The 72,089-nt window shown below is 39.0% G+C and overlaps 3 protein-coding genes and 3 pseudogenes across 3 annotated transcripts; 1 reads left to right on the top strand and 5 right to left on the bottom strand.

Annotated features, from left to right (window-relative positions):
• Positions 1–9,696: 9,696 nt before the first annotated feature.
• LOC136174967 (olfactory receptor 4C16-like) lies at positions 9,697–10,629 on the bottom strand. The gene has a single exon (XM_065945260.1). The coding sequence runs from the start codon at positions 10,627–10,629 to the stop codon at positions 9,697–9,699; it is 933 nt and encodes a 310-aa protein (XP_065801332.1).
• Positions 10,630–37,555: 26,926 nt separating this feature from the next.
• On the top strand, positions 37,556–38,485 carry LOC136174469 (olfactory receptor 4C46-like). Its single transcript, XM_065944659.1, has one exon. It carries the CDS (start codon positions 37,556–37,558, stop codon positions 38,483–38,485), a length of 930 nt encoding a protein of 309 aa, XP_065800731.1.
• Positions 38,486–44,183: 5,698 nt separating this feature from the next.
• On the bottom strand, positions 44,184–45,149 carry LOC136174468 (olfactory receptor 4P4-like). The gene has a single exon (XM_065944658.1). It carries the CDS (start codon positions 45,147–45,149, stop codon positions 44,184–44,186), a length of 966 nt encoding a protein of 321 aa, XP_065800730.1.
• Positions 45,150–50,420: 5,271 nt separating this feature from the next.
• Positions 50,421–54,299, bottom strand: LOC136174467 (olfactory receptor 4P4-like; annotated as a pseudogene).
• Positions 54,300–54,445: 146 nt separating this feature from the next.
• Positions 54,446–55,379, bottom strand: LOC136175277 (olfactory receptor 4C16-like; annotated as a pseudogene).
• Positions 55,380–66,195: 10,816 nt separating this feature from the next.
• Positions 66,196–71,195, bottom strand: LOC136174466 (TP53-binding protein 1 pseudogene; annotated as a pseudogene).
• Positions 71,196–72,089: the final 894 nt, after the last annotated feature.

The following is a 72,089-nucleotide window of genomic DNA, read 5'->3' as shown; positions in this document are numbered from 1 at the left end:
ATATATGTGTGTGCATGTGTTTCAGCACAGTGCCTGTCTCAAAAATGGAAGCAATAAAGTAGTCATGTGTCCTTCCTGTTATCATTGCCTGGCAGCACAGCTCAGCAGCTGAGAACATGGTCTGAGAGTTCAGCTAAATACAGCTAAATAATCTTCAGTATTTCTGTTAGGGAATTTTCCTCTTTCTGCTTGCTTTCCCACCTGTAAAGTGAGGGTAGTAGCAATGTCGACATCATTGGATTATTACAGAGATCACTGCTAAATATGAAGGTTTTTTTTTTTTTTTTTTACTTAATTTTGTTTTATTAGAATGAGTTTATTGATCCACACACATGATGAAACTATAAAATCTAAGTCCCAACCTGGTAAAATGGCACAAACATGCAAAAGTAGTCTCCTGCTAAGTTTTTCCTGACTTTCCTTGTATCCATTTTTTGTCCCCCCTGCAGGATCTATGATGTATACTGGCTCTTTATTTTCCTTTTATCTCATAGATATTCTCTGCTGAAAGCATCAGCAATGTCCATTTGACCTTTGCATTAGTAGAATCAATGTTGGGCTTCCTGTACATTTTATCTATCCATCATCTGAAATCACTTTTCTATTACACAAAGTCCTAATGGCATTTTTCATCTGGGCATTTCTTAAGGTATAGATTAAAGGATTTAACATGGGAGTTATCAGGGTGTAAAACACAGTAACTGCTTTATCAATCGGAAAGGTAGTTGCTGGTCTCAGGTACACAAAAATGCAGGGCACAAGGGTTATGATGACGGCTGTGATGTGGGAGACACACGTGGAGAGGGCCTTGCGCTTCGCCTCCAAACTGTGCGACCTTAGGGTGTATGCGATGACCACATAGGAGACCAACAAGAGGAGGAAGTTTAACAGACAGAGGAAACCACTGTTGGCAGCAACAAAGAGCCCTAGAGTGTGGGTATCCGTGCAGGCAAGGTTCAGCACAGGGGTCAGATCACACATAAAGTGATCTATGACGTTAGGGCCGCAGAAGGGTAACCTGAAGATGAAGAGGATCTGAATGGTTGCATGAAGAAAGCTTCCCACCCACACCACTCCAATCAGCAGCCAACACAACTGCCAGTTCATGATGGTTGTGTAGTGCAACGGCTTGCAGATGGCCACGTAGCGGTCATAGGCCATCACGGTGAGCAGGATGACATCAGCGCCTCCAAATAAATGTTCCGCAAAGATCTGAGTCATGCATTCATTGAAAGGGCTAGTTTTTGTTTCATGGAGGGAATCTACAATCAACTTTGGGTTATTGACAGAGGAGTAACAAGCATCAATAAAAGAGAGATGAGCCAGGAAGAAGTACATTGGGGACCGCAATAATGGGCTGCCTGTGATGGTGACCAAGGTGAGCACGTTTCCTACCATAGAGATGATGTAGATGACGAGAAAGACAGCAAATGTGACTTTCTGCAGCTTTGGGTTCTGTGTCAGTCCCAGTAGGACAAACTCTGTCACATTGTTCCTATTCTCCATGTATATTATATTACGGTTAATTACATAACCTGAAAAAAATACATCGTATTAGCTCAACCTTGAATTCATTATTCTTTCCATGTAATAACTGCCAAATTCTATTGAGTTCTGAATTCTGAAGAGTATTTTTTTTCTCTTGATAAAGGAAGAAAATATTACTGATCTCTTGAAGTTAATTCAAATCCTCTCCTAGGAGCTTATAGTTGGAAACATGAGGAGCCCTATGCCGACACAGCAGTAGACCATCTGCACACATTTGATCATTTGAGCTGACCCAGAGCCTAATGTGAGTCATCAGGTCTTACACATAGCAGTAGCAAAGCTGCCCAGGTGGTTCAGTGAGAAAAAATTTGCCAGACGATGCAAGAAAAATAGGAGAGGCATCTTCGATCCCTGGGTTAGGAAGATGCCCTGGAAAAGTGAATGACAACCCACTCCATCCTTGCTTGGAAAATCCCATGGACAGAGCAGTCCGATGGTCTACAGTCCATGGGGTCATAAAGAGTTGGACATGACTGAGTAAGCATATAGTTGTATCTAAGCCCAAGAGGTTGAAAATGGATGTAAAAGTTATGAATGGCTGATGGATTTTCTCGCTACTCTTAGGAAATGGGAAACCATGTAAGGGAGTTGAGAATGTGAGTATAAGGATGAACAGAGATTTGAGAAACAAGGAATGTTGCATAAAATTCCAGTGAAGATATTTGTGTGATATTTATGATAGGAGGATTCAAGACTGAAAGGAATACAAGAATAAAAGAATGAAACTCGAACACTTTCTAACAATATACACAAAAATAAACTCAAAATGGATTAAAGATCTAAATGTAAGACCAGAAACTATCAAACTCCTAGAGGAGAACATAGGCAAACACTCTCCGACATAAATCTCAGCAAGATCCTCTATGACCCACCTCCCAGAATATTGGAAATAAAAGCAAAACTAAACAAATGGGACCTAATGAAACTTAAAAGCTTCTGCACTACAAAGGAAACTAAAAGTAAAGTGAAAAGACAGCCCTCAGATTGGGAGAAAATAATAGCAAATGAAGAAACAGACAAAGGATTAATCTCAAAAATATACAAGCAACTCCTGAAGCTCAATTCCAGAAAAATAAATAACCCAATCAAAAAATGGGCCAAAGAACTAAACAGACATTTCTCCAAAGAAGACATACAGATGGCTAACAAACACATGAAAAGATGCTCAACATCACTCATTATCAGAGAAATGCAAATCAAAACCACAATGAGGTACCATTATATGCCAGTCAGGATGGCTGCTATCCACAAGTCTACAAACAATAAATGCTGGAGAGGGTGTGGAGAAAAGGGAACCCTCTTACACTGTTGGTGGGAATGCAAACTAGTACAGCCACTATGGAAAACAGTGTGGAGATTTCTTAAAAAACTGGAAATAGAACTGCCATATGACCCAGCAATACCACTTCTGGGCATACACACCGAGGAAACCAGATCTGAAAGAGACACGTGCACCCCAATGTTCATCGCAGCACTGTTTATAATAGCCAGGACATGGAAGCAACCTAGATGCCCATCAGCAGACGAATGGATAAGGAAGCTGTGGTACATGTACACCATGGAATATTACTCAGCTGTTAAAAAGAATTCATTTTAATCAGTTCTAATGAGATGGATGAAACTGGAGCCCATTATACAGAGTGAAGTAAGCCAGAAAGATAAAGACCATTACAGCATACTAGCACATATATATGGAATTTAGAAAGATGGTAATGATAACCCTATATGCAAAACAGAAAAAGACACCCAGAAGTACAGAACAGACTTTTGAACTCTGTGGGAGAAGGTGAGGGTGGGATGTTTCAAAAGAACAGCATGTATATTATCTATGGTGAAACAGATCACCAGCCCAGGTGGGATACATGAGACAAGTGCTCGGGCCTGGTGCACTGGGAGGACCCAGAGGAGTCGGGTGGAGAGGGAACTGGGAAGGGGGAACAGGATGGGGAATACGTGTAACTCTATGGCTGATTCATGTCAATGTATGACAAAACCCATTGCAATGTTGTGAAGTAATTAGCCTACAACTAATAAAAAAGTAGATAAGTAAATAAATAAAAAATTAAAAGATAAAAAATTAAAAAAAAAAAAAAAAGAATCAGACTATATATGAGTTGACACAGTTTGTAGCAGAACATTGGTATGGGAAAGTAATGAAAAGATACAGGAGTGACAGTAACAAAATTAACATCTTTCCTATAAATTTCCCTAACCCAATTTTCTATAGATATACCTTTAACAATAGATTACTCTATGCATGGCATGGTTGAGTGCACGCTAAGTCGCCTCAGTCATGTCTGACTCTTTGCGACCCCATAGACTGTAACCCAACAGGCTCCCCTCTTCATGGGACTTTCCAGGCAGGAATACTTGAGAGGCTTGCCATTTCCTTCTCCAGGCAATCGCCCTGACCCAGCGATCAAACTCACGTCTCATGTCTCCTATTTGGCAGGTGGGTTCTTTACCATTAGCGCTACTTCATACTGTGCAGTGATAGAAAAAAGTGGACATGCCAAGTAAACAGAGACCAATGCAAATTTAAGCTTAGAGCCTCAGCCTAAGATGTGTGGCTGTCAATACTGGTGGGTGGGCCCATCTGGGCAGTGACCCCTGGGACAGCTGGGAGGAAATGGTTTCTCAACCTTGCCAGTGAGACTTTCAGGCTGGCAAAGCTTCCTGGGCCCTCCACGGAACGGCCTACCTTTGCTCTAACAACCCCACTTCTAGGAGTTTATCCTGAGGAAGCAGATAAAGGGACAAACAGCTGTGTGCAAAGATGCTTGCTGTAGAGCTATTTACAAATCAGCAACTATCCCATCATGAGGACTGGATTTAATGGCTCACAGAATAGGAGGCAGCTATCAAAGTGATGAACACAGACAGACAGACCAGACAACAGGAAAAGGACGGGGCAGAAATACACACACACACTGTTCAGTAACACTTAACAAATTAGCCGTACCTTATGACCCACTGTCATTCCAAAAAACACACTTATGCATACACACCATCTACAAAAATGCACACCCAGCCATTAACTGCAGTTCATTATTTCTGGAGAGAATGGTGGGGGAGTTGGGGAGGGGTCAGAAAATAAAGGACAGTTCCTTTCCAACAAGTACACTTCTGGACTGTTAGTATATGAAGTCTCAAATAATCAGAGGCTAAATGTGTGATATTAGTAAACTGCTAAAAAAAATGAGTTTGCAAATGGTGCACAAATAAATATGTACATTATGAACGGACCATTCAGCTTTCAAACACAGAGCTGCCTGCGAGGAGTCATCCATGTAGAGAAGTGATCTGGGATAAATCTATGTGAATGGCATCATTCCATCCATATAGTGAAAATAATCATAGCACACAACAGCAATAATCATGTCATTAACTTAATTTGACAGATGAAAAAATTGAATCTCATCAACATTAAGAAGTTTGTAAGACCAAATTCTCTAACCTACATTTATTTTACTATCATATACCTTTTTTAATAATTAGGACTAATCAAGACATTGGAAACAAAATTTAAATACACCTCACACACAATAATACATCAACATGATTATTAACTGATACAAACCATGACTTGCTTAGTGCAAACATGTATATGTAGAACTCTTCTTTGGAGCAACTGCTATGCATAATATGGGTCTCTTTGACGTCTTTAAAATTGGAGATGACTGTTCCTCAGTTTAATGTAGGGTTAATTTTTTTCTGTATTATTGCCATAAAAGTCAATTCTTCCTAATCTTCTGTGAAAAATAGTCATAAAAATAAGTAAAGTTCCTCTGTGTGTCTTCATCAGTGTGCTGGATACATTTATATTCACATAGCAGTCTGTGAAGGGGCTTAATCTTCTCTCTTGATATTAGAAGAAATAAGAATACAAGGTTGCAAGAAATGCACCCCAGATCAAGAAGCTGCAGGTGGGGAAAGGCAAGATTCTAGTCTGGGTTTCTAATTCCCAAACTAAGATGCTCAGTCCCTGGGATTGTCATTTTCAACATTTTGCAGAACAATGAGGTGAATTCTTTCTTTTACAATTAAAAATACATTTTAAAATTTAATTCTTTAAAATTGCTGTTGTTTTTGAAAAGTGTTAAAACATAATTACTATATACAGAAACTCATGTCAATGACATGAGTCTGAGCAAGCTCCAGGAGACTGTGAAGGACAGGGAAGCCTGGCATGCTGCAGTCCATGGGGTCGCAAGGAGTCGGACACAAGTGAGAAGCTGAACAACAACAATATGCATTAAGCAACAATCTTTACTAAGCATCACCACTATTGAAGAACTTACCTTCTGGTCTTAGATGATATTAATGATATTTGAGGGTATTCAGAACTAATCCCATCTTCAAACTGACCTCCTCTTAGGATAAGGAACTTTCAATAAGAAAGAGGTGACACATTCAGAAAGAAGCTATTGAGAGAACTCAATATCAAATCAATAGGAGATAAATCGTTCTGTATGTTTACATATTTCCTTCTAGCCTAAAGAGTCAGTGAAATTTCACAGAAAACCTGGAACTTGAACTTAGAATGAATTAATATAGAAAACCATGGAGAAATGATCATCCTTGGATGGTCTAGTCCAAAAGTCAGCAGGCAGAAAATGTAGTGGAAACACTTTCAAATGGATCTTTCAACTCTTGACAAGTCTTTTTCTGGAAATGTAAATAACAAGTAAAGTCATTTTCAATTGCATGTGTGGATATTTAACAAGGTTCCAATACAGGTTCAAGGAGTTTGTCTTATAGCTGCTCTTTTCTCTCCCAGGAACTAATTATCTGCTTTGATGGAAAGGCTTTTTCTTAGAAGCAGGTATTCTGAAGAGACATGCTTGAGAAACACTCATTCTTGAGTAGGGAGTTGTATTCCCTGCACTTGCAGCTAAAATAGGTGAATCCTCTCTGTAGGAACCTGGTTTTCTAAGCAGGACAAATGCCATGTGAATGACAAGGAGAGCAGTGTTCCAGCCTTGGAACCTGCGATGTGGTTAATTTGCGCACTCATGTCAGAGAGAGAACTTCTTTCTTATTATCAGTATCAATGATCCTGAAAACCTAGTACTGATTTCTTGAGAGCTGGAGCAATGAGGCCGTAAAACTAATGGCAGCCATTTAAAAGTATTTGCATGCAAAACTTGTTTTCCACAATCATCAGAAGGCTATGACTATAGAGAGAAACTCTGAAAAGTTTTTCAATAAGTTATGCCTGGGACAGTTGTGACAGACATCATGGAATACTAAGTGACATTACACATCTGGATAGATACGTAAAACACAGGAAATTAGTTCTGATTTCAAAGTTAATTATTGGACATCTCTGTCACTTGGTATCATTTTGGTCCTTGTAGGAAGTATGTAGTGAGAAACTATTGAGGCATTACTTTGATTTCTTGATAACTACTGAAGATGATAATTTTTAATGTTATATTATAGGCTATTTCTATACCTTTCTCGGAAGTCATTTTTTTTTTTAAGACCTCTGTGCAATTTAAAATAGGAGTTCTGGGTTTCTCATCACTAAATTGTAGGTGATTTATATATATATATATATATATATATTCTAGATATAATTCTTCTTTCATATATATGCATCATGTATAAAATGAATTTACATATACAATTTTACACATAAATTTATATATAATGTAAATATTTGTACATGTGAATGTAGATACAACTTTTTCCTATTCTGTGAATTGCCTTTTTATTTTTAAAGTGTATGATCTCTAATGATCAGAAGATTTCAAATATTAACAATGTTCAACTTTTTAGTTTCTTTATAGTTTTTTATTGTAGTTTTTTACAGAATTTTTATAGGTTTAGCTTTGACTTCTTGATCTATGACTCATTTTGAGCTAATTTTCATCTATAGCATGAGATAATGGTTGAGGTTCCTTTTTTTCATATAATGATATCCAATTGATGTGGTATAATTTGTTGAACAATATATTATTTCTGCTTTAATTAGTTTGATATCTTTGTAAAACTTTTCATCTATTTAAGTCTATTTATGGACTTTCTATTATGCTTCAATGATTTTTATGTTTATTCTTATATCAATACTTCACAATCTTGCTTTTGTTCATTTAGTTGTTTTTATATTTTTATTTTATGTTAAGATACAGTTGATTAGCAATAATGTGTTAATTACATTAACAGCAGCAAAGTGATTCAGTTACCCATACAAGCGTCCTTTGCTTTTTAAATTATTTTCCCACTTAGATTATTACACAATATTAACCAGAGACGCCTGTGCCATACAGTAGGTCTTGATTATCTATTTTAAATATAGCAGCATGCACGTGTCAATCCCAAGCTCACAGTCTGTCCCTCCCCTCCCCCCTTTTCCCCGGGTTATCATCATTGTGTTCTCTAAGTCTCTGAGTGTTCCTGTTTTATAAATAAGTCTATTTGTATCTTTTAAGATTCTGGCATATAAGCCATATCATATGATATTTGTTTTTCTCTGTCTGACTTACTTTACTTAGTATGATAATCTCAGGTCCAACCTTGTTGCTGTAACTGGCATATTTCATTCTTTTTAACTGCTGGGTAATATCCCACTGTATATATATATACTGTGTCCTGTTTCTCCATTCTCTGTTATGACATTTACGTTGCTTCCAAGTCTTGGCTGTTGTAAACAGCACTGTGATGAACCTCAGGCTGCATGTAACCTTTTGAACCATGGTTTTCTCCTAATGTATATGCAGGATCCGTATGGTGGGTCACACAATATTGAGTTTTCTAAGGAACCTCTATATTGTTCTCCTTAGCTATTGTATCATTTTACATTCACAGCAGCAATGTAGGAGAATTCCCATTTGCCCATACCCTCTCCAGTATTTATCATTTGTCGACGTTTTTAATGATAGCACTTCTGAAAGCTGTGAGGTGATATCTTAATGCAGCTTCAAATTGCATTTCTTTAATACTTAGTAACATTGAGCACTTTAACATGCCTGCTGTCCATTTACATGCCGTCCTTGAAGTGTCTGAAACAGGATTCTTTTCCTTCGCTAAAACTGGTGTGTGTGCTACCTATTCATCCCACTAATTCTCCTTTGGAATTTCCAGAAACCGCTATACTTTTTCCTGATTCTAGATTTTAGTTTTCAAGAAAGGAAATTCAAAATTCACATATGTGTACATAAACAATTCATTCTCAAGCATAAATGACTTCTGACTTATCTCATTCAGCATATTCAATATATTAATATTTTTAAATTCACTAACAACAACTGTCTACACTCTATCTCCAACCCCACATAAATCTATTTATTTTATAATATATATGCTATATTTATAATAGTCCACCATTATTTTTTCAATACCATGATTGTTATGATTCAAGAGAAACCTTAATATTGTCCCCAAATTAGAAGAAATCATATTAGGAGCACCATGTGCATGTAAATTAAGTCACTGCAGTCATGTGAGGAGCACAGTGCAGATTTTAAACTGTTAAACTGAGAAGAAACTTAACAATTAAAACCTTCTTAAGACTGAAAAAAATTGACCTCAGAATGTTAACTTTCCATCTTAGAAGGAAGGGTCTGGTTAAATATATGGTGAGAATTTGGAGTGAATGATAAATAATTGAAAGAAAAAAATTGCTAGATTATATACTGTCTCTTACTACATGAAGCTTCTGCAGTTATTTGAATCTAGTATTAATCAGGGGGGAAAAGGATAATTGAAGGACATTGAATAGATATGATGAAAGAGAAGCCTTTAATAAATGTTGAGAAAACAAAAGACATACTAAGTTGCGTATGTAAGAATATAGGGCAAGGTTACATAGGGGCAGAACAGTAGACAGCAAGGGGAAGGAGGGCGGGGAACACATTAGATGAAAACCACATAGATATTGATACCAGGCAAGCGAGAGATATAGAGACGCAGCATCTAAGCTACTGGGCTTTAGAGCCTGCTTATACCTGCTGTCCTCTCATCCTCTACGTAAGACTGACCCAACGCTAACGAGTATGTGTGTGCACACTGCTTCTCAGCCTTAAGGGCAGGGGTTGTCACGCCCGAAGATGGAATTATACTGACTTCACAATGAGACGAGAATGGTCTCTATGGACTTTTTCTAGGTCAGTTCAAACACTGAATAAATCTTGAAATTTCTATTCATCTTTTGCCATCTGACATCAACTTCTTACTCCATAACATCCTCAGGGCATTTTTCACTTCTGCATTCCTGAGAGTATAAATCAGAGGGTTGAACAAAGGTGTCCCAATTGTATAAAACACAGCTATCATCTTATCCATGGAGAAGGTGGTAGCCGGGCGAGTGTATATAAATATGCAAGGACCGAAGAACAAGATGACTACGATGATGTGGGAGATGCAGGTGGAGAGGGCTTTTTTCCTCCCCTCAGTGCTGTGGTTTCTCAGACAGTGCAAGATGAGGGCATAGGATAACACCAGCATGAGAAAACTCACTGTACAGATGGCCCCGCTGTTGGACACCAAGAGGAAATTGGTCACATAGGTGTCTGCACAGGCAAGTTTCAACAAAGGCTGCAAGTCACAGAAGTAGTGATCAATTACATTGGGACCGCAGAAAGGCAGACTCAAGACTAGAAAAATCTGAGCTGATGAATGCACGCAGGACCCCAACCAGGTCAGGGACATTAGCACACCACAAATTTGATGACTCATGATGGTCGTGTAGTGTAGAGGCTTACAGATGGCCACATAGCGGTCAACAGCCATGAGGACAAGGATGAAGATCTCCAGGCAGCCAAAGAAATGGAATGTAAAGACTTGGATCATGCACTCATTGAAAGAGATAGTGGCATTCTTCAGAAGGGCATCAGCAATCATCCTAGGAGCTATGGAAGTAGAGAAGCAGGCATCATATACGGATAAGTGGAAAAGGAAGAAATACATTGGACTCCCAAGTGCCCTGCTGGTCTTGATGGTAACAATAATCAGCGAGTTACCCAACAAGGTCCCCAAGTAGAAAATCAAGAAAATGACAAACACTATTTTCTTCCTAACAGGATCTTGTGTCAACCCAAGCAGAACAAACTCAGTCACATTATTTTTCAGCTGCATGATTTCATGAAAGAGGAGGAGATGAGTGCAAAATGATTAATCTGCAAAGGATAAGGAAATAATTCATAGGATGTTACATGATATTATGAAATATTGCTTTTGGAGGCCATTGTACCTGTGATTTCTTTATGACTCATGTTAACACTTTGTGTGATAATTTTTAATGGTCACTGGAAAGGTTTACTGTGAGTTTCAAATAAGCTTCTGAAAGTAATAATTTCCTATAAGATTTTCTTTTTAGAAAGCTTGCTACATTTGATATCACTATTGATTAAATTTTCCAATTTGTTGAATGTATAATTAAGAAATATATCTTTGTAAGTTTTTTCATTTGTTTGTCATTTTCAAAAATTTTATGGCACATGTCTTTCATGATATATCACTTGGGATTTAGGATATACATGACTGCCTATGGAGGTTCATGATATAAAGTCACACTACACCTTTAACTCTGTTAAAAACATCATACATAAACACTCATGTATCACATGATTGCTATACATAGAGATATACAATCATATATGTGTATACATATATTTAATATGTTCTACCTCTTCCTTGAACTCTTATTCCAATTATTGCAGCTTGAGCAATGGAACAGGAAATATACCCTTTAAGTAATCTGCTGTTATCATCTTGAATGTGAAATTTTGTATTAGACAAATACTAACAATCAGAAATAAGCATTATTTCATATGCTATTATCTCATATATCCCAGCTTATCTTTTTTTCCAACATCTAAAAACACTATTTAGAATACTCAGAATTCCTGAAGTTACGGTATTAATTGAAGGATGGTGGGTTATTACTCAAAAGTTAGTATTTTTCTCTTAAGTATCTTAGATCTGGAGTAATTTTGGGAGATGGCTGTGTGTCATCAGATGGTTGGTAAAGGATCCAATCATGGTTTTATTCCCAGGAGAGTTTGTATTGTTCAAGTATCTGAAAATTTGCGAGTCTCAGAAAAAAGCAAAGGAGAAGCCAGAAGATGTACTTTTAAAAAGAAGCAATGCTTGTTTTCAATAGATAAGCTCTTCACTTCTACTCTTCAAATGGATGTTACAAATTTAAAATGACTATATTTGTTAAAAATAAAGAGAGAATCTTTTGACGTGGGAGCTAGGAGAGAAGAGCTAAAAGAAAAGCAGGCAGGCAAAGCTGAAAAATGGATAAGGGTGAAACATTATCTAGTTAGCATTAGGCAGATTCTTCCATGCTTAAAGAGCTGTCTTACGGCAGAGGCCACAGGGAGAAGCATTGCTTAATTTAAGGAGGCTGTTTGTCCACTTCCCTCTGACTCAGTTGCCCTAGACGTCCATCTTTAGAGGAAATTCTACACTCACTTTATTTCTTTGCAGAACTTGCCATTCTTTGTGAAAAGTTTAACAGATTGTCCGAAGATTATTTATCACTCAATAGTCCAAGTAAAAGAGTATATAATCTACCCTCGTTGAGCTCCTCACTCTGTCCCCATGATTCCTGAATATCTGACCCACAGATACCTTAGAAAACAGCTGGTCTGGAGTCAAAAATTGCCCCCAAGGTGCTCATTATTCACGCCATATATATATATATATATTTGTATACATATCGATAAATTAATATTTCTTTTCTTTTCAAATCTTATTAGACATAGAACTGGTGCCTGGTGGAGGGGTCAGGGTAAATAAGACCAGATGTGGAAGAATACTGACAGGTACAAGTATTGATGAAAAGGAAATATTTCTACCCAATATTTCTCAGCAGTGCTCATCCCACATAAATGGCACATTATCTTTCACCTTAATTATACTTTTCAGGCTCTTCATGGCCATGTTTCTTCCCAAAGTTTTCTGAGAATTAGGTATTCACCTTTTCAAATTAAACCTTTGAAATGTGGAAAGTGCCAATTAAAAACTTATGATGCTATTTGGGAGAATATAAGGAGTAATGATTCTACACTGTGATATACAATACTCTGTGCAACGTTGTCAAATGGAGATGGAAAATTTCCTATTCTCCCAAAGCTATGTGACGGTCACTGTCTCCATGAACCTTATGTCTTATTTCTAGGACTCCTAGCTCCTAGTGAGGGTTTATCTTGTCACACTACCTTATATCAACATTATGTATGAACTGTCTCACACTCTGCTGTCTCTAGAATTTGTAATGAAAACAATAACGCATGAAATACATTCCTCTATTATTTAATTACAATAATGAGCTTTAACATGTCAAGATTCATTGAGTTCATAACATCATTTTTCCTCGTTTATGTTCATTTATTTCTTATATTAACAGTAAATCTTAAAAAAAAACAACTATTTCTTTTGCAGAGTTCTGTGGCAAAAAGTGCATTCAAAATAGATATGGAAATATATTAGAAAATTGTGAGGGCTAATTTTTAATTACAGCACTAGAGTAAAACATGGAAAATGTTTTTCACCTACCTGCTAGAGGACAGTGAGTAAGTGTCGATCCTGACCATCCCTTTTGGTAGCAATCTTTTCACAGAGCAGTGAAAAAAACGCTTTTCTCTGAATTCCAGGGGGAATATTTTAAGAAATAATGACATAAGGTTTTGGCTTCATGGTGTTCTCTCTGAAGTTCTCCCCACTATGCTAGTGAGAAATATCTCATATGTAATAAACAGCTTTCATTTGACTATTTAGCTTATTAGGAAAACAGGTTAATTTTTCTCATGCCCTTTAATCACATAGAAACAAGTATTTGGAATTCTTAGCTTCTTCACACTGAACAACCTTACCAGGGAAAAAGAGGAATAAAACAAATGAATGATAGAGAGAATAGGTAATAAAAAAAAAAAAGATGAAGAAGAAAGAAAGAATAAAAATAGCTATTTTTGTAAATCCATGGCTGATTCATGTCAATGTATGACAAATACCACTACAATATTGTAAATAATTAGCCTCCAACTAATACAAAGAAATGGGAAAAAAAGAAAAACAAAAGAGGATGAGTTAAATAAATTATGGAATGTATAAAAAAATAGCTATCCATTAAAAAGAAAGTGGGTCATCCAGAAACAACTCTGCTCCCTGTTGGTACCTAAATTATCCTTCCTGGTGTTCTAGCTTAGCAGATCAGAAAACTGTGCTACAATATAGTCAAAGAAATGAGATATTTAAAGAGGATCACGGACTCAATGGACATGATAATAATGACACAGGGCATGAATTAAGTATTTGAAGTAAAAATAAGCATAATCTAAACTAACCTTAGCTCTGACCTTTCTAGCTGTCTGATTTGAGGTAGGCACTCTACATTTCTACTTCTTAAGGTGTAAAATAATTATAAAAATGATAGTAGTAACTACAGAGACAGCAATTCCAAGGCAGGTTGTTAAGAAGTCCGGGGTCCCCAAGGAGGAGAAAGGGGTCTGGTGCTCTCAAGGAGAAAAGGACAAATGATTTTTTTCTATAGTCATAGTCAATATTACAATGTATCTTGCTTGTTTCTCCTTAAGAAGAAAGTTCTGATGAATCTTGATATCTTAAAATGTATATTATGAGAGTAATGTATATTATGGGAGTGGATCTGGTAATATCTTTCAACTGTTAGTTCTAATCCTGTCACCTTAAAATGTAAATTGTGGGAGTGGGTCTAGTAAGATCTTTACAACCTTGAGACATCCTTTTGATTTATTGTAACAATCAACAGTAAAAGTACCTGATTCCCTTTTCTAAGACTAGCGAGGGGGGCACTCTCTGTCCCCCTCCTGATGTCTATGTCAGAAGCTTTCTCTGTCTCTTTTCATACTTTAATAAAACTCTGCTACACGAAAGCTCTTTAGGGATCAAGCCTGGTCCCCAGTCCTGAAGCTCAATCTTCTTCAGAGATCACGAATCCGACACCATTCAGCATAAGCTATCACCAGCTTATGTGGTTTTTATTTTTTACTATTTTATTTTTTTTTTCCAGTGGGTTTTGTCATACATTGATATGAATCAGCCATAGAGTTACACGTATTCCCCATCCCGATCCCCCCTCCCACCTCCCTCTCCACCCGACTCCTCTGGGTCTTCCCAGTGCACCAGGCCCGAGCACTTGACTCATGCATCACACCTGGGCTGGTGATCTGTTCACCATAGATAATATACATGCTGTTCTTTTGAAACATCCCACCCTCACATTCTCCCACAGAGTTCAGAAGTCTGTTCTGTACTTCTGTGTCTCTTTTTCTATTTTGCATATAGGATTATCGTTACCATCTTTCTAAATTCCATATATATGTGTTAGTATGCTGTAATGTTCTTTATCTTTCTGGCTTACTTCACCCTGTATAATGGGCTCCAGTTTCATCCATCTCATTAGAACTGATCAAAATTTATTTCTTTTTAATGGCTGAGTAATATTCCATGGTGTATATGTACCACAGCTTCCTTATCCATTCATCTGCTGATGGGCATCTAGGTTGCTTCCATGCCCTGGCTATTATAAACAGTGCTGCGATGAACACTGGGGTGCACGTGTCTCTTTCAGATCTGGTTTCCTCAGTGTGTATGCCCAGGAGTGGGATTACTGGGTCATATGGTAGTTCTATTTCCAGTTTTTTAAGAAATCTCCACACTGTTTTCCATAGTGGCTGTATTAGCTTGCATTCCCACCAACAGTGTAAGAGGGTTCCCTTTTCTCCACACCCTCTCCAGCATTTATTGTTTGTAGACTTGTGGACAGCAGCCATCCTGACTGGTATGTAATGGTACCTCATTGTGGTTTTGATTTGCATTTCTCTGATAATGAGTGATGTTGAGCATCTTTTCATGTGTTTGTTAGCCATCTGTACGTCTTCTTTGGAGAAATGTCTGTTTAGTTCTTTGGCCCATTTTTTGATTGGGTCATTTATTTTTCTGGAATTGAGCTTCAGGAGTTGCTTGTATATTTTTGAGATTAATCGTTTGTCTGTTTCCTCATTTGCTATTATTTTCTCCCAATCTGAGGGCTACCTTTTCACCTTACTTATAGTTTCCTTTGTTGTGCAAAAGCTTTGAAGTTTCATTAGATTCCATTTGTTTATTTTGCTTTTATTTTCAATATTCTGGGAGGTGGGTCATAGAGGATCTTGCTGTGATTTATGTCGGAGAGTGTTTTGCCTATGTTCTCCTCTAGGAGATTTATAGTTTCTGGTCTTACATTTAGATCTTTAATCCATTTTGAGTTTATCTTTGTGTATGGTGTTAGAAAGTGTTCTAGTTTCATTCTTTTACAAGTGGTTGACCAGTTTCCCCAGCACCACTTGTTAAAGAGGTTGTCTTTTTTCCATTGTATATCCTTGCCTCCTTTGTCAAAGATAAGGTGTCCATAGGTTCGTGGATTTATCTCTGGGCTTTCTATTCTGTTCCATTAATCTATATTTCTGTCTTTGTGCCAGTACCATGCTGTCTTGATGACTGTGGCTTTGTAGTAGAGTCTGAAGTCAGGCAGGTTGATTCCTCCAGTTCCATTCTTCTTTCTCAAGATTACTTTGACTATTTGAGGATTTTTGTATTTCCATACAAATTGTGAAATTATTTGTTCTACTTCTGTGACAAATACCGTTGGTAGCTTAATAGGGATTGCATTGAATCTATAGATTGCTTTGGGTAGAATAGCCATTTTGACAATATTGATTCTTCCTATCCATGAACAGGGTATGTTTCTCCATCTGTTTGTGTCCTCTTTGATTTCTTTCATCAGTGTTTTATAGTTTTCTATGTATAGGTCTTTCATTTCTTTAGGTAGATATACTCCTAAGTATTTTATTCTTTTTGTTGCATTGGTGAATGGTATTGTTTCCTTAATTTCTCTTTCTGTTTTTTCATTGTTAGTATATAGGAATGCAAGGGATTTCTGTGTGTTAATTTTATATCCTGCAAATTTACTATATTCATTGATTAGCTCTAGTAATTTTCTGGAAGAGTCTTTAGGGTTTTCTATGTAGAGGATCATGTCATCTGCAAACAGCGAGAGTGTCACTTCTTCTTTTCCTATCTGGATTCCTTTTATGTCTTTTTCGGCTCTGATTGCTGTGGCCAAAACTTCCAACACTATGTTGAATAGTAGTGGTGAGAGTGGGCATCCTTGTCTTGTTCCTGATTTCAGAGGAAATTCTTTCAGTTGTTCATCATTGAGGGTGATGCTTGCTGTGGGTTTGTCATATATAGCTTTTATTATGTTGAGGTATGTTCCTTCTATTCCTGTTTTCTGGAGAGTTTTAATCATAAATGAGTGTTGAATTTTGTCAAAGGCTTTATCTGCATCTATTGAGATAATCATATGATTTTTATCTTCCAATTTGTTAATGTGATGTATTATGTTGATTGATTTGCAGATATTAAAGAATCCTTGCATTCCTGGGATAAAGCCCACTTGGTCATAGTGTATGATTTTTTTAATATGCTGTTGGATTCTGTTTGCTAGAATTTTGTTAAGGGTTTTTGCATCTATGTTCATCAGTGATATTAGCCTGTAGTTTTTTTTTGTGGCATCTTTGTCTGGTTTTGGAATTAGGGTGATGGTGGCCTCATAGAATGAGTTTGGAAGTTTACCTTCTTCTTCAATTTTCTGGAAGAGTTTGAGTAAGATAGGTGTTAGCTCTTCTCTAAATTTTTGGTAGAATTCAGCTGTGAAGCCATCTGGTCCTGGGCTTTTGTTTCCTGGAAGATTTTTGATTACAGTTTCGATTTCCTTGCTTGTGATGGTTCTGTTAAGATCTTCTATTTCTTCCTGGTTCAGTTTTGGAAAGTTATACTTTTCTAAGAATTTGTCCATTTTATCCAAGTTTTCCATTTTATTGGCATAGAGCTGCTGGTAGTAGTCTCTTATGATCCTTTGTATTTCAGTGTTGTCTGTTGTGATCTCACCCATTTCATTTCTTATTTTGTTAATTTGGTTCTTCTCTCTTTGTTTCTTAATGAGTCTTGCTAATGGTTTGTCAATTTTGTTTATTTTTTCAAAAAACCAGCTTTTAGCTTTGTTTATTTTTGCTATGGTCTCTTTCGTTTCTTTTGCATTTATTTCTGCCCTAATTTTTAAGATTTCTTTCCTTCTGCTAACCCTGGGGTTCTTCATTTCTTCCTTCTCTAATTGCTCTAGGTGTAGAGTTGGGTTATTTATTTGGCTTTTTTCTTGTTTCTTGATGTAAGCCTGTAATGCTGTGAACATTCCCCTTAGCACTGCTTTTACAGTGTCCCATAGGTTTTGGGTTGTTGTGTTTTCATCTTCATTTCTTTCTATACATATTTTGATTTCTTTTTTGGTTTCTTCTATGATTTGTTGGTTATTCAAAAGCGTGTTACTTAGCCTCTATATGTTTGAATTTTTAACAATTTTTTTTCCTGTAATTGAGATCTAATCTTATTGCACTGTGGTCAGAAAAGATGACTGGAATGATTTCAGTTTTTTTGAATTTTCCAAGACCAGATTTATGGCCCAGGATGTGATCTATTCTGAAGAAGGTTCCGTGTGCACATGAGAAAAAGGTGAAGTTGATTGTTTTGGAGTGAAATGTCCTATAGATATCAATTAGGTCTAGCTGATCCATTGTGTCATTTAAGGTTTGTGTTTCCTTGTTAATTTTCTGTTTAGTTGATCTATCCATAGTTGTGAGTGGGGTCTTAAAGTCTCCCACTATTATTGTGTTACTATTAATTTCCTCTTTCATACTCGTTAGTGTTTGCCATACATGTTTCGGTTCTCCTGTGTTGGGTGCATATATATTTATAATTGTTATATCTTCTTCTTGGAGTGATCCTTTGATCATTATGTAGTGTCCTTCTTTGTCTCTTTTCACATCCTTTATTTGAAAGTCAATTTTATCTGATATGAGTATTGCGACTCCTGCTTTCTTTTGTTCTCCGTTTGCGTGAAATATTTTTTTCCAGCCCTTCACTTTTAGTCTGTATGTGTCTCTTGTTTTGAGGTGGTTCTCTTGTAGACAGCATGTGTAGGGGTCTTGTTTTTGTATCCATTCAGCCAATCTTTGTCTTTTGGTTGGGGCATTCAACCCATTTACATTTAAGGTAATTATTGATAGGTGTGGTCCCGTTGCCATTTACTTTGTTGTTTTGGGTTCACGTTTATACAACCTTTCAGCATTTCCTGTCTAGAGAAGATCCTTTAGCATTTGTTGAAAAACTGGTTTGCTGGCGCTTAATTCTCGCAGCTTTTGCTTGTCTGTAAAGCTTTTGAATTCTCCTTCACATCTGAATGAGACCCTTGCTGGGTACAGTAATCTAGGTTGTAGGTTATTCTCTTTCATTACTTTATGTCCTGCCATTCCCTTCTGGCCTGGAGGGTTTCTATTGATAGATCAGCTGTTATCCTTATAGGAATCCCTTTGTGTGTTATTTGTTGTTTCTCCCTTGCTGTTTTTAATATTTGTTCTTTGTGTTTGATCTTTGTTAATTTGATTAATATGTGTCTTGGGGTGTTTCGCCTTGGGTTAGTCCTGTTTGGGACTCTCTGGGTAGCTTGGACTTTGGTGGCTATTTCCTTCCCCATTTTAGGGACGTTTTCAGCTATTATCTCTTCGAGTATTTTCTCATGGCCTTTCTCTTTGTCTTCTTCTTCTGGGACTCCCATGATTCGAATGTTGGGCGTTTCACATTGTCCCAGAGGTCCCTGAGGCTGTCCTCATTTCTTTTAATCCTTTTTTCTTTTTTCCTCTCTGCTTCATTTATTTCCACCATTTTATCTTCTACCTCACTTATCCTATCTTCTGTCTCCGTTATTCTACTCTTGGTTCCCTCGAGAGTGTTTTTGATCTCATTCATTGCATTATTCATTTTTAATTGACTCTTTTTTATTTCTTCTAGGTCTTTATTAAACATTTATTTGCATCTTTTCAATCTTTGTCTCCAGGCTATTTATCTGTAACTCCATTTTGTTTTCAAGATTTTGGATCATTTTTATCATTATTCTAAATTCTTTTTCAGGTAGATTCCCTATCTCCTCCTCTTTTGTTTGACTTGGTAGGCCTTTTTCATGTTCCTTTACCTGTTGGGTATTTCTCTGCCTTTTCATCTTGTTTAGATTGCTGTGTCTGGAATGGGCTTTATGTATTCTGGAGGTCTGTGGTTCCTTTTTATTGTGGAGGTTTTACCCAGTGGGTGGGGTTAGACCATTGGCTTGTCAAGGTTTCCTGGTTAGGGAAGCTTGCATCGGTGTTCTGGAGCATGGAACTTGATTTCTTCTCTTTGGAGAGCAATGGAGTGCCCAGTAATGAGTTTTGAGATGGGTCTATGTGTTAGGTGTGACCTTGGGCAGCCTGTATGTTGACGTTCAGGGCTATGTTCCTGCGTTGCTGGGGAATTTGCGTGGTATGTCTTGCTCTAAAACTTATTGGCTCTTGGGGGGTGGTTGGTTTCAGTGTAGGTATGGAGGCTTTTGGATGGTCACTTTTTACTTAAGGATCCATGTAGTCAGGAGTTTTCTGGTGTTCTCAGGTTTTGGACTTAAGTCTCCTGCCTCTGGATTTCAGTTTTATTCTTCCTGTAGTCTCAGGGCTTCTCCAACTGTATAGCACTGATAACAAAACTTCTAGGTTAATGGTGAAAAGATTCTCTCCCGTTAGGGACACCCAGAGAGGTTCACAGAGTTACATGAAGAAGAGGAGAGGGAGGAGGGAGATAGAGATGAGCAGGAGGAGAAAAAGGGGGACTCAAGAGGAGAGAGACAGATCTACAAAGTTGTCTGATCCCAGACACCCACAAAGATTCACAGAATTGGATTGGGAAGAGAAGGGGAAAGAGGAAATAGAGGTGCTTTGAGGAAGAAAACAGAGAGTCAAGATTGGGAGAGAATAATCAACACACTCCTGAATAAAATGGGAGCTGAATATTGGATTCTTAAATGTTCACAATTTATATCATATACTGAGAAACAAAAATTAAAAATCTAGAGTAGAGGTTAGACTCTTAAAAATACTATATTAAAAATAAAAACCAAAACACACACAAAAAAATTTTAGAAATATATATGAAGTTCAGTTTAAAATTAGGCCTTCTCTTCTTTTTGTTTTTTTTTTTTCTGTAAGGTTATAGTATATTGAAAATGAAAATTAAGGAGTAGTAGAGGAGTACTAGAGGACTTTAAAAGAAATAAGAGAAAAAGAAAAATAGAAAATAGAAGAGAAGAAGACAAAAAAGAAAGAAAAAAATTGTTTTTCCTATTTAAAAAAATCATTAAAATCTATGAAAATGAAAGTTAAGGAGTAATGGGGAAGTAATAGGGAATTTTAAAGGAAAATAAAAGAGAAAAAAGAAAAAACAATTTTTTTCTTACTTAGAAAAAAGGAAAAAAAAGTAAAAATATATCTAGGAATTTGTCTGGAGAGGTTGCGGTCAATGTGGGTTCGGCTCAGTTTCAGATAGCTCCTCGTTCCAGCTTACACTTCTCGATATCTACAGGCCCTTCCGGTGAAGTCGGTGTTTTCTATGGGGATTTTAACCTGTTGCACCGGTCCCTTCTGAAGCGGTTCCCTTTGTTTATTTGGCTTCTGTTGCCGGTCTCTTCAGGGCTTCATTTCCGCCCTGACACAGACGGGCGGAGGTGGACTCTTATTCAGGTAGCTAGTTCCCTCGCGCTGCGGGGAGGGGCCGGCTCTCAGGGGAGCACCCGGCGCCGCGGGGAGGGGCTGGCGCTGTTTTCTCCGTCTGCGCTGCTCAGGCTCCCGGCTGCTCTGTATGGAGCGCGCCCCACGCTGCGCGCGGTTCCAGCCCTCGGGTGATCCACAAAAGTGCGGAACCCAAAACTGCGCCTGCGTTTTGTCCCTACGCAGCCCCAGTGGCTCAGGCAGCCAGGCTCTTGACTGGCGCTCTTTCCCCGGGTGCGGCGCGTCCTCTGCCCTCCGCATCCCCAGCCCCAGTCCCTGCCCGCGCCGGTCGGGTGCGTGTGCCCTGTGTCTAGCCGCGACCCTCCCGGCGGATATCGGCCATCCAGAATCTCGGGAGGTCTTTGATTAGAAGGTGGAGGCCCGTTTGCAGTGCGGCAGGGGATGCGGTCCTTGGGGCCGAGCCTGCCCCCTTCCCCTCCCCGCTGCCTCCTGCCTCCGGCGGGGCTGGGCCGGTCCGCAGCCTGCGAGCTCTTCTCAGGACTTTCTCGGTCCCTTTGTTCTGCGAACGGCCGGCAGTGTGTTCCGGCCGGTTAATTTTCTCTCTCTTTGCTCTCCCACAGTTCAAGCTGGGAACTCACAGAAGCTCCCTCCGATTGTCCTCAGGGCACTCAGGCCCGGACCCTGCCCCAAGCAATGCCGCCCGCTCCTCTCCGTTTCGCCCCCACTTGCTGGTGGCGGATGCGGGCGTCTGGGGTAATTTTCTGCTGGGAGTTGCTTTTAGGCTCCTAATCTGTGGGTTTTATTTATTGTTTCCCTCCCAGTCAGGTTGCCCTCCGAGATTCAAACACTTCCCCCAGGCCCGCCAGTGCGAGGGTTTCCCGGTGTCTGGGAACGTCCTCTATTAAGACCCTTCCCGGGGCGGATCTCCGTCCTTAGCTCTTTTGTCTCACTTTTTATCTTTTATATTTTGTCCTACCTCCTTTCGAAGACAATGGGCTGCTTTTCTGGGCGCCTGGTGACCTCAGCTAGTGATCAGAAGTTGTTTTGTGAAGTTTGCTCTGCGTTCAGTTATTCTTTCGATGAATTTGTAGGAGAGAAAGTGGCCTCTCTGTCCTACTCCTCTGCCATCTTGGCTCCTCCCCCACCTTATGTGTTTTCAATGAAGGCTAAATGACAAAGTATCTTTCCTTTACAATTAGCTTTAGCTAATATTATTATTATATTATTAGTACTATCTAATAAGATTGTTTCTCATCTGTTTTATGGATGAAATGATGACACTTACATAGGTTGCAATCATACCATGCATCCAGCAAGCATTAAAAGTATATTTATTAGTTATTATAAAGTTATTATATTTAAAAATACATTAATTGTATTACAGTAGCTTCTGTATCTTTTCATTACTTTCCCATGACCAATGCTCTGTTACACATTATGTCAATTATTATAAATAGTCTGACTCCAGTGATCATTTGTGTTTTCCATCCCCCTATTTAAACTCAGTACACTTCATACAGATCACTCAAAGGTTGTTCCTAGAATAACATCCACATTCACTCTTTCTCAAATCTGTCTTCATCCTTATCCTCTCATATTCTGTTCCCTTGCACGGTTCCCAATTTCCTAAGAATAATGGGAAAATCCCTTGGCTTTACATTCATAGCCTTTACGCCCATTTTCTACCTTTCATTTCAGGTTGACTGTAACTAAATGTGAGATCTATTAATTCATGTTAGATTCTGAGCATCTCACATGATGAAATGTGCTCAGACAAACTCCTGTCTGTGTGTTCACAGTGTTCCTCATGTGTCCAACTCCTGCCCTTGAGATGATTTAAGAGATCAGAAACTTTTTTCCTATATCAAAAGAAAAACTGAAAAGAATTTGGAACTCAATAGAATCAAGGCATTTATCTTTTTATTTAATGTAGAGACTTAGTGAACTCACAGTTGAGCTAATAAAAAAGTATTTTCTCAGGTAATTTAATTAATCATAATGTAAGACACATGGAGAATAGGAACATGACTGAGTTTGTTCTCCTGGAGCCCACACAGAATCCAAAGATGCAAAAAATAAATTGTATTTGTTGTTTTCTGTCATCTAGGAAATGTAGGAAATGTGCTCATCATGGCAACCATCATAGTCAGTCCATTACCAAGTTCTTCCATGTACTTTTTCCTGGCCTATCTCTCTTTTATTGATACTTACTATTCCTCTGTGAATATTCCTAAACTGATCACAGATTCACTGCGTGAAAAGAAACCTTCCTATTCAATGGATGCCTAATCCAAATATTTGGGGGACATTTCTTTGGTGGTACTGAAGTCATCCTGCTTACGAGATGGCCTATGATCATGATGTGGCCATTTGCAAACCCTTGCACTATACAAATCTCATGAACTGGCAGGTGTGTGGGCTGCTAATTGGAGTGACATAAGTCTGAGGTTTTCTTCATGGAATCATACAGATCTTCTTCATCCTCAGATCACCCTTCTGTGGCCCTAATGTCATAGACCACTTTTTGTGTGATCTGAACCCTTTGCTCGACATTGCCTGCACTGATACTCACGCTCTAGGGTTCTTTGTTGTTGCCAACACTGGATTCCTCTGTCTGTTAAACTTCCTCCTCTTCATGGGCTCCTATGTGGTCATTCTGCTGTCCTCCAAGGAACCAGTTTGGAGGCGAGGAGCTAGGCACTCTCCATTTGTGTCTCCCAAATCACAGTTGTTATCATATCCTTTGTACCCTGCACATTTGTCTACCTGAGACCATCAGTTACTTTACCTATTGATAAATCAGTTGTTATATTCTGCATTTTAATAACTTCCATGTTAACTCCCTTCATCTATACCTTGAGAAATGCCCATATGAAAAATACCATTAGGGATGTGTAATAGAAAAGTGATAAAAAAAACATGCATGGAGCCCACCATGGATTCCATTGATGCAAATGTCAAAAGTGCATTACTGATGTTTCCATCAAAGAATATCTACAAGATAGAAGAAAAATAGATAGCCAGTATATCTCATAGATTCTGCAAGGGAAGAAGAAATGGGTGCAAGAAAAGTGAGGAAAATTTGGATATCTCCACTTCCTGATCTTAAAACTTACTGTAAAGCCACAATAATCAAAACAGTGTGGTACTGGCATAAAGACAGACATAGAGAGCAGTAGAAAAGAGAGCCAGCAATATACCATCACACGAATGGTTAAATCATTTTTTATAAGTTTGTAAACATCATCCAAATCCAAAAGAGGCTTTCAACAAATTTTCTTGGCAAAACTAGATGTCTATGTGTAAAAGAATGTAGGTAGACCCTTAGCTTACATCATATCAAAATATACTCAAATGAATCAAAAACCTTAATATAAGAGCTAAAATCTTGAAACATTTAGAAAAAATAGAGAGGAAAAGATTCAGGTCACTAAAGTAGGCAATGATTTTTTTTTAATGACACCAAAAACAAAGGCACAAGAAGAAAAAGTATGTAAATAGGACTGTATCATAATTTAAAACTTCTATGTATCAAAGGATGCAATCAACAGAGAGAAAAGGCAACCCACAAAATGGAAGGGAACAAAGACATATCTGATAAGGAGTTCATATTCAGAATATATAAGGAATTTCTACAAATCAGTGACTAATAACAACCCAATTAATAAATGGGCAAATAAGTTGAAAGGAACTTTTATTCAAAATTTGTATAACCATGTTCTTTACAGTATTATTCAAAAGATTCATATGTTTAAGTAACCAAAGTATCCATTTCTTCTTGAATAAATAAACAGTATGTGGTATGCAGTCAATAGGATATTAGTCAACATTTAAAAAGGAGCAAGTGTATGACTCATGGTACAACACAGGTAAATTGTGAGAATGTGTTAAATAAGTTATTCATTTCTCATAAACTTTATCTTCTCTAATAGGTTTATATTTACAGGTGAAGGGAAGTGGAAGTCAGTGAGTTGTGTCTGACTCTTTGCGACCCCATGGAATGTATAGTCCATGGAATTTTCCAGGCCAGAAAACTGGAGTGGGTAGCCATTCCCTTCTTTAGGGGATCTTCCCAACCCAGGGATCAAACCCAAGTCTCCCACATTGCAGGCAGATTCATTACCCTCTGAGCCACTAGAGAAACTCATCATTATAGGTAGTTTTGTAAAAACATACAGTTTTCATACACCTCACATTCAATTTCCCCTTTATCAGATTATATTATTACAGTACGTATGTCACAGCTAAGTAATGACCATATCACATATTTTCACTAAAATCCATACTTTCATTTGACTCCTTTTTTATTAATGCCATTGCTTCTCCTCCAGAATGTGATCCAAGCAACCACATTATATTCACTTTTTGTTTTTTCCAGCTCCTTCAGACAGCAATGATTTCTCTGACTTTTCTTGAATGACCTAGACCTTGATAGCTTTGAAGAGGACTAGTTAGACACTTTGCCTTAAAACTCTCCCTGGGGGCTTGTCTGATATTTTACTCACAATTAGACCAAGGTTATAGGTCATTGGAGAACCAACCACAGAGATAAAGTGCTATTTTCATCATACTATATCAGTGGGTAAGTACTCTCAGTGTGATTTATCACTGGGCTCTTAATTCTGACCACCTACCTGAGGTACTGTCTGTCATAATTGCTCCCACTGACCCGACCCTCCCCCATAAATTTACAGTTTTCCCTCATTCCGCACTGCGTTCTTTGGAAAGAAGTCACTTAAGTGTGTGCAGAGCTCACACTGACGTGGTGGAGAATTTGAGGGCAGAATGTCTATATAAATTATTTGGAATTCTTCTATTTTCCCCTAATTGTTTAGTTATTTATTCAGTTATTTGCATCAGTATGGCTCACAGATATTATTTTGTACTTTCAGGTATACCTCAGTTTTATGTTCTTTGTTTTCTTGCTGACCTTTTTCCTAGCACTGGGCATTGGGGGCATTCTTGTTTGGCCCCTGTGTCCCTTTGAATTATCTTCATCAGTGTGTGTGAAGGGAGGGGGCACTTAAGGGAATGGCCTTCTCCAGAATTCTATACTTTGCATCATCCACAGGTAAATACTCCAACAGGGAAGGCAAAAGAAATACACTTGCCCAATCAAAATCTTATATGGAGTGGATTTCAGAAAGTGTGGGGTGAATCTGGAATCATCTCTGTCTTCTGATATGCAGGTGAGGACATAAGTCTTCTCATGAGGTCAAAGAATCCTTGGCTCCAGATAAACAGAATTTTAGGATTACTTGTTTGATTCTCAGCCGAGTAAACAGTGTTCTAATTTTCCTTGGGCTAAAAGAGGGCAACTGAACATCCTAGCCTCTGCATGAACTCTCACAGAGCTAACATGACTTTTATTGAAGAGTAACAGTTTTTATGATACTTAGAGAAAGGGAATCTGATTAACAACACTGTGAGTGTCTAACACATACAGCCCAGCTATGGAGAAATAGAAAGCTTAGAACATTTCTAGGTGTGTTTGCACTCTAAAGTCAGATGATAGAAATAAAGGACTTGCATAGCAACTTCTGACGAAAATGAGCCCTGCTTGGTAGGAGTACTGGAACTGAGGATGCGGGAGATCAACAAATAGAAATAATACCTTCTTGTGAGTTTCAGGATATATTCCATAGATATGATAGTTTGCGGTGGATGTATTAGAATGCAGACTTCCCTTTTCCTCAATGGCATCTGTGCATAGTGAAGTGAGAAACACGCTAAACTGTAATTACAGAAGGTTTCCTTAATGCTCCATTCATTCAACAGACATTGGTCAAGCACCTACTGTTGGCTAGGGGCTCACATTCAGTAGTTTATGGGTAAAAACTCTGATCCTTGTTGCTTCCTTCCAACTAGTGCCATTTGTATACATGCAATTTTAATATATGTATATCTGTATGTCTACATAGTTATACAGATATAAATGTGTTATGTGAATGATTCACATGTGGCTATTATTATGTGTATATATATATATATATATATATATATATATACACAGATATATGTATGTATACATACATAAATATAGATGAGGAATATTTATATAATATTCTTCATATATATAAACAGCAAACAATTTTTTATTTGATTGTTGAAGTCTTGACAAGAGTATACTTGGAAAACACCTAATTAGACCAAGTACACCTTTAGTTAAATGTAGCTGCTGCTGTCCGATGTGATTACAAAGCGTTTAGTTCTGTAACTAACTCTGTTCTTGCCTCAGCATCTTACTCATGCTCTCAAGTCTTATATTCTCTCCAAAATATCACTGTCCCTCCACCTAAATCAGAAGACAATTGTTATTGTCTTCTCAAGGATGTGCAATTTTTAATAATAGTCCATCAACTAATACGAGGTTTCAGAAAACACTAATTTTTTTAGTAAAATAAGTTTGATTTTTGTGAGAAGAGTCAGAGTCTTGGGCATTCAATAGAGATTTATTGAATAAATTTTTTCAACATCAGAATAAGAAATGATGCCTAACCAGGATCATTGCAGCTTCACACTTTCTAGAATAAATCTGGTTAAAAGAAATATTGTTTAGTACAACACATGATAATGATGTATTTCAAATTTACCAAAGAGTACATCTTAACAATTAGGCATGGCTCATGTAGCTGATGCCAGCAAATGTTTCTTCACACGGAGAATACAAATCTATGCTCTTGCTGACATCCTTCTAAATATGCATTGTTAATATATGAGTATGTGCATGTAATATGTATTATCCTATTTTAATTGACTTATTCTAGCATACAATTCTATCCTCTTACTTTTCACTTTAAAACAGACTTTAGATAGCATTGCTAATATATATATATATATATATATATATATATATATTTTTTTTTTTTTGAATGGCTCTATCAATGGGTGGTATTACTCTAAGTATCCTTATTCTAAACTCCTTTCAGATGTGTACTAAGTCAACAGACTTGCACCAAAAAGTACACTTCATAAAAATGATAGATGAAAATATCATCTAAATGGACATTAAATTTGAATGTATTAACTAGTGAATACAAATGAGCACACTTTCATGGGGTTAATTACCTGATTTTTGTGACCCCATGGACTGTGGCCCATCAGACTCCTCTGTCCATGGGATTTCCCAGGCAAGAATACTGGAGTTGGGAGCCATTCCCTTCTCCAGAGGGTCTTCCCGACCAAGGGATTGAACGCTGGTCTCCTGCACTGAAGGCAGATTCTTTAACATCTGAGCCACCAGGGAAGCCCCTAATTATATGTAATAAGGAGAAAAGTCTCTTTTAAAATGGATTATTTTGCCTATGATTTATTTTGCCTTATTTTAAGCTTTAAAGTGAAATCCATTTATATTTGAAAATTATGATCTTTCTGCATATAAGCAGTAAGCATACTTTTCCAGTTTGACATTTGTAATTTGCTATTACCTTCTGTTTGAATAAAATAAAGGTGTGAATGCATGCTCCTTCCCTTAGTTGTGTCCTACTCTGTGACCCATGATCTGCAACTCACCAGGCTCTTCTGTCCATGGAATTTTCCAGGCAGGAATACAGAGTGGGTTGCCATTCCCTTCTCCAGGGGATCTTCCCAACACAGTGATTAAACCCGCTTCTCCTGCATCTCCTGAATTGGCAGGCAAATATGTTTTACCATTGAGCTACCCAGGAAGCACTAATATAGGGAACATAAACCAATTTGTCTAGTGTTTGGCATTTAGTTAGATATGATAAATAAGAATTGCCTTTTAATTTCCATATTCTGTTACTTAAGATGAGAGTACAGGACTTTTAAAATATATATCACAAAAATGTTAATGAAATGTTTCAGGTATGACTTGGATTTTCTTGGGTTCATTTTATAAATTCCTGATGTTTGATTTTAAACCTGAAAATTGAAACAGTGTTCTGATTTATGGGAAATGTCCTACTTATATTTTTCCTTCATTTTAGATTCACTGAGACTCTGTGTCTTAAGAAAGCATATTGAAAGACAAAAAAATAATGAAGTGGACAGCATATTATAGATTAAAGATTTTACATGTTAATAATAGGAGCTGACTTTATTTTTTTTATTTTTTTTATTAGTTGGAGGCTAATTACTTAACATTTCAGTGGGTTTTGTCATACATTGATAAGAATCAGCCATAGAGTTACACGTATTCCCCATCCCCATCCCCCTCCCACATCCCTCTCCACCCGACTCCTCTGGGTCCTCCCAGTGCACCAGGCCCGAGCACTTGTCTCATGCATCCCACCTGGGCTGGTGGTCTGTTCACCATAGATAATATACATGCTGTTCTCTCGAAACATCCCACCCTCACCTTCTCCCACAGAGTTCAAAAGTCTGTTCTATACTTCTGTGTCTCTTTTTCTTTTTTGCAGATAGGGTTATCGTTACCATCTTTCTAAATTCCATATATATGTGCTAGTATGCTGTAATGGTCTTTATCTTTCTGGCTTACTTCACTCTGTATAATGGGCTCCAGGTTCATCCACCTCATTAGAACTGATTAAAATGAATTCTTTTTAACAGCTGAGTAATATTCCATGGTGTATATGTACCACAGCTTCCTTGTCCATTCATCTGCTGATGGGCATCTAGGTTGCTTCCATGTCCTGGCTATTATAAACAGTGCTGCGATGAACATTGGGGTGAACGTGTCTCTTTTAGATCTGGTTTCCTCGGTGTGTATGCCCAGAAGTGGTATTGCTGGGTCATATGGCAGTTCTATTTCCAGTTTTTTAAGAAATCTCCACACTGTTTTCCATAGCGGCTGTACTAGTTTGCATTCCCACCAACAGTGTAAGAGGGTTCCCTTTTCTCCACACCCTCTCCAGCATTTATTGCTTGTAGACTTTTGGATAGCAGCCATCCTGGCTGGTGTGTAATGGTACCTCATTGTGGTTTTGATTTGCATTTCTCTGATAATGAGTGATGTTGAGCATCTTTTCATGTGTCTGTTAGCCATCTGTATATCTTCCTTGGAGAAATGTCTGTTTAGTTCTTTGGGCTTGGAGCTGACTTTAAAACTGTAAACAACTTGAAATATTTGAGAAGTAGAATAAAAAATAAACTTAGTCAAAAGCAACCTATTAAAATAAGTGACATGATGGCCTGGGCCAAATTACTGTGTATTCATTACTAAAATTTTATGTTTATTGTTTCTTTCTCTCTGTCTCACCCTCTATCCTGTGTGTGTACTTATTATGTCTGAAGAATAATTTATTTTTCATTGTTTACCTATTTCTTGTATTATTATTTTCATATGCAATCAAGGAAATAAAGTATTATACATTCCTTTTCATTCAGATAAAAGTAACACATAGCAGATAAATGAGTGCCCATTGAATAGTGGCAGTCCCACACTTATCTGGGCTCTGACCCTTCTGTTCATAAGTACCTTTCCTCTTCTCCTTTGCAGAATGTTTTTCTAACCAGTGTTTTCCTCTCATCAAGTGAAACAATGCTGCAAAATAACAGTGTAACTGAGTTCATACTGTTAGGATGGACAGAGGATCCTGAGACAGAAAATGGTGTTTGCAATCTTCCTCATTTTCTATTTTGGAACCGTGGTGGGGAATTTACTTATTATCGTGACCATTACATCTAGCCGGACACTTGAGGGTCCCATGTACTTCCTATTTTATTTGTCCTTGATTGATACCTGCTTTTCAAATTGCATGGCTCCCAGATTAATTGTAGATGCTCTGTCTGCAAAGAAAATCATACCATACAATGAGTGCCTGACTCACGTCTTTGCACTGCATTTTTTTTGCTCCATGGAGATCTTTGTCCTGTCCTCACGGCCATTGATTGCTACGCAGCCATTTGCAAGCCTTTGCATTATCCAACCATCATATGCTGGAAAACCTGCATCATCTTGATTGTTCTTGCATGGATAGTATCTTTTATACATTTTATGGCTCAGATTATCCTGGCCTTGAGATTGCCCTTCTGTGGATCCAATATGATTGATCACTATTGCTGTGATATGCTGCCCTTGTTGAAACTTGCCTGCATGGATCTTCATGTGATGAACCCACTGGTGGCATTTAATAGTGGGGTCATTTGCACATGCAGTTTTATAATTCTGATAATCTCACACATTGTTATCCTGCATTCACTAGGAAACCACAGGGCAGAAGGGAGGAAAAAAGCTCTCTCCACTTGCCCTTCCCACGTCATTGTAGTTGTCTTATTTTTCGGGCCTTGTATATTTATCTATTCCCATCCCCAGACCACGTTTCCCATGGACAAGATGGTGACGGTATTTTACATGATTGGAACCGCCTTCCTCAATCCGCTCATCTCCACACTGAGGAATGCAGAAGTGAAACATGCCATGAGAAAGGAATGGCGTGTCAGAATTACCTCAGAAAGCGAAAGATGAACGGAGGGCCTTGCTTGATTACTTATTGAGTCATGATTTGACTGTACAGACATATGAGAGTATATGTTTATGTGGGAATGATATATTCTCTCATAAAGGGTTATGAACTGCTCCTTTTTCTAGTTCACAAGTAAGATGAATGCCAAAGCTTCTCATTCTTACATGGACCAAACTTACCAATGCTAACCTTGTTCTCCTGTTTATTTTGAAATAAATTCAGTAAAATAGTATGTTTTCTTTTCCACATTTTTTTTTTTTTAATTTCCGAGTCAATGCAAAGTTCCCTGACTACATGTCATGCATAAGGAGGGCCATATAGTATAAAAATATATTTAAAATATAAAAATTAAAAAATATATATATAAAACAATAATGGCTCCATCATAAAATTATCTAATTTACTTCTGTATAAAACCAGCACACACATATATACATACAGATGCTATACAGGTTTTCATGGTTATTTGTATTTTAGATGAAAGAATGATGAAGTTAAAGAGATAAAGAAGAAAATAAAATCAGTTAACATGCAGGTGAAAAATAAAGCTAAGATAATAGAATAAGAAGTTATACAAGGAAAGAACATTTAGGATTTTTTATGTGTTTCAAAAGTATTTGTAGTTAAAGTTTGGAAATAATGCAATTTTTAAACAAGTTTTAGAACATAATATGCACCCAATGCATAATTTTGAATATTCACCTGCCCTCAAAAGTGAGTCAGAGAAAAGAGGAACTATGAACTCTGAGCATCCTTTCATTTCTCTTAGGAAGAAGTAGAATACCTGATATATATCCAGTGCTTTTTTGTTTTCATGCTATGCCTCAAAAAATATTACAATGTTCCATATGTCTATTGAAAATATACAAACAGAAAATCTGAAGTTCAGAGAAGTGAACATACCCTTGAGGTTGTTCTAAGAAGTACTAGAAGCAAGGATTTAAACCAGATCCATATGTATTCTCTGTAAGAAATAAAGGCCTCTAATCCACTTTATCCCTTAATTCACACATCTTCAACATGACCTACAACACAGGACAAGTCAGGAACTGATGACGTGGTCATGAACTGCTTTTATTCTACCTTAGAGATGAGTAGTAGAACGCTATGATTAAGAACATGAGCTTTGAGCTCAGACTCTGTGAATCTAAATCCTGTCTCTACCATCTTATGGTCCTTTAATTTCAAGGAAAAGAGATGGAATGCTGGGCCTCATTTTTGTGTGTAGATTGAAAATGAAAATAATTCCTATATTATAGGCTTGCTGTGAGGATTGAACAAGGAGTATACATAAAGAACTCTGAATAAACATGACAATTTAATAAGTCTATTTTCATCATAAAGTGGACTTTTTTTAAATCTACTAAAATTTATAAATTTTAATAATAGCCATCATATATATGTACCAATAATAGTTTTATTTCACTCAGGGAGTGCACTTTATAATTATAAATGTTCACCAAATATATCAGTCCAGTATTGTTAACAGCATTAAATATAAATCTAAGAGAATGTTAAACACATTGCTATTGCTTAAGTAAGACATAAAGAAGTCTTTAGGGAAGAAGCATCAAGCTTTTTACATTTTGTGTCATCAGCTTTAAATATGAGTTAATGTGGAATCTGAATAAAAACCAAAACAATAGCAAATAATAGTCAACTCACAGATGAATGGATAAAGAAGTTCTGGTACATACACGCAGTGGAACAATACTCAGTAATGAAAAGGGACGTATCTAAGTCAGTTCTAAGGAGGTGGATGAAACTAGAGCCTAAGCAGATAGAAGTGAAAAAGAGAAAAATAAACATTGTATATGAACACGTATATACATGGAATCTGGAAAGATGGTACTGATGAACCTCTGTGCAGAGCCGCAATGGAGACAGACAGGGAGAACAGACTTATGGATGAAAGCGGGGCTGGGGAGGAGGGAGAGGGTGAGAGGGGTGGAGAGAGCAGCCTGCAAACACAGACGCCACCGCATGTAGAACAGGGTCAGTGGGGTTTGCCTTTGGCTCAGGGCACTCAGACTGGGGCTCCGTGACAACCTAAAGGGCTGGGAAAGGGTGAACGTGGGAGGGAGGAACGTATGTACACCAATGGCTGATTCATGTCTGTGTATGGCGGAAATCAAACCCATATTGTAAAGCAATTATCCTTCAATTCAAAATAAATTTTAAAATAGAAATAGTCACCGCATACAAACAGAAAATAGAAAAATGTGTGCTAGGGGCTGAGGGCTTGAGGAAATAGAAATAGGCTGATGAAGCTCTGCAAACTTTCAGGAACAAGATGAAAAGTCTTGAAGATACAACACAGCTGAGGATGACTGCAGTTGCAAGCACGGTGACTGTACTGCATCACTGGAATGTAGGAGAAGAGAACTTGAACACTCTCAGCAAGAGAGAGAAGAGGAAGCTGAGGGTACGGATGCGTTACTGAACCAGACGGGAGAAGTCCTTTCACAATTTATTGCCGTTGTTGCCCTTGTTGCTAAGGGCTGAACTCTTGCTCGCCATGGACTGTCCGCCAGGCTGCTCTCTCCATGAGCTTTCCCAAGCAAGAACGCTGGAGTAGTCGCCCTTTTCTCCTCCGGGAGATCTTCCCTACCCGCCAGGGGTTGAACCTTCATCTCCTGCACTGGCAGGTGAATTCTGTGCCCCGACTCACCTGGGACGCCCAGGTTCCTCTGTCCATGGAACTCTCCAGGACAGAACACTGCAGTGGGAAGCCATTCCCTTCTCCCCGGGATCTTCCCAACCCAGGAACTGAACCTGGGTCCCCCGCATGGCAGGAAGGCTCTTTACCGTCTGAGTCACTTCCACGGTCCTCTGTGTGTGTGCTCAGTAGCTCAGTCCTGTCTGCCTCTTTGCAACTCCATGTACAAAGACCACCAGCCTCCTCCGTCCATGAATTTTTCAGGAATTCTGGAGTGGGTTGCCATTTCCTCTTCCATGGGATCTTCCAACTCAAGAATCAAACCCGTGTCTCCTATGTCTCCTACACTGACAGGTGGATTCTTTACCTCTGTGCCCCCATGGGAAGCCCATGGAACCCTCTAATGTATGAAACAGATTTTGAATTCAAGTACTTTGATGTGGCTTCCTTCAATTTTATGCTTGCACTGCAGTCTGTGACTCATTTCTCATGCATTGGCAGCCAGATTTTTTAACACTAGCTCTACCTGGGAAGCCCAATCAATACTAGGTTTCCAGAAAAGGTTTAATGTTGGAAAGAAGAGAGAAGTTCTCTCTCTGACATGAGTGTAGAAATTAACTTCATTGCAGATCCCACACCAGAATTATGCCATTGCTGCTATTCACACAGAGACTCGGTTCCGATAGAGGAAGGGAATTCACAAGCTTAGGTTGCATGTCCAGGGATGCAAGTCCCTACTCAAGAATGGGTGTTTTTCAAATATGTCTCTTCAGACCAGCCTTTCCATCAAGGAAGATAATTAACTCCTTGGAGAGAAAAGGAATCTATAAGACACAGTACTTGAATCTTAGTGGAAAACTCTTTAAATATCCATGCATTGCAGGCAACAATGTTTCCTTAGCTTGCTCACACCTACAGAGCAAGATTCACCAAGGGTGAAATGAATCCTTTGGTGTGTTTCCACCACACATTTTGCCTCCTGTCCATGAGATGAGAGCCATCTATGGAAGAACATCTCTCCATAGGGTTCCAGCTGAATCCATTACGAAGTGAAGTTCCAGGTTTTCTGTGAAAGCTTTTTGATGCTTTAGGCTAGAAGTGAAGATTTAAGCCTTATAAAATGACCTACTTATCCACTGTTGATGTGGTACTGAATTGTATGAATACTGTCTTTCTGAGTGTGTCATAGTTTTTGTACTGAAAGCTAGTTATCCCAAGAGGAGGTCTGTTTGCAAATGGGATTAGTTCTGAATACCCCCAAATATCACTAAGATCATAGAAAATCTGAAGGTAAGTTCTTCAAAAGTGCTGATTCTTATTAAAGATTGTTAGTTTCCATATATAGTAATGACTATGTTTCATCGCTTTTCAAATAGGGTAATAGAGCATTTAATCTTCACCCCATTCCTCTAAAGAGAGTTAATGAATATAATTAACCTAAATTAGGAGATGAAGAAATAATTGAGACTCATAGAGATTAAGAAATTTGTAGGACTCAATTCTCTAACACCAGATGCTCTTCTTTTGCCAAGAGACATATCTTTTAATAATTAAGACTAATCATGAGAATGAAAACAAATTTGAAACACACTTCACACTCAAGACTTTTACATTTAACAATGTAAATACTAAAGAATATAAATCATCATTTGTTTAATCCAGACATGAATAGGAAGAACTCTTCCTGTAATCAATCATTATGGATAATGTGAGTCTCTCTGGTTTTTTTAAAAATAAAATTCCAAATGATTATTCCTCAGTTTATTTCATGGTTAAATATCTATTTGTATTATTGATCAAAATACCAAATCTGTCTCTCTCCTAGGTGCATAGACAGTCATAAAAATAAGTGAAGGTCCTCTGTGTGCCCTCTGCTGTGTGGTGGAGATATTCATATATGTTTGCTCAATCAATTCTCATAACAGCCTGTGAGGTGGACATTATCGTCCTCATTTGATACTAGAGGAAACTAGGATGTAAGTTGCCAAGAAATATACCCCAGAATCAAGTAGGTGCAAGTGGAGAAACACAAGATCCTTATCTGTTTGTTTGTTTGTTTGTTTTTCTGATTCTCAAATCAGTGTTTAACTGCTGGAATCATCATTTCAACATTTTGCAGAAGAGTTTGTGGGTTAGTGCTTTGTAGGGAAATTATAGAGAAAGGAAATAGGGGTGAGGAAGAGACAAAACTAAAATGGGCCTTCAGTGAAAGTAGTACCACACGGTTATTCACAATGAAGAATTTCAGTAAGTCTTACTGCGTGTATGTGTCTGAGGCTGTGTATGTATATGCATATTTGTATTTCTTCAATGACATTGCCGCATAGACACTTGCCTCTGGAGTAGCATTAATAATAATCATTGTGATAATATATAAAAGTCTTTATTACATCAACATGGTTTATTTTAACCTAACAAGATAGAACAGTATTTAAGAATTTGGAGGAACCATAAAGAAGTAGAATCTGAAATAGTCTTAGATCTGCTCTCTATTAGTTGCTTGATTTTTGTCAAGATGCTTACTTTCTCTAAGCTTCTCCTCACTAGTGTGAAAAATAAGTATAAAAATGATAGTAGTAATCATTTCAGAGGTCTGCAGTGATAATTAAATAATCAAATGTCTGAAAAAACATTTAGAGAGCAGTAAGTGTTCATCATGATTTTAAAACTAGTTTTATTGTTGCTAGTGATTAGATTTTGCTGTAATTAGATTTTGTTGTTATCATTATTAGTCTTACTATTAACATTAGTCTCCGATATCCTTTACCTTATGAAAATGGATGAAATAATACAATGTACAGGTTACTACCATGTCATACACAAAGCAATCAATCACCATTAGCTACGGTTAAGTTATTGGATTTAGGCAACAGGGCTTTTCATTTCTATCACAGTATCCAGAGTCCCCTGTATTCATTCCTTTCCTATTATGGATGCCCCATAACACTTAATGGGAATGCTTAATTACTCTGTTGTGCATAACACTTTGATCTCCATCTCCTTACTGAACCTCATCCAAGTCCACTTGGTCCCAGTCAGAAAAAAACATCTTTACGAGAGTAATATGCAAAATTCACTCTTTCTCAAATTCGCCTTCATGCCTACACTCATGTGCTCATATTCTTACACTTATATTCTAATATTTACACTCAAATCCTCATGCACTCATAGTTGAAAATTTTTTAAGATATCAGAATATCTTCCACCTTTAAAAATCTTATTAGAATTTAGATATCTATAGAATCTAGGCAATTGCTATTTACTAGATGGAAAACAATAAATTTAAGACTCTTTAAAAAAATGTGACTTTTTAAGGTACTGTGACCAACAAGAGCACGAAAAACATGGAAAACAGGAACAATGTGACAGAGTTTATTCTACTGGGACTCACACAGAATCCAAAGATGCAGAAAATCATATTTGTTGTGTTTTTGGTTGTCTACATCATCTCTATGGCAGGAAATGTATTCACCATGGTCGCCATCACTACCAGCTCATTACTGGGGTCCCCAATGTACTTCTTTCTGGCTCATCTCTCTTTTATTGATGCCTGCTATTCCTGTGCTGATACCCCTAAACTGGTCATAGATTCACTCTATGAAAAGAAAACCAGTACTTTCAAAGGATGCACAAATCAAATCTTTTGGGAACATTTCCTCGCAGGTATTGATATTATCCTGCTCACTGTGATGGCCTATGACCGCTATGTGGCCATCTGCAAGCCCCTGCACTATTCAACCATCATGAATCGAAGGTTATGCTGGTTGCTAGTGGGAGTGGCATGGATGGGAGGCTTTCTTCACGGACTCATCCAGATCCTCTTCATCTTCAGGTTGCCCTTCTGCGGCCCTAATGTCATAGATCACTTCATGTGTGACCTGACCCCTTTGCTCAAACTTGCCTGCACTGACACCCACACTCTAGGGCTCTTTGTCGCTGCCAACAGCGGTGTTCTCTGTCTGCTGAACTTCCTTCTCTTGGCTGGCTCCTATGTGGTCATTCTGCGCTCCCTGAGGACCAAAAGCTCGGAGGCCAGACGCAGAGCCCTCTCCACTTGTGTCTCCCACATGACAGCCGTTGCCATATTCTTTGTGCCCTGCATATTTGTATACATGAGACCTGCAGTTATGTTGCCTGTCGATAAATCAGTTGCTGTATTCTACACGATGATAACCCCCATGTTAAACCCTTTAATCTATACCTTGAGGAATGCCCAGTTGAAAACTGCCGTTAGGAAATGGTTTAGTAGGAAAGTTATTTCAGGTGAAAAATAAATGTGGCCAGAACTCAAAATTGATTGAACATAGGTAACTGTCAAAAGGACATTGCTGACAATCTCTGCAAAGAATACCTAGTGAAATAAAGAACAACAACAACAAAATGACCAAACTTAGATTCTGTAAGAGGGGAGTAGAAATTGGTGCAAGAAAATGGGAAAAGCCAAACCCAGGACCATTCTTTGAATATGTGAAAATTTTACCAAATTGGGACTTGATATCACTGAATTCATCACTTTATATGGATTCAAAATGTTTATTCTAGTAAAAATAAATGCCATAAAGTATATTCTTTCTTATTAATAATCTCAGTAACAATCCATAGAGATAGGCACTGCTATTTTTCCAATTAAAAAGTGAGAGACTATATAGAAAGAAGTAAATTCCAAAAAGAAAATATCAAAAAACTAATAAACAGAATCTAGCTGATCTCTCAAATCATGCTGTTAGCTGTCAGAAAACAATGACAGAAGGGTAACCTAGTTACCATTCAAAGGGACTGGGACTGTTTCAGACTATATATATACAAATACACACACACATACACACATATATATCTATGTGTGTTATATTACATGTCATATATTATTACATAAAAATATTACATATTATTAATATAGTATATGCTATTATTATATATAACTACTATATATATATACAGTTATATAGTTATATATATATATATACAGTTATATATAGTTATATATAAAACTATATATATATACAGTTATACTACATGTATAGTAATATTTTATAATTACGTATACAATTAGTTATATAACATATTATCATGTTGGTATGTATGTGTGTTTGTTCCCAGTCATGTACAATCCCGTGATTCCACGGACTGCAACCCACTAGGCTCCCCTACCCACGGAATTTTTCCAGGCAAGAATTCTGGAGTGGGTTGCCATTCCCTCCTCAAGGGATCTTCCTGACCCAGGTACCGAAACTGCATTTTTGTGCCTTCTGTATTTGCAGGCAGATTCTTCATCACTAGCACCACCTGAGAAGCCCTAGTATGTATACTATTATATAAAAGGTAATTACATATAACTAAGTACTAATAATTTTATTAATAATTATGCCTATTTATATACATCATAGTAGATTATTAGACATTGACTTATCACTGTGATATGTAATTGCAGTAGCTAGTCCCTTCCCCAGGGTATCCTCGAAACCCAGGGATCACACCCAGGTCTCCCACATTGCAGCGGATTCTTTATCAGATGAGCCACCAGCAAAGTCCTAGAATACTGGACTGGATAGACTATTCCTTCTCCAGTGGATCTTCCCAACCCAGGAATTGAACTGGGGTCTCCTGCATTGCTGGCAAATTCTTTACCAGCTGAGCTACCAGGGAAGCCCTCATAAAAGCAACAGGGCAATCAATCTCTAAAGGGCAAGTAATGAATATCACATGATGTGTCCAAATTTCCCTTTAGCATTCAGAATCCTTTTGCATAGTCCATGTGACCTTCTTATGTTTATGATCCATCACAAAGAGCAATGATTCAAATCAAAGAATATTAGAATATTTTGAAGTCAAACAAATTTCAATTTATTAAATAGTCATACCCTTCATTTACTTACTTGATATAAATTGTTTCTACAAGTAGCATGATGTATGGTTTATAATAAATATCAAATGAATAAATATAAGTATTTACAGCAAGCAGAATAACAAACACCTAGAATGTTGTCTTCCCTGGTTAGGGAAGATCCCCTGGAGAAGGGCATGGCAACTCACTCCAGTATTCGTGCCTGGAGAATCCCCTGGAAACGGAAGCCTGGGAGGCTACAGTCCATGGGGTTGCAAAGAGTCAGACACGACTGAGCAATTTAGCATGTGTATGGCACCGTCTAGTTGATTATGGAATTTCAGCTCAGGTCCCAGGTACTGAACCCATGTGGTTATTTTCTCAGATCTATAGTTGAAGTAGACAAAGAGCAACCAACAGATTCTTACTGTTGTTCACTGTACCATAATTCACTATGTTGATCCATTACATTCATTGGTATTATGCTGACTGCATCTTCTGATCAAGAAGCAACAATTGCTTTAGATTTTTTGTAAGACATTTCTCTGTCAGATGTTAGAATAAATCCAAATAAAATTCAGAGTACCAGACTCAGTGATCATTTATAGGCACAGTGGTATGGGGCATATCAAGGTATTCCTTTTAATGTGAAAGTTAACTTGTTCCCTCTGTCCTCTCCCATAAACAAAGAAAATGCACCATGCTCAGTGGACCTCAACGATCTTTGGAGAAAGCACATTTTTTGTGTGGGTGTATTTCAGTGACCCATTTATAAAGGAACTCAAAGAGCTGCTGGTCCTGAGTGAGGCCCAGAAAAGAAACAGCTCTCCACAGGTTAGATTGTCATTCAAGCTTCTCAGCCAGTAGGGACAAACGATCCAGTAGATCCACGGTCCTTGATGTGTCAGTGGAGATAGGGCTGTGGGAGCCTTTGGCAGGCCTCCACATGTGAGCTGCCGTGCAGGCACTTAGGATCATGGAGCAAAATCTTGTGATCCTTTTCAGAGAACTACTCTCATTTTGAGAAATAGCTCTTGGCTGCTTAACAGAGACTGAATACTAAACCATGGACCACCAAGTTACTAGGCAACCTGGGCTGCTCATCATGAACTTGGTGCTTGACCCATCAAGGACATATTGCTTGGGTATACTCAGTAATAGTTCATTAGTCATTAATTTCATCAAATGGAAGCACAGTATATGTCATCGGGCTAAGCTGGTATGTGTGTGTGTTTAGTCGGTCAGTCATGTCTGACTTTGGCCCCGAGGACTGCAGCACACCAGGTTCCTCTGTCCATGGAATTTTCAAGAAAACTGGAATGGGTTGCCATTTCCTACTCCAGGAGATCTTCCTAAGCCAGGGATCAAACCATTGTCTTTTGCATCTCCTACATTAGCAGGTAGATTCTTTATTTTTTTTTTTTTTTTGTTAATCATATTTTAAGTGATTTATTTGTTAACTAACGGAAAATTGCTTTACAGAATTTTGTTGTTTCCTGTCAAACATCAACAAGAACCAGCCATAGGCAGATATATGTCTCCCCACTTCCAGAACCTCCCTCCTATCTCCCTCCCAACCCCACCCTTCTAGATGGACACAGAGCCCCTGCTTGAGTTCCATGAGTCATAGCAAATTCCCATTCTTTACCACGGCACCATAAACTCAACAGTGGAAAGTTGCAGTGCTACAGCCCCATTCTGGGAAATCCCTAAAGGTCAGAAGGAAGGTAACTCCTCTCAATCGATAAAACTTCAAGCAGTGTACATGGTATTTTACTTTGCTTGGAAGGAAAAATATCCACATGTGTACTGTATACTGATTCATGATTTTAATCAATGGTTGGGCCAGATGGTCAAGAGACTTGGAAGGAACATGGTTGGAAGATAAGCAACAAGAAAATGAAAGGAATATGTATCTTTACATACTTTTTTAGATATATTAAAAAAAATATATGTGTGCCACATGCCACAATGTAAAAATTGGAGTGACACCACTCGCTACTACCTTTAGAAAACTATTAGCAAAATCTGTGCTTTCTATTGCCATTAAGTTAGGTTTCGCCTGCTTAAAGGTCTTATTTCCAAAGGCAGAAATGAGTCACCAGGAGACATAGCAATGCTATATTGATCTGAGAGTTAAGACTCTGCCTGATCACTTTGGGCTCCTCATGCTTCTGAACCAACAAGCAAAAATGTAAGGTAGTGTGATCCTGACTGCTAAGGAGAATTGGACTTCTCCTTAAAGGAGAGAAGAAAAGTCTGTCTGGAATAGAGTAGCTCCCAAAGAGCCCCTCCTGAGTTACCATATCTGATGATTAAGATCAATAAAAAACTGCAACTACCCAATCCATTTACAATTACTAATGACCAAGAATTTTCAGCAATGAAGATCCATGCCATCCCATCAGGCAAAGATAATGAATAAATTATGTGATTATTGAAGGCACAATCATTCCTCTTTGCTAAAACAGCTCCACTTAATTTTATCTCCCTTTTTAATGTTTTCTGCTCTTTAATCTTCTTTGTACAGTGCCTCCTAATGAAAATAACTCTTGCATTTATATATTCTAAAATTCTTCTATTATTTTAACTGCATTTCTTTTCATAAAATCCCATTATCTAGTTCCTTCTCTATTATGATACTTTCAGTGATATTTCAGATCATCTTAAATGATCTTATTTTTAAAAACTAGTAAACTTGCACAAAAGATCTTTTCATAAAAGTGAAAACTGTGGGGTTTTTTCACCTTAATTTACTAGAAAATCTTTCTGAGAGTCTCTTCTTCACTTAGTTATAAGATTTCCTTTAAGTATTGTACCACAATGTATTTGCTAATCAGTAAAACTTTATTTTAGAGAGGTTTTAGGTTCATGGCTAAACTGAGATTAAAGTACAAAGATCCCATATACCTCCTGTCCCCACAATGGGACACTCTCCCCCTCAGAGGGATACACTTATTAAAATCAAAGGAACCTACAATGATGCATTGTTATCACCCCAAATTTATAGTTTACATTAGGGTTCACTCTAAGTACTGCATATTTTGAGGGTTTTGACTTATACATTGATAAGATTCAAAATTATAGAAACAAGCAGAAGAATCTCACTCCCTTAAATATCCTTGGTGCTCCACCTATACATCCTTCTTCCTTCCCTAATCCTATACATTCATTTATACTTTTTCTCTCTCCATAGTTTTGCCTTTTTCAGAATGTCATATACGTGAAATTATATAGCAGGTAGTCCTTTCAGCCTGGTTTCTTTCATTTGGTAATATGTATTCAAGTTTCCTGAATGAATTTTCACAGTTTAATAGCTCATTTACTTTTAACTCTGAATAGTATTCCATTGTTTGAATGCACTACAACGTATTTATCTATTTATGTCCTATTGAGGGACATCTTGGTTGCTTCCAAGATTTGGTAATCACGAGTAAAGCTGCTATAAACATCCATGTGCAGCAAAACTGCTTTCTGTATGTGTGTGTGTGTGTGTGTGTGTGTGTATATGAATCTGTTTATAGGCCACATTTTGTCTTTTTACTAGTTTTTGTTTTGTTTTCTCTTGGTAATTTTTCCCGTTCATTTTAATAGCTCAGTTGGTAAAGGATCTGCCTGTAATGCAGGAGACCCCGGTTTGATTCCTCAGTTGGGAAGATCCCCTGGAGGAGGGATAGGCTATGCACTCCAGTATCCTTGGGCTTCCCTTGTGGCTCAGCTGGTAAAGAATCCCACTTGCAGTGCAGGAGACCTGGGTTCGATCCCTGGGTTGGGAAGATCCCCTGGAGAAGGGAAAGGCTACCCACTCCAGTATTCTGGCCTGGAGAATTCTATGGACTGTATAGTCCATGGGGTCGCAAAGAGTCAGACACAACTGAGCGACTTGAACTTTTCATTTTTACAGGACTGGGCTTTGATTCTGGATACAATGACTAGCCACTTACTTATCAATTTAGGAAAGTAACTTTATTATACAAAAACTCCTTAATTAATATTGGAAATGGTGTTAAAATTATGTTATTAGGTGAAAAGCAAGTAACCTTGTTTACAGTGATCTGAATTATTGATTCTATCTTTGTATTATTATTATTATTTTCTGTAGGGCACCAAGAGAGTTGACTCACAGGAACCACATTAAAATAGATGCTACTCTAAATATCTCTTTGCTGCACAAATTGTTCCTTAAAGGTGTGCTTCCTTTGAAAACAAAGTTTGATACTAAATTTTTTCAAAGTATTTTTCATCTCTTCATTTCTTAGAGTATAGATTAAGGGATTGAACATGGGGGCAATGACGGTGTAAAATAGTGCAAATACCTTATCCTCAGGGAAAGTAGTGGGAGGTCTAAGATAGATGAAGATAACAGGTACAAAAAATAAGATGACCACAGTGATATGAGACCCACAGGTAGAGAGAGCTTTGTGTCTTCCTTCAGCTGAATGATTTTTTAAAGTGAATAATATAACGCCATAAGAAACAAACAAGACAGCAAATGTAACTAAGGCAACCATTCCTGAAAAGGCAATCACAAGCACACCAGTGATGTAGGTGTCAGTACATGCAATTTTTAGCAATGGAAAAATATCACAGAAATAGTGATCAATTTCATTAGGACCACAGAAAGGCAAACCGATTGCCATAAAAAATTGAGGAAAGGAATGGATGGCTCCACCAGCCCAGGCAGCTAAGAGGAGAAGATTGCATCTTGTTCTGTTCATGATAATCACATAGTGGAGAGGCTTGCAGATGGCAACATAGCGGTCAAAAGCCATGGCAGTAAGAATAAAGATCTCAGTACCTCCAAAGAAGTGCATGATAAGAACCTGTAGCATGCAGTCACCATAGGAAATAGTCTTTCTCTCTACTAGCAGATCTCCAATTAATTTGGGTGTCACGCTGGAGGTATAGCAGATGTCTATGAGGGATAAGTGGCTGAGGAAATAGTACATTGGTTGGTTCAAAAGAGGACTGCATTGAATGGAGAAGAGGATCAGAAGGTTTCCTACCAACAAGACAAGATAACAGAATAAGAAAAACACAAAGCAAAATATTTGTATGTTCTGGTCATATGAAAGTCCTAGAAGAATGAATTCTGATATGTTTCTCTGGTTTTCCATTTGAGTTTAGTGTAGGTTATACACAAATGACTTATGTTTCTGAAAAAAAGAAAACATATGCTTGGGTGAATATGAGCACAATAATATAAACTTTACCAATAATACATTTACATGAATAAAACCTTAATATTAATTATTGATTTAGTAAATGTTTTTAATCTAACTTACTTTATACATCTATTGCAAAACAATTTATAATGAAAATGATTATATGATTTACCCAATTACTTGTAAAGATTTTAAATATTTAAACATTATTTTGAAAATAAAAAAGTTAATTGTTGCTAATAAAATATTTTACAAAACAAAGAAGGCTAATTGTCCCAAGGCAAGAAAATATTCTTTTGTATATTTTTCAATTCTTGTGGCCATATACATGAAGGCAACTTTCCTTCTTTTAAAATTATCTAACTAAATTCCCTGAATTATCTGGGATGAATCCAAAAGAAACACAAATTTATTTAAAATCCCAACTTGAACTGCTGAACATTAACTTAAATAGAGCATCCTAAGGTTTCTGTGATGGCTCGAGTGGTAAAAAATCTGCCTCAAAGCAGGAGACACTGGTTTGATCACTGGGTCCGGAAGAGCCCCTGGAAGAGGGAATGGCAGCCACTCCAGTATTCTTGCCTGGAAAATCCCATGGACAGAGGAGCCTGGAAGGCAACAGCCCATAGCTTCTTGAAGAGTTGGACACAAGTCAGCGTGTACACATAGTCTGTGATCAAACATAGTTAATAGGTCATGGTAAATCAATGTGATTATTGTTACAACAAAAGGCAAAGAACTTTTGAGAAAGATACAATAAGATTTACATTATAATTTATATTTTATTTATACACTATGATTTAAATTGCAAAAATCTACAAATTAATTTATTTCTCATATTTATATTTCATGTGTTAAGAAAATTAAAAAATATATAGATATTGAAGTTTGTTTTGGATATTGGTTAAGAACAATAAATGTTGTAAAGTTGCTCAAGGGTTTCTTCCTGGAAACTTCATGCAAAAAAAAGCTACTGTTAAATAAAGATGATATAACAACTTTTGGTCTAGTTATCCCTCGGTGGCATGTGTTGCAGTAAAGAATTAATGAAATGTTTATAGATTTTCATCTTTTGTAACTGAGGGATAATCTTTAGACACTATTTAATCAGTGTAAAATAAGTGCAAGATAGAACAAGTTCACTTCTAGATGTTATTTTAACCACTGATGAGGAATTATTTGTCCACAGTGGGTTTGCAAAGTTTAGCACACTTTTAGTGCTTGACAGTCATATCCAGACCCCCAAATGTCTATTTAAAAGAAAAAAAAAAAAAAGCAAACAGAGAATGAACGCTTTTATAGCAAGTGCATGATTTTCATATTTAATAACTGTTGAGTCTAGGTCTTCACAAAATTATTATTAATGTTATTTATAGTCTCGACGATGATTTTAGATGGCAAATAGTTAACGGATAGCATTTTAAATGGCCTGTATGACACCATTTCTATTTGAAACTATTATTCAAAACTGCAATATCACAGAGGTTAAATTTTCTCATTATCCTACTTTGTTTTCACTCTCACTATAAAGCTTCCAACCTGTTTTACCAGAACAAAGTATCAGTCACACATTGTTCATCAATTAGCATTAACTCAAAAGAATTTAAAAGGTTTTTTTTGCAGGGGTTGCAGTACATTTAAAAGACTTTTGGGTGGGGGATTTCAGATATTGTAGAATAATGTCTTCTACATAATTGCAATTGATATGTAGATTTTTTTGTTTGTGAGGTGAAATAATATTGATATGTCAAAGAAAAGCATTTATATAAAATTGATTTAAATAAATGTATTATAGAAGTAGACAAAAATAAATAAATAAATTAGAGAGAAATAGCTTCATTAATCTGAATCTCTGACTTTAGAAGAGACCTAGATAGAGAGTTAAAATAATTCCTCAGAATTGGAAAGTAATTCACTAAAATGAGAACAGACAAAGCACTGATTCTTTTTTAATCTGAGGTTAAACAGGAGAGTTGAGATGAATGGGGAAGAAGATATCACAAAGAGCAGCAATGAAAATAATGAAATCTCAATTAGGAATCCTCATCTGAGCAGAAAGCAACATGCAAATATCGGGTTAATGAACGTCCAGTGTGTCTTTCTGAGTATTTGAGCTTGTAAAAAATATGATGTATTTAAAAGAAACACATTTAATCAATAATAGATTAAAACAACATCCTACATTCTGAGCTGTTATAATGTAATGAATGCTGTTAACAGAGGTAAAAGGAAATGTGAAAAGTCAGGTGAGGAGAAAACATTGTCATAAAACAACATTTTGAACATGAGATAGTAAGGAAATCTATACAAAATCTGAAGACACAATGGATGAAATAAAGAATACCAGGCTCCCAGTAAACAGATGGTTCAAGTAACGACAGCAAGTTCTGGGAAAGTTGAGGAGTGCTAAATTAACTAACCAGTGTGATTCTCAAGTTAATGGTTTAACATGTTTGAAAGTCTCATCGCATTTATCTTAGAATTAAGAAATTATTACCTAATTCAGAAATTTGATGAAGAATATAAAATACCCAGTGATATATATGGTTCATAACACACTTCTTTTTAACACTCATGTTTGTTTGAATAAGTCATTTAGCTGTCAAAGAAACTGTCACGCCTACATAAAAGTTTAACAAAAAGAAAAAAATCCCACATAATTTTAACAAGTACAATCACATAAGCATCAATTTCAACAATATGGTGATGAAAAACTTTCAATGATTTTTGAAACTTTGGTTGGTTACTTTAAGGCAGTTTTTAACACCTATCAATCGTCTGACTTTCCTTGTATCATGAAAAAATTTCTCCAAAATTACCTTGTTTCTTCATTTTGAAAACATCTTTGCTGTTCATTATGCTGTCAGCATAAGAACAGGCCCTCTCATATTTAACTTACATTCCCCAGAATATACTTAAATTTTCTCTTGTTTTATTAAAACATTGCATGCTACAAACTTTTTATTGATCTAGATGAAACTAGCCTATGTTAAAATGGCAGTTGTTTTAAATGGAGAATTACTCATATTTATGGATATTCAAGTTGAAATTTGGTCTTATCTTAAAAGTAACAAGGGAAAATGCACACAAGTAGGTGATGAGGCGCAATGAAATGCATTGCCAACTCGAGAATGTGTTAATTCCGTTATTAAAGAGAACTTTCCTTTTAAATGACACATGATTAAAATTAAACATGCTGTGACGCTAGTATAGTAATTAAATTATCACATTACAAGAGAAGTAATAGCTTTTAGAAAGAAACTATATCAAACAAACATACAGCATTGAATCAAGCTAGCACATGGTTGTGGGACAGTACCCAAACCAGAGCCACAGACATCAGACCTGAGTGGCTGTCAGGTTAGTTCTAGGATGCAACTAGAAAATTCCTCCCCCAGATACTTACTGTGTCAATTTGTTCCTTGTATAAAAAATCTGAAGTTAATACAGAGAATAAAACCAGTAATTCAAACATATCTGTAAAATATTTTGGAAAATCAATGCATCTTAAATTTTCCACAGGTTTACAAGGGAAGCAGGATTAAAATATTCACTAAAATTATCAGTAATGAAAGAAGTGTGTCTTTATCCCTCAGGAAATCACAGTTAGGTCCTGGGTATCATCTCTTTTATACCTATGCCTGAAGAAAATTTGGTTGGGAAGGACAGAATATAAACTAAGCAACTAAGCAAAAATGAATGTCTTTGAAAGCTCTAAGCAATTATATTCCCAAAGGTGTTTGTAAACATATCCAAAGCAAAGACTGTCAAGCCACTGTCCAGGGTAATGTCCCTGTTCCTCTGGTTGTTTACTTTCCAAATTTATCTTATCTTGCCTCAGAGAGTATTCACTTGGGGGCTCACATGCTGTAGACAAGGCATTTCAGAAAACTCTGCTCTGTCTTCATCCAGTTTTCTGAAGGCTGGGAGGGAAACTAAAGTAGCTTTCAGGAAAGCCTGAGATGACATAAGACAAAGAGAACCACTCATGTGCATTCCAAGAATCAAACGCATGGACAATCAAGGTCCTACTGTGTAGCTGGTGGCTCAAACGGTTAAGAATCCACCTGCAATGCGGGAGATCTGACTTCAGTCCCTGAGCTGGGAAGATCCTCTGGAGGATCACAAAGAGTCGGACAGGACCAAGCGACTTCACTAAGTCACTTAGACATTTAAGAGATGTTTGAGATCAGAATCCTGACCTCAGAATTCTCTTCAAACTTCATGAAGATTGAAGATTCTTGTCTAAATTAAGGAAACACCTGAATGTGCCAAAAACGATTTTAGTTTAAGCCCTAGTTGTCAGCTGGCTATACCTGTTTCTTAGTCTAATCACCTCTTTTCTCCGTAGAATGAAAACCTGTCTGAGGGAAAATAAGACAGATTTACCTAGTTTGACTAATGGAAGACAACATCAAAATACATTATTAGCATGATGAGGTTGAGGACTAACAAAATGCATCCCAGGAGCATCCATTTCTTTAGCTCTATGCCTTCTTAAGCTCATGACATTTCACAGAATGGGACATATTCCATGTTGCACATTGATGAAAAACATCAGTTTTATATACTCATGAAGGTTGTTTAAATACAGTGATAAATAAAGTCATAGAAAAGCATTTATAAAAATGAAAAGAATTGCTCATTTTTCAAGACTTTTAATTACCTGTAATAAGGTACTAAGTTTTACTTACAATTTCTGTAACTGTAGTGTAAGTAGGATAATTATATCAAATACATTGTTTTAGATGCAGGATTTGTATGTAAAAAAATTATACAACACTTGTAAAACCTTTGGCATTGCTTTTTGGAAATTATTGCAGTGGAAACCTCAAAATAAAATGGAAGTGTTTTAAGAAAGCTCTATGAGAGCTGTCTCACTCAAGATTATCTGTTTCCTGAAAGAGGTCAGAAAAGCCAATCATGCAGTCTTCACAACTTTCCCTGAAAAAAAAAGTGCTTAAATGCATTCGTCATGTCAGGGAATACAAAGAACAGAATGCTCCCGAATGTCAGAGCTGGAAAAGACCCGAAGCGCATCTGATCCACTCCCCTTGTGGGCAGTCTCAGTCAAGTGACAGAGGGAGGGTGGCTGAGGGGGCTTCACTCTTCAGGGTTGCAGCTCTGAATGACAGCACACGCTCCTTCCGTATCTTTGCACTTGTCAACATTAACGATTGTGTGGATAAAATAGATCCTGCAAAGGGAAGGACAGCCAGATGTTCATTTTCCCGCAGAGTGTTTATCTCGGCCCCACACTTTCCTCATGGCATTCTTCATGTCTGCGTTTCTCAGGGTGGAGATGAGAGGGTTGAACATGGGGGCAATCATGGTGTAAAACAGGGCAAAGGCCTTGGCGTTCCTGACAGAATCAGCCGTGGGGACATAGGTGAAGATGAGGGGCAAGAAGAACTTGAAGACCACAGTGATGTGTGAACCACAGGTGGGGAGGGTTTTGCGGGGGCTCGGATGAGCCAGTCCTCAGGGAGGCCAGGATGATGATGTAAGAAATCACCAAGGCAACAAAGGTCAAAATGGACAACCCCCTGTGGTGGTAATGATTGCAGTCACCCGCAGTCTAGTGTCCGTGCAGGCCAGCTTCAGCAAAGGGAACGCATCTCAGAAATAGTGGTCTATTTGATTGGGGCCACAGGAAGGAAGTCCAGTGATAACACTTGCATGAGAATGGCTAAAGGCTCCCACAGCAGAAGCCATCACAAGGACAGAGCACACCTGTCTGTTCATGATGACCATGCAGTGAAGAGGTCTGCAGATGGCGGCATAGCGGTCATAGGCCATGGCCACCAAGATGAAGAGCTCAGTGGCTCCAAAGAAGTGGGCACAGAACATCTGGCTCATGCAGCTGGTGCAGGGGATGGCCTTCTGCTGGGCCAGCAAGTCAGTGATCGATTTGGGTGCCACCGTGGAGGTGGAGCAGACCCCCATCAAGGACAAATAGCTGAGAAAAAGTACGTGGGCTGTTCACCGAGGCGCCTGCCCCTGATGGTGAGAAGAAGGAGCAGATTCCCTGAGAGGATCGCAATACAGCAAAGTAAAAACAGCACGAAGCCGGCAACTTCCGCATTCTCATCAGTAAAGAGCCCCAGGAGGGTAAATTCTGTGACATCTTCATGTCCTGTTGCTTCTGTGGGTTTGATCGTTTAGAAGGGCAACTTAGTATACCTGAAAACACGCAACTTTTTCAACTTATTTATGTATTTCTAAAGTCATTCATCTAGTCAATAAATATAATTGATGTTTCCAAATGATACAAACACTATAACTGCTGCTGAGGGTACCGCAGTATACAGAATACACACATCTCACCCGCACATAAAGTTTATTAGAGAAGACATACAGTGAGAACAATAGCAAAAGGTAATCGACTTATTGAGGTGGAGTCAAGGAGAATGCAGAGTCTGCATCTCCCCACAGTAGGGAACCTAGATGACAGTGGTGGGGATATCGACACCCAAGCAGATGGGAGGAACCTCTGAGTGACTGGAGAATATTAACTCGAGTGAGGTCTCCCGGAGGTCCACATTTCAACACCAAGACCTGGCTCTACCCAACTCTCTGCAAACCCCAGTGCTGGAAACCTTGGGCCAAATAATCAGTAAGACAGGAACACAGTCCCAATCAAAAAAAGGCGGGAAAAAAAAAGAGGCAAGGAAAAATATATATATTACAGACAAAGAAGCAAGGTAAAAACCTACAAAACCAAATATATGAAGAGAAAATATATTCTTATATTTTTTAAACTACATGAGAAAAAAAATTAATGACAGTAAAGATGGTCCAATATTATAAAAAAAAAAAAAAAACAGATTGCAAACAAAGATTGAGAAAATACAAGAAATGTTCAATAAAAACATAGAAGGACTAAGGAAAACATGTGGAGAAGAATGGCACAATAACTGAGATGAAAAGTACAATAGCAGAGTAACTGAGGCTTAAAAAAGGAATAATTGAGCTGGAAGATAGAATGGTGGAAATGACTACTGAGGAGCAGAATAAACACAAAATGAAAAAAAAAGATTGAAGACAATCTCAGAGAACTCTGGACAAGAGTAAACACACTAACATTAAAATTTTAGGGGTCTCAGGAAGAAGAAGGAAAAAAGAAAGAGCCTGAGAAGATATTTGAAAAGATGATACTTGAAAACTTCTTTAATGTGGGAAAGGAAATGGCCACTCAAGTCTAGGAAGCTCTGACAGTTCCTCCCAGACAGGATAAACTGTAGGAGAAACACACCAAAACAATATTAGCCAAAGTAATAAAAAGCAAATGCAAAGAAAAAAATATTAAAACTGAAAGAGAAAAGCAAAAAAAAAAAAAACAGTGTACAAAAACCCCCCATAAGGCTATCTATCAGCTGTTTTTTCAGCAGAAACTCTGCAGGCCAGAAGGGAGTGATAGGATCTATTTAAAGTGATGAAAGAGAAAATTCTACAAACAACATTACTTTGCCCAGCAAGGATCTTAGATTTGACAGAGAAATCAAAAACTTTACTGACAAGCAAAAGCTAAGAGAATTCTGCAACACCAAACTAGCTAACATCTGTATCATAGCACAGATGACTTATTTACTGTAGCAGCTGTGATTAATAAAAACTGAAGGATTAGCCTTGAAATTCTCAGAATCTAAAAAAAAAAAAAAAAAAAAAAAAAAGATATGTATAGAAAGGGTCTAGAGTTCATTGCAGAATTCACAAGTTTCCATTTCCACACTGATATTTTTCTCAAGATAGAGAATATAAACTTCTGGGTACAATGAAAGTAAAACAAATTTTGTGCTCATAATAAAATTATTAACATGTAAATAGAAATAGAAGCTCCAAATAAGCAAAAATACTCGTACTGAATTTTCCGTATGGATGAAAATGCAAATAAGAAATCAGACAAATTATAAAATTTCTTAATGACCATGTAATTAGAGACTTCAGTGATAATGAATGATGAAAGATGATATCCATCTCCACTGGATACATTTAATTTTCATCCAAATAGCTTAGGCTTTCTTAAGATACTCTACTTCCTATATTGTTAAAAACTCACTTAAACCATTCATATATGTGGTATCGCTATGTTTCAAAGCCTAAATACCCTCCCCTGGGTTAGAATGCTCTTTATTCAATTAACTCTTATTTATAAATTCCCTACCATTGACTACATGTACACATTTCTTTTTTTTTTTTCCATTTATTTTTATTAGTTGGGGGCTAATTACTTTACAATATTGTAGTGGTTTTTGCCATACATTGACATGAATCAGCCATGGATTTACATGTGTTCCCCGTCGTGAACCCCCTCCCACCTCCCTCCCCATCCCATCCCTCTGGGTCTTCCCAGTGCACCAGATTTCTTTAAAGCTCACATAAATATATCTTTCTTAATTTGCAACTTCTATGCTATAATCATAATAAACTAATATTTAAACATACTGTTATAATTGGTATGATTCAAGAGAAAACTTAATAGATCCCTCAAAATAGAAGGAATCATTTTAATAGCAAAAAGGTTTTATTGTTGTTGTTGTTGTTTTTACAGAAAGAATGTTAATATGAGGAACCCCAACAGTCAGAACCTCCCTTAGTAAAATATACTACAAAAGGGTGAATTTTCTCATAATGTTCTGTCACTTTTCTAGAACAATTAGGCAAATATACAAAAAAATTTTTTAACTGTAACCCAAGGAAAAGAAGAGAGGTTTCCTAGTGTAAATATTTTTCTTTAAAAAAAAATATTTTCTCTTTATAATATGTATGTACTATTATTATTTGAACCTGGTGATTTCTGCTGAGCTAGTAAGAACAACCAAGTTTGAAAGTCCATGATCAGACATTTGATCACAGTATCTAAGAAATAAACTCTTTGAGACAAAAATATGTCAGGCTGTAGATAAAAGCATAGAGTGTAATGTTAAACAGAAAAATCCGGAAGTCAATACAAGGGAGGAAAAGAGTAGATCAAAACCACAGTGATATTAGACAGACAAGAGAGGCAGAGACAGCAGTGAATAGCTAAGACCATGATCTTACATGACTGTGTGTACCTGATGCTGTGCTTCTACAAATATTTGACTCAATGCTAACTAGCATGTGTGGTCAAATTGCCTATTTTACTAAAGGAAGCAATCTTCACGCTCTGAGTTAGTGTTATATTAACTTCACAATAAGAGGATATTATTGTCTATGTGCTTCTTTAAGATCAATCCAAACTCTGAAGAAAACTTTGAAACTTCCATTCATCTTTTGTCATCTGAGACCACCTTCTTGCTCCATAACTTCCACATGGTATTTTTCACTTCTATATTCCTCAGGGTATAAATCAGAGGGTTGATCAAAGGTGTTGCAAGTGTATAAAACACAGCTATCATCTTATCCATGGAGAAGGTGGTTGCAGGGCGAATGTATATAAATATGCAAGGACCAAAGAACAAGATGACCACGACAATGTGGGAGATACAGGTGGAGAGGGATTTTTTCCTCCCTTCAGCGCTGTGGTTTCTCAGAGAGTGCAAGATGATGGCATAGGATAACACCAGCATTAGAAAACTCTCTGTACAGATGGCCCCACTGTTGGAAACCAAGAGGAAGTTGGTTACATAGGTGTCTGTACAGGCAAGTTTCAACAAAGGCTGCAAGTCACAGAAGTAGTGATCAATTACATTGGGACCGCAGAAAGGCAGACTCAAGACTAGAAAAATCTGAGCTGATGAATGCACACAGGACCCCAACCAGGCCAGGGACATTAGCACACCACAGACTCGATGAGTCATGATGGTCGTGTAGTGTAGAGGCTTACAGATGGCCACATAGCGGTCAACAGCCATGAGGACAAGGATGAAGATCTCCAGGCAGCCAAAGAAATGGGATGTAAAGATTTGGATCATGCACTCACTGAAAGAGATAGTGGCATTCTTCAGAAGGGCATCAGCAATCATCCTAGGGGCTATGCATGTAGAGAAGCAGGCATCAGATAAGGATAAATGGAAAAGAAAGAAATACATTGGACTCCCAAGTGCCCTGCTGGTCTTGATGGTAACAATAATCAGAAAGGTCCCCCAACAAGGTCCCCAAATAGAACATCAAGAAGGTGGCAAACACTATTTTCTTCCTAACAGAATCTTGTGTCAACCCAAGCAGAATAAACTCAGTCACATTATTATTCAGTTGCATGATTTCATCAGTGAGGGGAAGGTGTGAGTGTTAAATGCTTAATCTGCAAAAAATAGAAAAGAATTAATTTGTGATGTGATGTGTGATTTTTAGGACTATTTTAAGTGAGATAAATATTCTTCATCATGGACAGTTTAGTTGTGGTTTCTTAACAAGTCACTTCAACACTTGATTTGTAATGACAAATTCATGGGGTCATTATGAGTCCCACATAAGATTGTGAAAAGTAGACTTTTCTGTAGCACTCTTCAAATGCAACTGTTTGTTAATTTTACATGATTCTCATTAATTTTGCTCAATGAATATTAAGTTAAGGAATACAATTCCATTTTATTAACTTAATTACTTTCCATGTTGATTTAATCGGGGTGGGGGGAGGAAGCATGTTTGGAGAGTGTATCAGTTGGCATTTTGGATATATTTTACTGCTTATGGAAGTTCATAATATAAATGTAAAAATTACAGCCCAGTCCCATCCCCTAAATATGTCTCCATATATCATTCATATATATATATACATATATATATATATTATGCTTGTTATACTTACTTATAGAAATGTTTATTTTTATTACTCTATAATATGATCCACTTCACTGTGCATTCCCGTCCACATGTGACAGCTTGAAAAGAGGAAGATAAAGCACTTTCAAATATAACGTCCTTATTGAAATAACTTTATGATATTCACTACTTGACATACACTAATGGAGAGAAGTGAATATTCTCCAATGGCTGATAATATCACAAATATTTGCAATCCCAGTTTTCTTTTTTCTCATTTCTGGAAACACCCTTCAAAACATGCGGAGTTCCAGAACTTACTTGTAAATTACAAGGGGTGTTCACTCAATAGTTTATATGTTTAAACTTTAAGAGCTTTGCTTAAGCATTTTAGAACTGAGGTCCTTTGAAGAGATGTCAGCAGGTAGCTCTTTTCAGGTCTAATCATGGTTGTAATCCCCACTATAATTTGTTTTATCTGGGTACCCGGAATCTCCACATTATTGTAACAGAACAAATATTCAGAAGAGAGAGAGGAACCTATAACTTTAGTCAAGAGGAACAGCAGATAGTCAGTAACTGCCTATATTCAAATTGCTTTCTGTCTTTGCAAAATCAATGATTATTCAACTTTGAAAAGTCATTTCCTTCAATGAAAAATTAGTAATTTTTCATGTGTGGAAAGAAATATTATCACTGACTTCACTTCATAGAACAAAATCTTTCCTCTAAGTTTTTATTGCTAATATGATGCTGAAAAGAACACCATTTGCAGGTAAATATATAAACCGAGTGTGACAGATTTAAATATAATTTGGAAAACGTCCCCCACTCTATCCTTCCTCAGCCCCACCCGTATCTTCAGTGCATCATCATGAAAGCTGCGAGCCAGCAAAGCACAAACTGATGAACCAAACAGACAATGATCCCTGTTTATTGCTTTTCTCCCCCTCAATAGATTTTCTTTTCCTCAAAGTAGTTGAATCACATATTATCTTCCTGCAAATAAAAACCCCTGCTCTAAAATGTCAAAGTTATTTAATATTTCTGGTATTTTAGAAAATAGTCTCTTTAGACCGTGCAATCTTTGGCAAAGATCTTAAATGGTCAAGGAACTGTGTCTTGGGATTTCGGTCAGTGCAATAAACTCATCCTTTCCTTATGCATTTGGATGAGTGATCCATCATGAAGGATTTGTACTTGAAAATATGGCCTGTGATTGTGGCCACTCTTTTGAGTATACGGATTTTATTTTGTATGTTATCAATCTCTTGAAATTGTCTATTTCTAGAACAATTTTATTTATACATTAGGACATACACTTGTAAGATAAATTAAGAATCATAAATACATGTGTGTGTGTGTTAGTCACTCAGTCATGGCTGACTCTTTGCAAGTCCATGGACTGGCGCCTCTGTCCATGGAATTTTCCAGTCAAGAATACTGCAGTGGGTTGTCATACCCTTCTCTGGAGGACTGTCCCAACCTAATGATCAAACCCAGGTTTCCTGCCTTGCAGGCAGATTCTTTACCATCTGAGCCACCAGGGAAGCCCATAAATACACATGATTAATCATTAACTTGCAAATAATTGTGAGTTTTTATCAAATATTCACTCAATAGAGTATTCAGTAGTCTCCTTCCTTCCTTAATTGTAATTTTATTTCTAGTTATGCTGTCTTGAAATTCAGGACCCAACTGTCAAGAGCTCCTATGGCTGATTCATGTTGAGGTTTGACAGAAAACAACACAATTTTGTAAAGCAATTATCCTTCAATTAAAAAAAATAAACTAATTAAAAAAAGAAAAATAATCTCTTCTAAAAGCCATCAGCAATCCCTTTGAGATGAAGGAAATTCTCCAGTTCTCTAAGAGTTTCTTTTACAGCTTATCTTATACTATCACATATTATACTTAAAATCAAAATTGTCTGAGCTTCCTTTAGCTTCTTTCATAGATATAGAGTTTTTGAAGCCTTCAGGATTTTGCTGTCCCCAAATCCAAACCTGATGCCTTGCACAATGTACGTGCTTAATGAGTTTTTTTAATTTTATTTTTTGTCATTTATTTTTACTAGTTGGAGGCTAATTACTTTACAATAATGTAGTGGGTTTTGTCATACATTGACATGAATCAGCCATGGATTTACATGTATTCCCCATCCCGATCCCCCCTCCCACTTCCCTCTCTACCCAATCCCTCTGGGTCTTCCCAGTGCACCAGGCCCGAGCACTTGTCTCATGCATCCAACCTGGGCTGGTGATCTGTTTCACTATAGATAATATACATGTTTCGATGCTGTTGTACATGCTTAATAAGTGTTTTTAAGCTGAACCTTCGAAGTTACTTCTTGTAATAATCATCTGATTGTTTTAGTACTATTCTGATTAAAAACACATTCACATTATTAATTTGCTGTGGCCATCTGTATAGTATGTATGGTACGGTAAACAGATAAATGTGACCCCAACTTAAATATTTGAAAAAACAAAATTGCATAAATTTTAAATAATTTAATCAGCTCCACAACCCGGAGTAAAACATATTGTACTCAGAACAGCACCACTTGGCCCTGTAAGATTTTAGAACTTTGGCATGCCTAAGATGATCATTGTGAGTTTTCTACACTTTTTACATGAATCCTTGGCCCTTCAAGAATGCAAGGACAGCCTTGATATTCTTCCTATCCTTCTAGCATCAACGGGTATTTTTCTATACTTTTCTCCGTATGACCATATGTCGACTTTTCCCAGAAGTGTTGACATCTTAAATCAGATCCTCAAAGGTATCTGACACAAAAATGAATTGTAATAATCGAGAGACAAAACTGCACTGATAAAACAGCATTATCTTCTACTAACTACTGTACTTTAACTCTTCAAACAAGTTTGGCCAATTTTAGAACAGCTAAATTTCTCAAAACAGTAATAAAGGGATATTATTGTTATGCCCGATGTCCGAATCCGCGAGCGGGAAGAGAGAAGGCTTCCAAGACAATGCAACTCGCAGGAAGGGAAGTTTATTACTGACTCGAGTCAGGACTCCCTGCACAACCAATGCAGTGGTGTGGGTCAGATAGCCCCGAGCCCAAGCTGTTACACAAACTTATAGAATAAGAAGCGGATTGGTTACACGTTTGCAAAACAATTTCATTGGTCAATACTTTCGCGCCGGCGGGACTTTCCTGGGGGTTTCCACCCAGTTCCTAAATTCCTAATTGGCAAACATCGGTGAAAGCTAATTGGTCCTAATTGGCAAACAGTGGTCATTGTTAAGCGAAAGCTACCTGATAGTAGGAAGGCCTACTCCTAATCTAAGTTGCGTTACTTCCGCTCGCCTCACATTCCCCCCTGTCTGTTGTTCAAGGAGAGGAATCTTCCGCTTTTCCATCTTGGGCCACTGACACTATAAGTGGACCCAGGAGGGTGGAAATTAAGGTAGTTGAAAACAAGACTCAAACCATCTCTGCTGGGCTTCCCGTTCTCTTTCTAATTAAGACCACCTCAGATAAGGAAGTCAAAGACTTCTCTAAATGACTGATTGATTCTCTTACCACTCTTGTATGGTCCGCATAGAAACCTCGCAGACCCTACCCTGTTGGAGAAAAATCAAGTCATCTACAGCAGCTTGTAGGAAAACCCTTGGCCTTGCAGAGATAGTAAAGCTTGATTCACCCATATCTGAGGTACTTGGCCCTGTGGGTTGCGCCACACTCGGGTCTACCAAATCTCTGTTTCCTACGTCCCATTCCCGGGGCCCATCACAAGAGGTTACACAGCTTCAGCTCCTGCAATAATCAGCAGGAGAATTAGGAGACCTCCCGGCAGACGAGTACGGGTGAGGTCTTGCCTTCCATTATGCTCCTGTTCTTCCGGTGTGGCTTGCCGCACGTGATTGCAGTGAACCCAGGGTCCAATCCCGTCGACCTTTACAGCAGTAGGAGTGGTAAGGAAAACAACATAAGGGCCTTTCCATCTAGGTTCTAATACACACAGGAGGGGTCTTCCATACAGAATCTCAAAAGGGCAGCTTATAAGGGGTGTTACGTGGCTGAAAGAGTTTGAAGAGAAGGAGGGTCACCCAGTCCCCGCCAGTCTCTATTGCCAACTTCGTTCTGATTCATTTTCTCAACCTGTCCTGAGCTCTGGGGATTATATTCACAATATAACTTCCATTTCATCCCCAGAGCTTAGGCTAGCCCTTGTACAATCTGGCTCACAAAGGCAGGTCCGTTATCAGAGCCCATAATCACCGGCAGCCCATACCTAGGCACTATTTCCTCTAAAATCTTTTTAGCAACCACTATTGCTGTCTCTCCCATAGCGGCGAAGGCTTCCACCCACCCTGAGAAGGTATCTACCAGAACCAACAGATAGCGATACCTGTTCTTGCCTGGCCTTACCTCAGTGAAATCTATCAGCTTATAAGGGGTGTTGCCCTGGCGCTTCCCCTCGGTACCTCGTTCCTGTGTGCTGCTTTTTTCTCCTGTCCTCATCAGCTGGCACGTTTTGCAAGCCTGGATTATCTCTCGTTCAGTTGTATTTTATCAACACGCAGATTCAGTCCATACCCAAGCTTCTTCTTCAGAGACTCTGGCATCTCAGGGGGAGGAGGGCGAGGGAGCCTGAAGTAGACCTTCACAGAGTGCAGTCAGAGTGCCGATCATGATGATGCGGGCAAAGAGCCTCTTCCATACACCTCTAAATCCAAGTCTCTTGAGGACCTGAGAGGTTCTGCTACCTTTCTCTTTATTCAACACTGACACCACGGAATCAGCAACAGTACGTTCAAAGCAGGATCTGTCTCATCCAAAGAGGAGCAACCCCCTTGTATACATTTTGGGAGCTGCATCCCTCAGAGTGTAACCTGGTTGGTTTTGAATTCAAACCTTAGCAGCTTCCATAGGAGCCAGAGCAATGTTCATCACTGGCAGAGGCAGCCAAATACAGTGATGTGCGCCACAGATAGGCATTTTCTTCTCCAACCATGTTGCTGTACAAAACCTTGAAGACTTCATAAAAGCCAAACTTGCAGAGCCCCTGCAGGGAGTAGCCAATGAGGCTTGGGGCCCATCCTTTGGCCAAACCACGGAAACCATCCTCTTTGAGTGTAACTGAAAATCCATTAAGAATGCCCTTGTACTTCTGTGGGTCCGCCTGCATACGGCATTTCGCCAGATCCAGAGGAACAACAGCAGTGTGTGTCAGACCACAACTTAAGACCCCACCAAAGCCACACAGTGCATAAAACTTCACAGAGCCATATTCTACCGCGGCAGCTCCCACTTTCCTTTGCCCATCTTTTACATAGCTGCTTCCATCGGTGAACCATACTAGCTCACTGTTGTCTAGGGGTACATCAGTTAAGTCTTTTCGTGCCGCCACGGCCTCCGCCAGTATCTCGCTGCAATCATGGAGCTACATACAGCTGGAATGGCTTATTTGGGTTAGGCAGGGCAAGGGCTGGGGCTTCTAGTAGGGCCCGTCTGAGTATCTGGAAAGCCTGTTTCATTGGCTCAGTCCAAGTCCAGTTTGGGGTCTCTCTACTTCCCTCATACAAGGGCCGGGCCTTCTCAGCAAACCCCATGATCCACAGTCTGCAATATCCAACAGTCCCCAGAAACTCTTTCACTTGGCGGGGGGTCTTGGGCTCTGTTATCTGCAATATTGTTTCCTTCATGGCCTGGGTTAGCCACCTTTGCCCCTGCCTGATCTTATACCCCAAACAGGTGACCTCTTGCCGGGCTATTAATTGTGCACCAGAAGGACCTCTGGGTGGCAAGTCCAATATTCGTAGAGGTCCTCACTCAGAGCCTCTTGAACCTCTGTGGGATTACCAGTTGGCCTTCCCCCTCGGTCCACTCAAAGGCAAATACCTCCTGGCTCTGGGCCGCCAGAGGTAGGCTGAAAAAGGCATCTTTCAAGTCCAACACAATGTACCAAGTGTACTCAGGCAGCAAACTGCTCAGGAGGGTATATGGGTTAGAGACAGTGGGGTGTATGTCACTCACCCGTTTGTTGACTTTTCGCAGGTAATCTGTCCCCCCTAGCTTCTTCACCGGCAGTAAGGGGGTGTTCCAAGGGGATTGACACCGCTTGAGAATCCCAGCATCCATGAGACGTCGAATGTGGAGAGTGATCCCCCGCCGAGCTTCCTGGCTCATGGGGTACTATCTCACCCTCACAGGAGTTGCCTAGGCCTTTAGCTCGATGATGACTGGATGTCTGTTTGGCCAGTCCCATCCCTGCCGTTTCAGCCCAGGCCAACGGGTATTTATTCATCTCTTAAGGCTAGGGATAAGACATGTATCGGCTGTCCAAGTCCATAACCATTCTCTCCCCAAGAGTTCTCACCTACTTAAGCCTCTCTAGAAGAGACAGATGTTTTCAATAGCCCACCACTGATCAGCAAAGTAAAGTGCCACAGCTGTGAGTGAGTAACTTTCTGGGTCTAATCTCCACCATAGAGAGGTACACAGCCTACATTTGACAGGCTAATTCCAGATTTTCAGGGTCCCCATACCTCAGATCCAACATGTAATCTTCAGCAGAATTTTCCAGTTCCTCATAACTGCAATTATCCAACATATCCACAGGGAATGCCATCAGCCACAACATGTCTCTTCCAAGTAGAGGGGCTGGGCATTCTGGTATCACCAAAAACGAATGGGACTCCTGGTGGGTCCCCAGATCTTTTTGTCCCTGTGGCTCCTTGCACCAAGCTTGTCTACCATGCAGCCAACAGGTTTCCCTTCCACATATATGGTTACCCAGGATTCGGGGAGGGGTGCCGAGTCTTGACTCCCCTAGTCACTGTCTTCCCCCGCATATAGAACTTGAGTTCCAGGGGAAATTCTCTGTCTCTGGGTCATACTTCTCCTCAGGTCCCTCTTAGGGCACTTGTTTTTCCAGTGCCCCTGTTCTCTGCAGTAGGCACACTGATCTTTCTTTAGGGCCTGCTTTTTTGGTTTCTCCTTTTTTCTCGTCCAGGGGTCTCGAGGTTCCCTCAATTCTGTCTGGGCTAGCTCCCTCTAGTTCTTCCGCTTTCCCCTCATTCTATATTCTCTATCTTCCTTCCTGATCTTCTCAGCTAATTCCCTTTCCTCCCGTCGAATTCGTTCTTCCCTTTCTTCTGGGGTCTCCCTATACCTTTTCAGCTGCTTTCAATAAATATCGTCTGTTTTGTAATTTCTTCCTAATATCTGGGGCTGCCTGATTTACAAATGCTAACAGAACTGCAGCACGTGACTCCTCAGCCTGGGGGTCCATAGGTGTATATTGCCTGAAAGCTTCCATTAGCTTCTCTAGGAAGGCTGCCGGGCTCTCAGTGGAACCTTTGCCAAATTTGTCAGCTTTCTTGCTGTGGCCCGCAGGCCTGCCATCAGAGTCTGGCGGTACACTCGGAGACGCTCCCTACCTTCCGCTCGCTCAAAATCCCAGTTAGACCGCAACAGAAGAAACCCCTCGTCCACGAGATGAGGCTGGGCGGTTGGCCTCCCGTTGACCCCTGGGACCCATTTCCGTGCTTCTGCCAGAATTCGCTCCTGCAACAGTTGCTGACAATCATAGTGAAAGGAGAGTTTCACCTGGTTGGGCTCTAGTTACTGAGGCTCACTTATTGTAGGGCCTTCAAAGTCCGCCAGAGTGTAGCCCTGGCCGGGACTCATCAATTGCCCCAGAACCATTTGCCTGTTCACTGAAACTCCTGCCTGAAAAGAGTCTAATTAAAAACCAGAGACAATGCTGGCACACACACAAACACGGACAAACACGGAGAGCCGAAGACAAACACACAGACAGACAAACATCGGCCGACAACACAGTTTCGGGCCCCCTGACCAGACCAGACCAGACTCGGGATCAGGAGAGGAATTCTCTTTCCCACAGAGCCGGCTGCCTTCCAGCGTGCTCGCTGGCCTCGGCCTTACGCCGGCTAGAGAAAGCTTTCTCCTGTGCCAGATACCTCCCTTGCTTTACAGCAGGGCCCCGGAATTACTCTGGACTTTCCCTGTGCCAGATACCTCCCCTTGCTTTATAGCAGGGCCCCGGAATTACTCTGGACTTTCCCTGTGCCAGATACCTCCCCTTGCTTTACAGCAGGGCCCCGGAATTACTCTGGGCTTCCTGTCTTGAGACAATGCTGGCACACACACCAAAGACAAACACACGGACAGTTAACACAGCGCTGGGTTTTTGGGCCCCCTGAGTTTTCCTGAGCACCGGTGCTATTATCTATCCTTCCCTTCTGTCCTGGAAGTGTTCTCTTCCCCCGGTAAAGGGATCCCGGACGAGCCCCCAAATGTTATGCCCGATGTCCGAATCCACGAGCGGGAAGAGAGAAGGCTTCCAAGACAATGCAGCTCGCAGGAAGGGAAGTTTATTACAGACTCGAGTCAGGACTCCCTGCACAACCAACGCAGTGGTGCGGGTCAGAGAGCCCCGAGCCCAAGCTGTTACACAAACTTATAGAATAAGAAGCGGATTGGTTACACATTTGCAAAACAATTTCATTGGTCAATACTTTCGCGCCGGCGGGACTTTCCTGGGGGTTTCCACCCAGTTCCTAATTTCCTAATTGGCAAACATCGGTGAAAGCTAATTGGTCCTAATTGGCAAACAGTGGTCATTGTTAAGCAAAAGCTACCTGATAGTAGGAAGGCCTACTCCTAATCTAAGTTGCGTTACTTCTGCTCACCTCACATGATGTTGAGTTGGGAGCTAAAAGAGATGAGCTGAAAGAAAAATCACACAGAAAAGGTGATGAACAAAAGAGAGTGAAGCACGAGGTGTCATGTTGATCCTTCTACCTGACGGGGTTGTGTGTGCTTAATACTTTAGTCATGTCCGACTCTTTGCAACCCCATGGACTGCAGCCCGCCAGCCTCCTCTGTCCACAGGATTCTCCAGACAAGAAATTGGAGTAAGTTGCCATGCCCTCCTCTGAGGGATCTTCCCAAACCAGGAATCAAACCTCCGTCTCCCACATTGCAGGCAGATTCTTTACCATCTGAGCCCCCAGAGAAGCCCTTCTACCTGACAAATCTGTTTTATTGCAGAAGCCACAGTGAAAAGTTTGTTTCCTTAGGACTCTCTAAAACTATACCACCCTCTCTGATTGGTTTCTCTTTCACTTCTATCTTTAGGAAACTCTCTATATTCATTTAATTTCTATGAAAAATGTACCTTTCTCTGTGGGAAGGTGAACAGATCTACCCAAGGTTCTTTATCCCTCAAAAGCCTAAATTAGAGAAAGATGGAAATTTCCCCCCACATATATGGCACATTACCCTTCACCTTCATTATGCAATTATTAACTTTCACTTTGTTATGTTTCCTCTGAATCTTCCATCAGGTGTGGTTATTCGTTGTTTCAAAATAAATCTGGATGCATATCAACTACAAGTTATATTCTTAAAATATCATTTTAGAAACATGCAAAGAGTAATACTTTTAATCTGTGATATACAGCAATCTATTTAAAGCTGTCTCTTGGATGTGGAGTGGCTGGCATTCTCCAAGAAGCTTATGTCACAGTCATTATCTGTATTAGTTTCTATTTCCTTCTTCAAGGGAAAAAGTCATATGGAAATATATTTTTTTAAATTTGTTAAATTATTCTGCATGATGCCTTTCTCAGTGCAATCATGTAAGTAATCTCTCACTTACCTGATAGAACCCTCTAAATTAGTGTCAAATCTTTCCATCCTTTTTCAAAACAGCCTTCTCTTGGAATGCTGAGAAAAAATAAACCTTTCTGCATTCTAAAGGGAATATTTTAAGACATAATGACGTTATGTATTAGCATTTAGTAGTATTTCCTAAAGTTCCCCTTCCTTTCTCATGACTAACATCCCCAATGTTGTAATAGGTGTAGCTTTTGGTTTGTCCACTTAGCCAATAGAAAAATAAATTACCCTTCCTTATACTCAGGAAGGCATTAGGTGCCTTGGGCTCACCAAATTTACCAGAGAAAAAGAGGAAAATTCAAATGGATGGCAGGAAGAGTGACAGAGGAGAGGAAGAAAACAAGATTGACTTTAGTTAAAAAAAAAAAAAAAAAAAACAGTGGATCACAAAAAAGCTACTCTGCTCCACCCAGTGCTCTAGGGTGCTCCTTTGTTCTTTTTACTTTTTTTTTTTTTTTTTACTACAACCAAAGAGATTCAACATTTATTTTTTCATAAAAGCCCAGCAAATAAAACTATATACAAGATCCATGCAAGGAATCCAGTTACACACAAGACACATTTCAAACCTGGTAAAGACACAATCACCACAACAGCAGGGAATAAAACCGGTGAGACCAAGTATCCTTAGTGAGAAACATAACCATGTTTATACTTTGGATGCTCCTTGAATCCAATTCTCTGCCCAACAATGAGGCACTGGATCACCCACTCTTGTGCCACCACAGGCAGCTGCAATGCGTCAGCACACTTCCGCACAGAGGCTGGGCATGAGGGGTCCGTCACCACCACGGCAAACACCCCTAAAGCAATGTCTTTGTTATGGGCATGTGCATGGTGCTGCTTCACAGAGGCTGCCCCCACCCCAGTCATGAGGATCTCGGACCAGAGCTCCAGGAAATTCTGCTGTTGGTCTGATACCAAGGGTACCTTCAGAATCTGGAAAGGGTTTTCACGGGGGTGCCAATCCAGACTCCTTTGCCCCTCAAGGCTGCACCCAGCTGGCAGCAGGTAACTGCGGTAATTCTGGAGCTGGCTGGCATGGCAGCTGTCATGGACGCAGACAGGAGCCACAGAAGGAATCCCAGGGGCACAGGAAGTACTTCCGGGTTCGACAGCGCTGACGCGCAGTTAGGGGACACTGGTGGGCGGTGTTACTGGGCTTCACTGACCTCCTCAAGAATGTGGCCAGCTCCTGCTCGAAGCTGGCATTCTGTGTACCGCTTGTTGAAAGGAGGAGCTTGTACAAATTCCTCCTCTCCTCGCTGCTTCCTGCAGGACCATCTGGCAATTTGGAGCGGCTAGCCAGCTTCTCGCTTGCTGTGGCCTGGTGAGGAGAAAGGCGTACTCAGAAACAAGGTCTTGTTGAGGGGCAGAGGCCCTCTCTGCTCTTCCAGGGCAGAGCGCACCCGGGTTGTCGCCACTCTCAGGGGCTCACAAACTCTCCTGCCCCCGCCGCACCAGGCTTCTCAGCGGCAGATTTCCGGCCTCGCTTGGCAGGGGCCGCTCCTCTTCAGGGGTGACGAGCTTCCTTTGGCCAGAGGGCCCCCGCGGAGGCACGAGGGCTCTCCGGGACCTTTCGGGTAGGGGTGGCGCTGCTGCTGCTGGACGTGGTGCGGTGGCTGGGGAGTTGACATTACCTCGCCGTCCCCGTCTCCCGTCCACCACACTGTCCAAGCTGCCGCCTGCTGCCTTGGTGCGGGGCGTTCCCGCCTCCCATGGGCCCAGGCCACACCGCTCTCGCAGTCTGCTTCCTTGCTCCAAGGACAGCATGACAGCCATCCGCTTGGGCCACTTCCTTTGGCCTTCTTTCTCAAGGCTCTGATGCTCTCCAGACTCCTTCTGTGCCGTCTTACCACTCCTGCCCTGAGATACCCATCCTCCGAGAGGCGGGCACGTCGGTGTCCAGGGGGATGGGGCCACACAGCAGGATCTCTGCCCAACACGCCAGTCTCGGGCCCATCATCAGAGAGCAGCTTACACTTCCCGGCTCCGACATCTGGTGTGACTTTTCCGGAGTAAAAATAGCCATTGGATGACCACTTGGCTACAACACGGAGCCCCACAAAGCTGTTCCCTGCAGAGGAGGCATCTAAGCCTTCTGAAGGGCCAGCAGCAGTCTGGAATGGAACCTCGGGAGAGTCGCGTGGACGCAAAGCACCAGCACCCGCGTCTGCCCGTCTGCTTGAGCCTGGCGCGCGAGGGACACGGGTGAAGGATTTATCGTCCGGCGACGTGCTAGGTGAAATGTCCTCTATGGCCAGGGGGCCAGGCACAGCTGCCTCCCTGGTTCCAGTGGTCCGAGAAGGCGGGCGGCCCCTTGGCCTCGCCCACGAGGCGTGACTGGAGCCTTCGCTGCCTGTCTGATGCCAAGGCCCGCATCACCATGCCCCTCACACACTGGCGTCCCTGTCTGACTGACCCCTTTCTAGGACTCGGCTTCCCTGGGCCTCCTCGGGAGCTGGGCAAGGCACACTCGGCAGGCTCTGTCCCGCTGGTTTTCCCTTTGGGTTGAGCGGCCCCTCTCCCGGGGCTGCCGCTGCTGAGCATGGCGGACAGGCTCGGCCCGCTTGACGTGCGTGTGAGCTGGAGGCCTTGGAGGAGAAGGAGCTGGAGTCCCCCCAGGTCACCTCAGGAGCCGCCGGTCTGTGAGGGGAGACTTCCGGTTCGCACTCCTGACTCTCTACGGTCGGAGGGCGCCCCTCTGTTCTTATTCGCTATCCCTTGTAAACTATCTGTAATTACATCTAGGGAAGGCACCAGGGTGCTTGAAACAAGATTTTATTTTGTGTGCTAGAGCTTTCCTTCACCAAGAAACCACAGATTTGCAACAAGTAGTCTGAGGATTAAAATGTATATGAACACTGAGTAGAAATCTCATCTGTTTCTAATTCATTTCCATTTGTTTTGATAACTAATAAAGAGACACTTATTCAGGAAAATATCTTATTAAAATAATTTTTCTTCACTATTGAGAAAAGTCACTATCTTTTATTTTCCTAATAGAATTACCAAAAATGGAGACTGGGAACTCCTGCCTAATTTTACCATAATGGAGACAGCCTGATTAAAAATGAAGTCAACAAAAAGGAAGCAGATCCAACCAATAGAAGAGACCCATTTTTATAATAAATTTTCAGCTGTAGAATTCACCCATTACCAAAAAATTTTACCATCTTTCATTTATTCATTTTATATTATTGCCTTTTTTTGCATGCACGCTTGCTCAGGTGTATCTACTCAGACATGCCTGATTCTTTGCAACCTCCGTGGACTGTAGCCTGCCACTCTTCTGTCCATAGAATTTTCCAAGCAAGAATCCTGGAGTGGGTTGTCATTTCCTACTCCATACTGCTTTTTGGCATTCATGTAATAACAAAATAAATCCTAGTAAACTTAGTACCATATCAAGAACTAAAATATTACCCATAATTAAACATTTTAAACACTTTCCTATCTGCTGTCCACCTTTTCTTAAAAGTAACATTTTAATTTTGTCCTAAAAATAAAACATTTTTATCTATATATATTTTCCCTGGCTTTGAATTTTACAGAACATAACATCCTATATGCAGACTTCTTGGAATTGCTTTTATTTTTTTATCCAGCCCTACTATATTTCATTTTGGTTGTTGAATTTAGCTGTAAATTCATTTCCATGGCCTTATCACACTCCATTATGGGATTATTTCAAAATGTGTTTATTCAATATCCAGTCAATAGATATTTGACTACTATCAACAGCAATTATGAACATAAAAATATGTTTCCTATGAGTGTAATTGATAGGTTTCAGGATGTGCCAGTATTAAGATTTACAAAATAATATCATAAATTTCAATAAGGAGTAAGGAGATGCAATCTAGTTATGTGCCAGAAAAGAAGACAAATAGAGTATTTGTGACCAGAGATGAAAACTTTCACAAGATTAGCAAAGAATTAAACAAAAGTATGTTCTCTTTTGTTGTTGTTGCTTCAATTAAGACCTTGGATAAAATTATAATCTCAAAACAACCTGAGTTCATAGCTTTCAATATCAATTTAAAAATGTCAATTCTTAACCTCTTTTTCCTTGTCATTTGTAAGACAATTTTTTCAACACTAACGTGGACCAGAGTCCTGTGAAGGAAAGAAAATTTCTTTGAGGCAGAAAGACTTATTCTTATTTATTAGATATCATTAAAATATGTGATCTATACAATTATATCAGTGGTTTATGATGTTTCTATCAATATGGAAAATATTTATAAAAGTATTTCCATACGCCTGCATGCATACTTCGGTTAAAGACCACTTTTAGAATTTAGAAGAAGAGGCATTATAATGAAGGACCTTTATTAGAGTGTTGCATGATATCATAGTTCTTTGCTTAACAGAATATGGCCTAGATTCAAAACCCTAACCAAGTAGAATAATATATCCTGTTGTTTAAATGATGTGATGTATCATATTTACTTTCCCATCGACTTGTTAAACAGCTCTATAAATAGATTAACTTCCAGGACCTTGAGTCCTAAGTAAACCCAGTACCTGGTACCATATAATGGCAGGCACTGTCTGCAAGGACTTTAACCTATGACAGATTCCTGACACTGAGTGAAGGACTCAAAAAGATATATAACCTTTATTCTATTACATAAATCAGAAATTCAACATGAGTTGGTGGGCAAGAGGTGAATAGGTGAAGTGTAGAGGATCTTTAGGGCAGTGCAAACACTCTTTATGACACTATTGATATAATGATGGATGTATATCAAAAGTATATCATTATACTTTTCTCCAAATTCATGAAATATACAACCACAGGAGAGACCCTAAGGTAAACTATGGACTTTGGGTTATTATGTGTCAATGTAAGTTCATCATTTGTTTGGAACAACCAAGTCTAGGAGAAGTTGATAATGGGAGTTCCTACAGATGAGTACAGGTAGGGTATATGAGAAACCTGTACATTCCTTTCAACTAAACTGTGAACTTAAAACTGTTCTAAAAAAAAAAAAAAAAAAGCCTTTATTAAATTTAATCCAATGTATTTACACCCTGATGTAGAGACTTCTACATGAAAATGCCAGGTGTTTCTCTAGAATGTAATTGCTTGGAGTCATGAGCTACATTGAGGCAAGGACTATGACATATTCTTTAGATCCGCCTTACTTACAGATGCCCTGGGGCTCCAGTTCCTGCCTTTGGCTCATGAAGCAGGTCAGGAAAAGTGCATTCTCTGAAGTTACGGCAAACCGTGGTCACTGCCCCCTTCCAATGCAGTCCCTCGGTGTCCGTGGATGATGCAATGTTTTAATTATTCAGAACACTTGGTGACAAAACTTTATCCACACTAATGGACACTTTGGTTTATCAACTCTCCAATGACAACTTCTTTTAGCAACAGTGGTTTCTTGGAAAAAAGCTTTGGAGCTGAATCCTACTATCAAGCTACTGAAAATGGCTCCTGTAGCAGGCTGCAATTCCCCCAACATAATAAAAGGTTCTCTGAAGACGTTACATCAGCCACCTTGAATGGTGCCTTTGTCTCTTGTGCCCTGCGCAGTCAGGGGTGGAGACCAAGGCCCCTTTCCTTTCTCCCCATCTGTAAGTTCATGCCCACTCTCTGCTTTCATGCAGCGCATTTTCCTAAGATCACTCTTCTCCCACTTCCTGTCACTCAGGTCATGGGCCCAGAGCCATCTTCACATTCAAGACATGGTGTCCCTTTGTGAAGTGTTCTTTGTCTACATACATGGCACCTAAGGCTAACCTTTCAATGTGTAGTCAATTATTTCTCATATTTGAGTATCTTTCAAAAGATTGTTAAATAGGGACTTTGTGAAGTTCAGTTTCATGCTTGGTCTTCAGCCAAAATTATTTATCACCTTAGAATTCAGCATTTGAAGGGTAGAAGAGCTAAATGCCTACATTAGTGTCATTTGTGACCTCTCTGCCCCTCTGGGACATGACAGCATAATTTACTGCCACGTACAATCTCCATAATGATGCGTCCACAACCCCGTCACAGGATTCAGATTTATGTTAATACACACGTATGCGTACTCAGTCTGTCAGGCATGTCCGACTCTGTCCCCATGGACTCCAGTCCTCCAGACTCCTCTGTCCATGGAATTCTTCAGGCCAAAATACTAGAGTGAGCTGCCATGTCCTACCTCAGGGGTTCTCCTGACCCAGGGATCACAACCAGGTCTCTTGTCTCCTTCATAAGCAGGGAGATTCTTTATCACTGTGCTCCCAGGAAGCACTAAGAGAACATTTACTCTCAAATATTGGTGAATATTTTAGGTGTGACTCGGAGACAATATCTCCTTATTCATTTCAATTTTTTTTCACTTCAGGTTCTTGCTGCAAATTAATTAGCAAAATTACTCAATAGAACTTTCACAGTTCTGTGATATTTAATTGGGTGTGTGTGCATAAACACACACACACACACACAGAAAATCCTTTAAAATATATGACATTTATCTCTAAAAATTTGCTTTTTGTTTGGTTTGGAGATTTTTGTATAATGA

The sequence above is a fragment of the Muntiacus reevesi genome, chromosome 9 (assembly GCF_963930625.1).
Source record: "Muntiacus reevesi chromosome 9, mMunRee1.1, whole genome shotgun sequence".
NCBI classification, from domain to species: Eukaryota; Metazoa; Chordata; class Mammalia; order Artiodactyla; family Cervidae; genus Muntiacus; species Muntiacus reevesi.
The sequence above is the reverse complement of the archived record's forward strand: the minus strand, read 5'-3'. Positions and strand labels throughout refer to the sequence as shown.

What these genes read in the sequence shown, in the direction of transcription:
- LOC136174967 (XM_065945260.1), bottom strand. Translation starts at nt 10,629, where the DNA reads ATGCAGCTGAAAAATAATGTGACTGAGTTTGTTCTGCTTGGGTTGACA.
- LOC136174469 (XM_065944659.1), top strand. Translation starts at nt 37,556, where the DNA reads ATGGAAAACAGGAACAATGTGACAGAGTTTATTCTACTGGGACTCACA.
- LOC136174468 (XM_065944658.1), bottom strand. Translation starts at nt 45,149, where the DNA reads ATGGAAAACCAGAGAAACATATCAGAATTCATTCTTCTAGGACTTTCA.